This window comes from Mobula birostris, chromosome 13 (genome assembly GCF_030028105.1).
Source record: "Mobula birostris isolate sMobBir1 chromosome 13, sMobBir1.hap1, whole genome shotgun sequence".
NCBI classification, from domain to species: Eukaryota; Metazoa; Chordata; class Chondrichthyes; order Myliobatiformes; family Myliobatidae; genus Mobula; species Mobula birostris.
In genome coordinates, this window is record NC_092382.1 from 46090097 (window position 1) to 46162185 (window position 72089).

Sequence of the window (72089 nt, forward strand, 5' to 3'; positions counted from 1 at the left end):
TCACAGTTATCTTGAAGATACCTCCTGCCGCACGGATACTGGCAAAAGTGCTATTCCATTCTATCATTTGCATGGATGAGACTTTCCTCTCAAGTCATTTTACAGTAAATGGAGATTCTCTTTCACCACGATCGAAGGTGCCATCACCACTCCCTGTCGCATTTCACGCAGCTAAAACACTCCATCCCTCCCAAAATAACAGAAGTGATGGGGTCTCCTGGTCCTCAGGTAACACGCAATGAGCCTCCGCATGCAAGATAGCTTCTATAACTTCCACCATCTCCATAGCGGCTCTATCACCCGGCAAGATTTTCCCTCCCCCATCTCCGGTTTCCAAAGATCGCTTTCTGCGCGACTCTATTGTTTACTCGTCGTTGCCAACAAGTCCCCACTATTACTGTCACCATACTCCAGACATTATTTCCACACGGACACTGGTTATTCAAGCACAACGGAGACCACAATGGTAACATACTTCATTTCCAGTGTCCACTCCCTTGCAAGAAATAAAATACTGATTATCCATCAGGGGGCGAAGAAGATGACGGCGTGACGCAGTGCGCGCGGCTGCTCCGAATTGATATCCTATTTGTGAAGTAGGATGCCGTGCACAATCCTGATTTGATGGAGACAGTTGTGAAAAGCACGGAGGAACATCTGGAGAAACTTCTGAAATGCCTGCTTCGCTGCCGATGCTACTGTGCGATCGAGAGTCTCCGAGGGGAAGGCCCCAAATCCTCGGCTTTGCCTATTGCCTGTTGTCTATTGCCGAGGCCGGGATCGAAGCGCTCGGTAGAGATGGTGCTCGGTGCTTGGTGTCGGAGTGCTGGTCGGCGGCTCGAAGTTTTCGGACGGACTCGGAGTCGGACTGTGGTCGGGTGCTTCCAGGATGCTGCATCGGCAAGTTTGCAGCACTGGAAGCTCTTGGCATGAAGGGTTTTCTTCCTTCAACCGTCTGCCTGAGATGATGGGACTTTCGAGAGACTTTATTTTTACCGTGTCCGTGGTCTGTTCTTCTATCAAATTACGGTATTGCTTGCACTGTTGTAACTGTATGTTGTAATTATGTAGTTTTCGTCAGTTTTTAGTCTTGGTCTGACTTGTGTTTCTGTGATTTCACACTGGAGGAACAAATTGTATCATTTCTTAATGCATGCCTTACTAAATCACAATAAAGGAGGACTTCGTGTCCTCATAATCTAATCTAATCCAAGCTACAATCGACAAAACCCATTGACAGTAATGATGACGTTTCCAATCCCTGTCAGACCAAAATACTACCGATGCCGCGGACAGAATTGTCCGAGAAGTTGTTATGAGCTTGATAATCTAGAGATCTGAGGAGAGATATTTACGGATATGACAGAGGAATACAGAAGCATTCAGCATTAACTTTTATATTCTATTCGCTATAATATCGGGAATGGCACAGTCCGTTGACTGAAAAACTCGCTGTATTATTATTAGTCTTCAAAATATTTACACTTGGAGGGATCGAATGCGATGGAGTGTTTTCCCGACACGTAGTTATGTCCATTATTGGTGACATTTTTCTCACGTGAATCTCAGGTTCATTTTTGTGTGCAATCCGTTTGAAAATAAAAGCGAAACTTAGTGTCAAAGTCGGCAAACATTGTGCGCCAAATGGTCTGTTCAGTGCTGTATATAGTATTCCCCGGTCTATCAAATTTTCCCCAACATTCACAACTTCAGAAACGCCATGCACCACCTAATGTGCTACTATAATGAAGAGACTACTGAACGTTTGTTGCCATGACAGATCACGTAGCATTGAAGTACTTGTAATGTGACAGGAAATTTACTCGCACGTATGCAGAACATTATATACTTAGCAACTCTGATTTTGGGATTATTGGGGAGAGTGTTGGTTTCACTTATGAATCCTGACATCTGGAGCTTCCGCCACACTGCTGCTGTCTTCCACGGTGAAAACTGATGCAAAATGTTACAGCGCGTCCGCCATTTCATTGTTCCCCATTACTATCTGTCCAGCATCGTTTTCCAGCTGTCCGATGTCCAGTCTGGTCACTCTCTTTCACTTTATATATCTAAAAAAATGTGGGTACCGTCTTTAATATTGTTGGCTAGCGTTATTTTGCATTCCTTCGATGCCTTCTTATTGACATTTTAGTTGCCTTCTGTTGAATGTTTAAAAACGTCCCAATCATCTAACCCCACTAATTCTCGCTCTTTTATGTGTCTAATTTTTGGATATTAAGTTATTTTTCTCTTCTCTTGTTCAACACAGTTGTGTCATGTTTTTCTTTGCAATACCGCTTCTCTTGTGACGCACGAATCCTGTGCATTCTAAATCCTTTCCGTAATTACAGGCACTGCTGCTCTGTCGCCATGTCTGCTCGTGTCTTTTCCCCCAAATCAATTCTGGCCAATTCCTCTCTCATGCTTCTGTAATTTCATTTACTCCATTGAAGTTCTGATACATCTGACATTCGCTTTTCCTTCTCAAATTTCAGGATGAATTCGATCATAGATCTATCTACAATGAATTAACACCTTCTGATCCTGTGGGACCTCTTTTAGATGATTTGCTTTAATCTTGCAGAACAGAGCAAAGCCGCCCCCTCTAGCTTCCTGCCTGCCCCTTGCTACAATGTGTATCCTTGATATTAATCTCCAAGCTATAAACTTCTTTCAACTATGATTCCGTTTTGCATACGCATGTATGACAATGTGTAACTGTGCTACAAGTTCTTCTGCCATATCCAGTGTACTGCGTGCATTCAATGTCACACCAACATTCCTGTATTCAGACACTTCGATTTTTCCCGCTTTGATGTTGCAACTCGTCCTCCTAACTGCAATTTTGTCCTATCCGCGGCCTTTCCTTTCAAGGAGTCTCTCTATACATTGCCTCTGCTTGTAAACCAACGACTGCATCTTCAGCACCATCTTGCAGGTTCCCATTCCTGTAACAAATTAATTTAAACCCACCCGAGCAACTTAGGCCAACCTGCCCGCTAGGATATTGGATCCTTCGGCCTCAGTTGTAACCCATCCCTCTCGTACCGGTCGTACCCTCCCCAGAATCTCAACCACAGTCTCAACAACTAACTCATTCACAACATTAATGCCAATGACCAAAAAGCCAACAAATCGTCCCTGTAACTGAGGACCCGAGGCATGACTTACACTCTTCAGAGCCTGGTGCTGGTGGTCGCATGACCGGGACCTGTGATGTACGTTAGCTGCAAATACGGCCATACTCTACCAAGTCCCAAGACTGCATGTCCCCCTGATCTGTCGGGCGGAGGGAGAAGCAGAGTAATTGTTTAAGTAGGTGGGCGGACCATGCTCAAGAGTAACCTGCAAACTGGCAGAGGGAAGGAGCCGCGTACATCTCTTTTATTTGGTCTATCTGCACAAAAATAATTCCGAACAATTTTCAGTGGATTAGTGGATAAAGAGCATCAAGTATGAAAAGAGATGCAGCTTGTGTTCAGAGGTGCAGGTAACAGAACTCACCGGGGAACCGAAAAATACCAAGTCTACATCGCTTTCAGCTTTATACAGCTGCTTCTTTATTTCTGGTCTCCCATATTGGCAATAACATTGTGAATATAATTATTAAAATATCCTGTATGCACGTAAACATACGTTTCACATGTTTAAACGCGTCAACATATTGTAAAGAGTGCTGCAAATAAATGTTGGGGTTTGTACTGTGCCAGCCAGGCAGTGTACAAAAACAGAGAGAATTATTGCACATCACAAATCAGATTAACTGCAGTCAGAAATAGATGTAGTTCAGTACATGTAGAAATATGGAATGCGCCATATGCTGGTATAAAATGAGAGTACGACATGTTATTACTAAGTATTTTGCAATAATTTGAAATGTTTGCTACAATGGGAGTCAATATTCTACGGAGAAGGACTCTGCAGATGGGGACGGATGTAAAACACAGCCTTGATAAATCTGGCCGAAGTCTCCACTAAACGCGGTCAGATTCATCTCTCCGACCTCCAGGGAGCCACTCCCTGCATTGGAAATGCAGAACAGCAGGCACGATGCCGACACATTGAGTGTAATGCTGGAGCGTCAGAACCGCTACGGGCTGTTGTATTCAATACGCAGAATGGATTGCACTTTCAAAGCACGTCACTGAACACCCTGGTGTTGTCACTGCTTCTCTGGAACTCAGCTCAGCTGACTGGATGATCTCACTGCAGGCCAAGCTGCCGCGTCATTACTACCGTTGACCATGATGATAATATTGTTGTCTCTGTGGCCTTAACAGTGACAATACTGGTTATGTAACAGCGTGTCCTGGTTATTGTCAGGGCACCCATATTTTAAATTCCTCCACTTTGCGTGGAATCCAAGTTGAGAATTATCAAGTGAGAGCTCCCTGCAGTCAGATGATCGCGATTATATTGATCAAAGGCGTCAATAGATGCTCTACATTACTGCTCCATCTACTGTCCTGCAGATTCAGCGCTAATCTCAGGTGCAGGATCAGCGCCCACCCCGAACATCGGCTTTTATCTTAAACGTGCAGCCCATATGTCGTTATTATAGTGCCAATAGATTGCAAATTATTAAACTGCATCTGGTCTGGAATCTATACAGGTAAGCCACCGCACACCTGATTGCCAATTCCATGAAACAGACACCAACAGAAATAGCTTGTTTTATAGCTCGGACGACGGAGCGAAGCGATTGAGCAAAGCAGTAATGTAACTGAGTGGTAAACATGTTGCTAATTTCAACTTTAGCTTCTGTGCAGTCAATGTTTCAAACTCCACGTGTGTAGTATAGACTTACGCACAAGATAACACATAATCAGCATCTTCTTCAGTACATCTGGTGTTGAAATACTCAAAACCGGACAGCTTTCTCACTTGACGAGACGGGAGAGTATATAGACAATAGAATCGTGTCAAAGGATTGGCAATACAGAGGGATCTGAGGAAAAGATACTTTTCCAACCATATGTCAGAAGGGATCTGGAACTTAGAATAGACAATAGGTGCAGGAGCAGGCCATTCGGCCCTTCGAGCCGGCACCGCCATTCACTGTATTCATGGCTGATCTTCCACAATCAGTATCCAGTTGCTGCCTTATCCCCATAACCTTGATTCCGCTATCTTTAAGAGCTCTATCCAGCTCTTTCTTGAAAGCATCCAGAGACTTGGCCTCCACAGCCTTCTGGGACATTCCATATATCCACCAATCTCTGGGTGAAAAAGTTTTCCTCAACTCCGTTCTAAATGGCCTACCCCTTATTTTTAAACTGTGGCCTCTGTTTCTGGACTCACCCATCAGCGGGAACATGCTTCCTGCCTCCAGCGTGTCCAATCCCTTAATAATCTTATATGTTTCAATAAGATGCCCACTCAGCCTTCTAAATTCCAGAGTATACAAGCCCAGTCGCTCCAATCTTTCGACATATGACAGTCCCACCATCTCGGGAATTAAGCTTGTGAACTTACGCTGCACTCTCTCAATAGCAAGAATGTCCTTCCTTAAATTTGGAGACCAATTCTGCACAGAGTACTCCAGGTGTGGTCTCACCAGGGCCCTGTACAGCTGCAGAAGGACCTCTTTGCCATTATACTCAATTCCCCTTGTTATGAAGGCCAGCATTTCATTAGCTTTCTTCATAACCTGCTATACTTGCATGCTTGCTTTCAGTGACTGATGTACAAGAACACCTAGATCTCGTTGTACTTCCTTTTTTCCTAACTTGACTCCATTTAGATAATAATCTGCCTTCCTGTTCTTACCACTAAAGTGGATAACCTCACATTTATCCACATTAAACTGCATCTGCCATCTCACCCAGCCTGTCCAAGTCACCCTGCATTCTCATAACATCCTCCTCACATTTCACACTGCCACCCAGCTTTGAATCCTTGAATCCAGGGAGATGGCAAAATCATGAAACATGACGTGCAGCTATCAGGTCACGTGGCCACTGCCCGCAGGAATGACCAGGCTTTCGAATGGGGCCTGGACCTGGCCTGCAGTCAGGTCAAGCACATGACCCATTATAACATCTGAGACTGATTGTATTGAAGCTCATACTTAATCAGCAAAGTACAGTATATTCGTGCAGGAAAGTTATACGTACTTTTGTTCTTCTACAAGCTAAAATAAAAGAGCTCAGCTCTATCAATGAATATACAGTATGTTATCACATGAATCAAAATGGTACTTGTTAATCTTTAGGATATGTGGTTCACCTAAAGAGATACATATCTGTCATATCTAATGCAAATATCCAAGACAAAATGCAACATTAGTACATTACAATTAAAATCAAGACGACGATTGCTGGATATGCATCACGAAAGAAAAAATAACATCTGATACCTTTAATGCAGAGTACTGGTGTCGGTTAATTTGCATGTTCCTATCACTGTACCTGTGCAGGGGAGTAAACATTATGCTAAAGGCACCAGCCCAGTGGCTGAACAACATGAATAGACTATGACGTAGACTATGCTGCGGAAAGATAGACCTACGTTGGTGCACTGTAAAAACAGATGAAAATGAGAAATAAATGTTAGCATGATTCTAAAATAAGGTTGGCACAATACATTATTTATTTCGTACCGTGTAAAGTGATTCGTGGTAGAGTGTAAACTCAAAACATCTACAAATGTAATATTGCACAGTAGATAAAGAAAGTTGTCAGATCTGAAGGAGAAAAATCGTTTGCACTTCTGAAACGTGACGGCTATCAGAGGCATAGTTTATTCCGTAAATGGACCCGAGTAGTAATAAATGGAGCAGCCGCGAATCAGAGACTGTAGAAAATCAGAACCGGAATGAGGTTTAATATGTCGTGAAATGTGTCGTTATGCGTTGCAATACATAATAATAAAAACTGTAAATCACAGTTAGAAGATAATATGTAAAAAAAAAACTAAATTTAATTAGTGCAAAAAGAGGACAACATGTAGTGAGGGAGTATTGTTGGGTTCAATGCCCTTTCAGAATCCTGATTGCTGAGGGAAATATGCTATTCCTTATTATCATTGCAGATCCAGACACATCACTGACCAGACTGACAGAGTCACGACTGATCAAATCGACATCCCTGACCACAGTGATAACCTCACTGCATATCCAGTCCCATCACTTCCACACGGAGAACTAAGCAGCTTGCCCAGATCCAGTAGGGTCGACCCTAGTAATGTCGCTGCTACTCCAACACCATCACTGGCAGTGCGAAGCTCTGTCTTTAAAAATATCACTGAGCAGAACTGTTCGACTAAAGATGATGTCCAATTATCAGTGATCCCATTGTCACGGGTTACGAAAGGCAAATATGAAAATATTCACAATATATTCGATTGTCAATGGCCGCTCACATACAGGCAAACATAACGGCTGTTTGAGCAAGACATAATACTGCAGAGTCAGTGGCTCAGGATTGGTATCATTGATGCATTCCTGGATTTATATTTTTACACAAGAATATCAGAAAACACAAGCTGTTGGGGAAGAACGCTCGCTGTGTTTTATCGTTATCATCACATCAGACGTGGTTACACTCCGAGCACAGCAGGGAAAACGAGTGTTTGTCGCACAGGGTTACACATCTGTAAAAGGGATTTGTTGAAATTTGTGATTTATACGCACAAATCTAAATCTGATTACTGCTCAGTTGATTAGCAGCTGAAGAACCATGTGCCGCTGGTATTCAGTGGCTGGACGTAATGGTGCCGACAAAATAATCTAAGAATACCTTTACTTCGACACCTGCTATGCACGACTGTGCTTGTCTGATGTTTTGTGTGACGAAGAAATATGTTTTATTGCAACGTGTACGCTTTTAATCAAACGCTTACCGTTTTGAACACCTTTCTGTCAAATATATTGCGGTGACCATTTGAATAAACGTGCCCGTTCTGCTATTTCTACATTTCTAAGCTTTAAGAGGAGCTCATTGCAAACCACAACAGAGATTAATAACAGTCAAGAAGAGACGTGTTTCACTAGTTCCCGTTCGATCTTTGCAGTCTCACAAATATGCCATGACATTATTCAGGGGGAAATGAAAATAACACCAGTTCCCAAAGATTTTCAAATAATATATGAAGGCAGATACTGTTAAAGAACAGGAAACATTCCAAGAAGGCTACATAAAGGGGAGAATCATAATAAAGTAAACCGAATAACCGATTTAGAGCACTGGTGTCTTTTGTTTTTTGTGTGATTTTCAATGGAGGGTAAATTGTACAAACGTACAGCGTCACCTTTGCTTGCCAATAAGTACAAAGTCATTTCATAGAAAGGTGCTGATGCTCCTGGATTTAAATGTTTTCTGTCACATCGACTCTTTACACCCAGCGGAATTGCATCAGCTGCCGGAGAGTGGTACCGTATGTATGAATGCGTCCTGGCCTCTTGTATGGTATACGGGTATCGACAGTAAGGAGTTATTTTTTGCCCTTGTTTCTTTCTGATTTAACAGCATGAAGAATTCGCAGTAAACCGAGACTGAGTACACATGTTGAAGATTATTAATCTACTACTATATCAGGATGACGTGAGAAATACCAGTCAGCCACTTGTAGAGGCAGAGTAAGACTGCGTGCAAAGAATACTTATCGGCCACTCGGTGATCTGATCCACACTGTGCTGGAGGGATCCCAGTTGCCGACAGTTAATTCCATCATCCCCTGTCTCTGTTTCTGCCTTTCTCTCCCTCACCTTCTGTCTTCCTCCTCCCCGCATATCTGCCGCTCTTGTCTACTCGCTACTCCCGGCTCCCAAGGGAACCCCTTTTTCGAGAAAGGCTGATAGTCTTTCTCTGTTATAAAAATTAACACATCCTAAGCTAATGCCGCTGTTCCAGAACCGCTGTTCTGCATTTCTTATTTTACACACACCAAGGAAGAATCACTTGTGATTTTTGACTTATTTACCTCATTCCTTACACGGGATTTTAAAACAAAATACATACATTTGTTCATTATTTAAGGACCATTTTTTCAACTTAATATTCAGCTAAGTCGACTGAAATATTGTTAACAACAGGAATTCTGCAGATGCTGGAAATTCAAGCAACACACATAAAAGTTGCTGGTGAACGCAGCAGGCCAGGCAGCATCTCTAGAAAGAGGTGCAGTTATATTGTTAGTTTTTTTTAAATTTATTTTTGTAATTCGAATATATGTAATAGCAGCAGTGCTTATATACACACTTCTTCCTCAGCTACTGGGTAAACCAAGGGTTAACTCTTTCTGTCATTTCATGGAAAATAAATAGCGCCTTTTCAAGGTAGGCTGCTGACGTCACCGGAGGGTTTCTCTCTCTTATTAATAAGAGTCGCTTTCACTCAGTTCCCCCAGTTTCAGCGAGCACAGCCTCTCCTGTCACGGACAGAGATCCGGAGCGGCACAAAGAGGAGAGTAAGGACAGACCGGCTCGTTCTGTCATGGATCAGAATTCGGGATGGACGGCTTGGAATATAACAGAAAATGGGAAAAACATCTTCTGGATGGTTCCATATATTTTTGCGCATGATGAACGGATAACGGTAGATTTTCGAGTCACGAATGTTTTATTCACCATTCAAGTGATTTTCTTCCCTGTCCTCGGCATCATTGCTCTTCCCGGTGAGTCTCTGTCCAAAGGTAACTTATGAAACAAAATTTAACTGCACATTTTCCTTTTGGCCTGTACCTCTCATAATAATAATTAAGGCTGCTGACACACATACCAGTTGATAATTAAGCAAATACACTTCGATAATTTACTGAATCCAGGACTCCTGCCTAAGGAAATATGTGCTAACACTTGTGATGATCCAGAGCGGGTTTACAACAACAGTGTATCTTATTATCTGTCTTATTCCTGTAGAAAGAGTAACCTTATTGTGAGCATTCCTTCTCCATTTCTCCCTGGTCGTTTTAACCAACATCAGTCGGAAGACAAATTTCACACAAACTTTAATCACTTTCCAACTTTCACCAGCTGCCTGAGTTTCCACTGAAGCAAAGGAAGCATCTCTCCGCGAATGTAATCAGGACGTCCCTCTCCTGCATCTGACCGTCTTCCTCCCCACTGTGTTCTTAAAACTGCATATTCCGTTTGGGATCAAAAATTATAGAATGTATATTTCACACCAGGTGCATTTGACGATGTTTAAAGCCTAGGTAACACATTTCTGAAAACATGATAGACTTCCGTAAGTTCTTGAAATATTGATCGTGACGTATTTTTATGGTGACAAATCAACTTCATTCTTGCTGAGAAAATAAAACGTATTTGAGAATATAATGAATATCATACGAATATAAAGGCAAAGCTACAACAAATAGACGGTGAGCCTCGTGGTATAATTTGAAGAGAATAACACTCCCTCAAAGTCGAGAAACGGGAAGAGAGGTGCAATAATTGTGATTTGTGCTGCTGCTCCATTTGCAAATCCCGTTGCCCCTGGTGACGGTCAGCGGCGGGAAGCTGCTCTTTATCCAGAGGTGGTTCCTGTCAAGGATACTAACTTCACGACAGTCGAGATGCCGCAGATTTAATCGATGATGCGCTATTCGGCCCTTTGCCTCAAAAAGTACGAAATCCATCAATCGTCAGCCATCGTTATCTGTAACCTCCGCTCTCTGTTTCTTTACCGATATTCGGTCCAACATATTGCATTGAGTGTACACACATTTGCAAAGCAGTTTAACTTTTGCGATTGTTTTATTCTGTCAGGTACGCTCATTCTTGACATTGTCACATACAGAAAAGTGGATTACTTTATATGTAAATGATTCCTGATGTGTTTACCCTCATTGATTCCTATCTTCGCAGTGAACATGGTGACCATATTCGTCCTTTCTCGGGGAAAGTGCGGCCTCTCCAGAGTTGTCACTTGCTACCTGGTTGCCATGGCAGTGGCGGATCTGCTGGTTCTTATCCTCGACCTGATATTGAGCAAGATTCCACTTATGTACGTACCAATCGACGTTTTCTTCCGATCAATGACCAAGGGGTGTAATATCCACGCTGTTCTCCTTTACACCGCAACCGACTGCTCCGTCTGGTTCACGGTCACGTTTACCTTTGATCGGTTTGTCGCCATTTGTTGCCAGAAGCTGAAATCAAAATATTGCACCGAGAAAACCGCTGTCGTGGTTTTGGGGACAGTGAGTGCCATTGGCTTTTTAAAGAATATTTACTGGTATTTTAGACTCTCGGGGTACAACACGTGGATAGCTGTTCCATTTATTTGTAGGGGGAGAGTGCATTATTTGAATTTATTTATCGCGACTCAATTTGAACTATTTTATTACATCCTCACCCCTGTATTCCCATTTGTGCTGGTTCTGCTGACGAATTGCTTCACCGCCAGGCACGTCTTAGTCACGAGCAGAGCGCGCAGGAGACTCAGTTTTCCTGGCAACGGACAGAGTGCCAGAGACCCGGAGATGGAGAAACGCAGGAAATCCCTCGTTTTATTGCTGATCGTCTCGGGCAATTTCATCTTGCTGTGGGCACCTTTCACTGTGTATTCTGCGTGGAATCGGCTGTATGCTTTTGTCACGTATGTGCGCCCACCTGATTCGCTGCGAGAGCTGGGCGCCATTCTGCAGCTTCTGAGCTGTTGCACGAACACGGCCCTTTACACCGTTACGCAGACCAAGTTCAGGGAGCAGCTAAAGAATGTGGTAAAATCACCGCTCTCTCTCATGTTTGTGAAGAACTCGTGACGTTGCGGCGTCGCTCGACCTGAAACCACTGAAGTTCTATCCACTGTGGGCAATTTTTGTTCCTCTGGGTCCTGCGATATCCTTGTTCCACTCACACCTCCCAAGCGGAAATTACATAAATTTTTCATTATACAGCTGCAATGATCGCCCCTCATTCGCCGGCCTATCTTCTCATCTCTGGCCTAGTTATCCAATTTACACCGTAGTTCCACCCTGCAATCCTTCTGGCTGCCCAGAGACATTAGTCCAGGTGCAAAGCCATTCTCCTGCGAGGTTGCCTGGGTTCCCGAAACAACCCGTTCATGCCCTACATTGACGGCTGAATTGGTGCTGTCAGTCCAGTGACGTCTGAATTGGTGCTGCTTCCTGCACCCACGCTGAGTTCGTCAATTTTATTTACAACTTACCACACCGACCTCAGATCAACTTGTTCCCATTCTGACACCACTTGTCTCTCGCTCTCTCTGTTCCCAACACCACAGATCCGTTAGAAGCCCGAATTCTATAAACAGCCCCATATTGGCCTACACACCCCTAAATCAATGAACGTTTCCAAATCGGTGTGTATCTCTCTGTTAGCGGACTCTGTTCTAAGTCTGCGCAATCTGGAAATAAGTACATATCACAAACACGCTGCAACCCCATAATAGATCATTCCAGAGCAGGAATCATTTCAAAAATTTTCGAAAATGGGGGTATTTCGACATTAAAAAACCGTACGCAACCCAAATATCTAAGTTACTACAAATCTGTGTGCAGCCGGATATTCGACAACACGCTCTAAATCTGAGCATATCACCAAATCCGTGTGTACCCCCAAGGCAGAGCACACGCCTAAATCTGCATGCATGCCGAAATCCAGGCGCAGCCCCCAAAAACTCTGTGCACCGTATACATACCGAATTTACCTTAACTCTGTGCAATCCCCAACTGAGTGCGGATCCCAAACACGCTGACACCCACCACATGATCCGAACAGTATCCGGGTCAAAGAATAATTTCAAACCGTTCGCAAACTGTTTGCCATAAAGTAACAAGAATACTGTTGAAACTTCAAAGTGCATTGATTCTGAAAGTGTTTATAAATAAAACAAAATTCAGATACGTCACACTACAAATCCACAAGCACCACATCTCTGTGAGAAACCCGAAATCCGTAAACATCCCCATATTAATCTGCATGCTCCTAAATCAACGAGCATTCGCGAATCAGACTGCACCATTATACTGGTGGTCACGTCACTGAATCTGTTCGGATCATTTGACCAGTGTGAAATCCCCTATTTGCCAACACCGCCCTAAATCAGAGCACTCCACAAATTAGTACCCACTCCAAACAGGCTGAAACTCCAACCTCCGCAACAGATTAACTCAGAGCAGGAATCATTTCAAACCGTTCAGAAAATGACTGTTTCCATGATAAAAATCCGCACGCATCCGAAAATTCAACTGCAACTGCAAATCGGCCGATACACCCAAATATGGTGTACCCAAAATCCGTGTGCACCTCCATATTAGACATATCAGACCCTACATCTGCGCACATCAGCAAATAAGAGCGAACCCCTAAATCCATATGCATCCAAAACCCGCTGACAACTTCACATGAACATTAGGTTATCCAAATGCAGGAGTCATTTCTAACAGTTCACAGAATAGCTGTTTCCGCTTTCAAAAATCTAGAACAAATTCAAAGTTCGATGTGCATCTGTTATTAAAGTATCTATAAACGAAAAGACCTTGAGACATCCCCAGATCCGTGTGTACTCAAACTCGCCGTGAACATCTCCAAATGTCTGTGCACCTTCAAATACAAGTGCGCTCCTGCAAGTACGATTGTTTATCCTGGAGTGAGAATCATTTCGATCTTTTTCACAAGATGGCTGAATCCACATTGAAAATAGCAAGAACAAAGTTCGCTGTTGAAGTGCATTATTTATTAAAGTATCTCTAAACGAAACAACCTTGATATTTGTCATTAACCCAAATCCACCAAGACCCACAAATCGAGATGCACTCACAAGTACGGATGGACACCCATATCGCTGCTCACTGCGAACCTGACAACACCCTTTGGATACACATCAGCTTATCCCAGAGGAGGAATAATTTCAAATAGGCCACTCAGTAGCAACCTCCATCTTAAAAATCATAGTAAGAGCAGAGATGAAAATTAAATGTGTATTTATTAATAAAATACCTCTCAATGAAACAACCTTGAGATTCGTTACAACTCAAAATCGACCAACATCCCCAAATCCGTAAGCACCCTTAGACCGTATGCACCACCAACCCAGCTGACACCCATGTACGCACATTTTATTTTCAAAGAAGAAACATTTTAAAAACATGGGGGTGCACAGGCAAGTGGGGCTGCACACGGATTTGTGGGAGCCGTTGCATGTGGAGTTGTGACAAATCTCAACATTCCTTTACTTCCGATATTTTATTAATTAAAGCACTTCCAATTATGAACTTTGTTCTTACTGTTTTATAAGGTGGAAGCAGACAGATTGTGATCTGTTTGAAATTATTTTGCTCAAGAATAATCTAATGTGCATGTGGAGATGTCAGCGAGTTTGCGGGTTGCGTGAATTTGGAAGCCGACGCAGATTTGGGGTTCCACAAGGATTTTGTGGTGCGTGCTGATTTAGGAATGTGCACAAATTTAGGGGTATGTTGGCAAATATATTTGCACACCGATTTGGGGTGGGGGGTGGGGAGTGAAAAATCTCAAGAATGTTTCATTTATAGAAACTTTAATAATAACTGCTGGGTCTGCCAATTAAGATTAGTTAACTGAAAGGACTGGGCAATCGCAGGTCGGAGGCAGTTCAGAAAAGTCTACACTGCCAGCTGGGTATTCTGATGGTCTAGGAGTTTGCCAGCACTGGACTACCAGGTATCCTTAAAACGAGCTATAATGTCCGAAAGGGATTTGCCTTTTATATGTGGACTTCGGGAAAGTTCGCAAAAATCCCCGTGCTGTCGGGCCGTCATTAAAATGGGTTCCATTACCTTAGCGATCCATGGCTTGTCTAACATCGCCCGCCCGACCTGGTTTCCAGTCACGTTCGGACGTCTGTCTGGGACTGGAGAACCTACTCTGTGTCCCTCCCCAGGAAGTTCCATATGTAACACTGAGAAGTGCGCGCAAATCCCCGGTCTGGAAAACTTGACAAGTTTGTGTGAGCCAGTTGGTTGTCTTAGCGGGTTACGAGATTAATTAACGGGATTCTATACCACAGGCGCGACCCAGGGCTTTAGAATTGTGATTTTCCCCACAATTTTCTGGGAAACTCATTGATATCTTCCCCAGTAGAGTTATCTACTGCTTCTCTCCTGTTCCCTTTTGATTTTTTTTCTGACCTGTCTGTTCCCGACTAATAGGTGTTAATTCGGGGACCCGTTCTGACCCGGCACCTCGGCGGAAACAATAGCCGACGCAGAGAGCGCCACCTCGAAATCATGATTCATTTGTTGGAAATAGGTTCTTTCTTGCGTTCAGTTGTAAGTTGTTGGTGTCCCATTTGTTAGAACACCATAACATGTAATCGAGGTCAAATATTTCATTTTTAGCGAGTCGAAAGCACCGCCATAAATCCAATCCCCTTGACTCCAAGCATATGACTCACTAGAAAATGTGACAGAGTACATGCTATCCCCTGTTCTCAACCAAACCTTATCAGCGGGCGATCCTGCAGGAAACCAGCAAATTCTTTGTCTTGTACTTTTCGACTTCCTACATCGCGGTGTCGTTTACCGGTACTTTCGTTTTAGGATCACTCGGGCGTCGCTCGTGAGGCGCCGTTCTTGCCGGTTTACCTTTAGAGGGGTCCACCAACCTACTAGGACGGTAACCCAACACTTTTCAGAATTAAAGTGTACTTAACAGATGTTGCAACATTCGCGAGCCTCAGTTATACACTTATACAATCCACTGATTATAACAGCGAACATCTGGGTCACAAAGTGGATCAGTTTTATTTTAAAGCAATTTTAAATTTCATGGTTCCCTGTCCCTTCTCGCAGTTTTCTTCTTTTCCTTACCCGAACGCAGGTACACTGATCACCGGCTGGTGAGGGACAACCTTTTCTGGCACAGTCCGAGGGGCCAAATTCTCGGTCAAGGGTTCACTATATCGCGTTTAAAAGGTCCCATCCTCGTCGCCAAATTTGTCAGGCCAAGTCAAATCACGTTCGGACTCAAATAGTGATATTGTCGGAGAATACAAAACAACACGCGGACTCAGATATTTGAATGTCTTTTATTTCCGTGGCCATGTGAGAATCGTTTCTCAGAGCGGCGATTCTGAATTTACAGTTCATAATGCTCAATTTTCATCAGTCACACATTATCATTATCCCAATAAACTCTCTCACCAGTAGTTTTCCCCCTTTCACCTTGTTACATATACCTGTTAGGGTGCATTCTCCAGTTACCTTATAAGGTAACCGTAGCCTTCAGCCAGAAGCAGATGACACCAGGTGGTTCCCAACCTTCACAGAGTGTTTTGACCCTTAATCACGACACTCTCCAGTTGGTGGGCCGGCAGTGGTGGCCAAATCACTGCCCATCTCCTCTTGGCTTCCAGCTCCCCTCCTCTCGCCTACTCCAAATCCAACAAGAGGCTCGTTCTGCCTCTTCCCCCATCCTACAAACTGCTTGATTTTTTTGCTCCTTTCGTCCAGGCGCAGATCTGAGAACAACCGCTATGCTGATTTCGCTGGCCTTTCATCTTAAGTACATGCACTCTGGTATTAGTTATTTCATGTTTCATGTTCAGCGGAAAAAAAAAAAAACGGGATGTCCACGATGTCAGTGCCTTTCATGTTCCTATGAACTTCAATCAGGCCTCCCTCAGCCTCTGCCGCTCCAGGTAAAATATCCCAAGACTGTCCAATCTCTCCTTATCAAGGAAGCATCTTGTTAAGGCTCTTCGACTCTCAGTTCAAAACCTCCACAATTTTCCAATAATAGAATCCAATACTCAGGATGTGGTTAAACTGGAGATTTATAAAACTGCAACATAACTACCTGACCCTGGAACTCAGTGCCTCGACTGCTAAAGACAAGCAGGCCCTACGCCGCTCGCAGCAACCCCTCACCCTGTGCAGCACCTAAAGAGAGTAATGAACTGGGATCCCAAACCCCCTTGTAGATCAACACAGTATATCAACACATACTGATCTTCCCCATGACCTAAGCCCCAGTCCTGGTCAACTTCCTCTGCAGTCTTCCAGCACAAAGTATCATTGATATAGAATGCTAACCAGAGCTGAATGCAGCATTTTCACGGAACTTAGCGGGTCAGGCTGGATCTATCGAGAGGAGTAGAGTCGACCTTTCGGCGACAGAATTTCCATTACAGCATTGACAATGGCCCTTCGGCCCACCCCTTCTGTGGCGTTCAGGTGCCATACAAAACATTCCCATCTGCCTGCGTTTGTCCCGTCTGCTCTGGGATGGAAATTTGCCTGAATGTACATCTCAGTCGCAAGGCATTGGGTCTGAAGGGACTTTTCCCTGCCGTAAGAGTCGTTGATCGAACCTTTTCTATCCTGTAGTTACCAACAGTGTTTTTTTTAAATTTGTTTAAGTACAGGACCTCTAAGGGGGCAGTGTTTTGTCTCTTAAGGTGCATTAGGGTGGATAATTTTCCAGGGCCAGGCGGGATATACTTGCAGATTACTTGGAGAAGCGGGAGATTAAAACTCTGAGGACCTCTTCTCTGTAGCTACAAGCAAGATACCCAAAAAGCGGAGATAAATGGTATTCCCTTATTCATAAAAGGGGATGGGTTATCCTGGAAAATATCAACTGCTGAGTCACACTTCGGGGTATGAAACTTACTGGAGAGGATTCTTCGGGATTAGATGTAGTGTTATCGAACACCACACACATAAACATTTTCTCTGGCTCTTCCAATCTCTGCCGAGCTGCTTTCTGGCCTAGTCCCAACGACCTGCATTAAGACCATAGCCTTTCATATACTTCCCATCCATTTACCCGTTCAAGTGTCTCCTAAATGTTGAGATTGAGCCTGCATTCACCACTTCCTCTGGTTACTCATCCCACGTTCATACCGCCCTCTGAGTGAAGAAGTTTCCTCTCGTGGTCTACTTTCACCTTTAAAATATGAACTCTTGTTCCAGTCTCACCTAACTTGAGGGGAGAGTGCCTCAGTTTGGGAGAGAATAGGCCTATTGATTCTCTCCTTCTGACTCAACCCCTCAATTTCTGAAACATCATTATAAATTATCTCTGTAATCTTTCAAGTTTATTGATCTCTTTCCTGCAGATATGTGATTTGAACTATACATAATGCTCCACGCCGATCCTCAATAACGTCTTACACAACTTCAACATAACATTTTAATTCGTGTACTCGGTACTCTGATATATGAAGGCGTGTGTGCAAAGATTCTCCTCATGACCTTATCTAGGAATTTTGAAACTGCATTCTCGGAACCCTCTGCTCTCCTGCACATCTGAATTACCTTCCACTAATTGTATAAGTCCTGCCCTGGTAGGTCCTGCCAAAGTGCAACTGCTCACACTAGATCCCATCTCGATGGAATTTCACATTAAGTTCCAACTTCAAAATGTTCAACCCGTTTTTCCAGCTGCTTCACTCACGCTAAAAGTTTTCATAACCTACTTCGCTGTCCACTCACACTCCGAATCCAGGTGTCATCTGAAAATCCAGTTTACCATATAACGATTGACTTATATATCCTGTTCCTTAGAATGTTTTTCACTCAGTTCTGGGGGTACACGCATATTTGGGGGTGTCGCTGGATTTGAGGTGCACACTTATATGAAAGGAGTGTGCAGATTTGGGGGTGTACACATATTTTGTCATCCTGTGAATGGTTGGAATGATTCTAGTTTTGGGATAATTTGGTTTGCAAGTCGATGCCCAATTCTACTGTCATTATCCTTCACCGAATTTACATTTATCCCCCTGCAGCACCAGTCTTATCCTTATCAAAAACTGTTTGCGAACCTCCAGAATTATACTACTGATACTACTAAGTCAAGCCTGTCTCCCTCCCTGGTCGTCCATCTAAATACTCTTTCAGGAAACATTCCAGGACCCATCTGAACCATAAAGCCCCATCCATCCTCAAGGGATAAGAGAATGCCAGTAATGTTGGAGTGATTATTTACCCGCAATAACTGCATGATTGCTTTTACATCAGCCCATAACCTCCCGACCTTTCTGTTCCTCTGTCTTACAGGCTGCAGGTAGAACACCATCAGAGCGATTGCACATTCCTTATTATTGAGCTCTACCTGCATCGTGTTACTGATGAAGCCTATGGGATGATCTCGGACCTGGGACATTCTGACATTCTGCCTGATCAGCAGTGCAGAACCACCCCCGCCCCCGCCACCTTCTGGATTGCCTGAATCATCTGAATTCTGGAATGGTTAGCGACCAGCCCTGACCTTCTCTCAACCAGAGCTCTGCAATATCTGGCTCACTGTGTCACGTACTAATCCAGGTTCTAAGTACGTCTGTCTTAAGTGTTACACACCTTTACTGACATAACGTCACTTCAGCCCCTCGGAGACACCGGGCTCATTAACGGGGTCCTGGCTGGACTTCATTTTGGCGTTCCTTGACCTCGTCTCTACCTTTTACTCAATCCTACTTACTCACTTGCAGTTCCATTTCCCACTCTCCCGCCCAACCCCCAAGACCAGGCCTGCACATGCCACATGTTAATGCCAGGGCAGATACATCAAACTTGCCAGTTAGAATATCAACTCCCTTTCAGTGCAGGTGTAAAACCAATGTTCTTACACCAGTCCACCAAACCTCGAAGAGAGCCCAATAATATGTGTATACGATGCCCTTCCTCCTGCACAAACTGTTAGCCGCACAAGTACCTGTTCTTCCTTAGCATCTTTTCCCTCTTAAGCCCGTGATACGGGAAGTAATAGTGAGATCACTTTTCCGGAGTTGCCAGTTCTTAAGCCATAAACCTTCTTAGCTTCTCAATTAACTTGTTTGGAAATTTTGAGGGACCTATAGACTTGCATAGCACGACTCCCCTGATCCTCCACACTGCAATAAAATCTGCCATTTGTGCTCTATAATCCAGTTTGAATTTTTATTATGTATCAGCTCGTACTGTTACTCATGGAAGTCCATCTATCACATCGTACCCCAGCTCTACACCGTGTCGACGTCCCATTGTAACCTATGATGAAATTCTACACTATCCACAACAACAGCACATCGGTGTCCTTCATTCAATTAGAGATGAAGCTAAGAACAATGAGCCACGGAGCCCAGCAACCTCAATGTTACTCTAGTCTAATCGCTAAGTTTTGTTTCCTTTTTTAACTTGGGAGAAAACCCATAAATATGATGGGGATTTCGTACAAATTCCTTCCAAAAAAACACCAGCATTGAACTCCGATTTCCAGTGCCCCGAGCTGGATTAGTCTGATTCTAAGCACTACACTACGTGGAGCTTCAAACAGCAAGTTACCAACCCACATATGTACTTCCTCTTTCAAGTCGTTTACAAATATGAGAAAAAGTAGATCTCCTGGAAACGCCCCACCTACTGCCAGTCCCATACTCACTGGGCAAGGTAAGTCCAAACCCAGGCGGCTGAGTTTCCATCAGTCCCATGCCTCCCGACGTTCTGGGTGAATCTATTGCAGGGGCTCTTGTCAAGCGCCTCACTCAATTCCATACATACAGCGTCCACCACTCTAGCCTTTGTTTTGTCAACCCCTCAGAAAGTCATTCAGGTGCGTAAGGCATGATCTTCCCCTCACAAAGCCATTTGACTGTCTCTAATTATGCTTCTACAAATATTTGTCAATCCTATCGCGAAGAATTCCCTTCAAAGATTTAGCCTCCATTAATGCCAGGAGTCATGGTTATACAATTAACAGGATTATCCTCACTACCTATTACCCGTCTTAACCAAGCTTACATTTAGAGTTTATATTTAGATATTACCCTCTCACGATGAACATTAATTGACATCACGGACCAACCACTGAATGATTCAGATTGATTCCTCAATTCAGTTTTGTCTGGAGTATGTATTATCTGAATACAAACTGCCACTACTCTCATCACCTTTCTAATTGTATAAACAATAATATCCCTGATCGCGTTTGTTTAGAGAGATCCTCCAATCTTCCAGTTGCATGAGTTCAAAATTAACTGAGCCCCTGTTCCATTAATTATCAAGTGTCTGTTTCTGTAACGCTGTCCTTTTCAACCATTATTCGCTTGTTCTTTGTCCAGGGTCGGTTCTGTGTTGGCACAGCCGAACATCTCGTTGACACTGACTAGGATTAGACCAAACACAAACAAGAGGAGCTCTGCAGATTTTAGAAATCCAAAACGCTGGAGGAATTCTGCAGACCAGGCAGCATCTATGGAGAAGAGTAAACTGTGGACATCAGCATCTATGGAGAAGAGTAAACTGTGGACATCAGCATCTATGGAGAAGAGTAAACTGTGGACATCAGCATCTATGGAGAAGAGTAAACTGTGGACATCAGCATCTATGGAGAAGAGTAAACTGTGGACATCAGCATCTATGGAGAAGAGTAAACTGTGGACATCAGCATCTATGGAGAAGAGTAAACTGTGGACATCAGCATCTATGGAGAAGAGTAAACTGTGGACATCAGCATCTATGGAGAAGAGTAAACTGTGGACATCAGCATCTATGGAGAAGAGTAAACTGTGGACATCAGCATCTATGGAAAAGAGTAAACTGTGGACATCAGCATCTATGGAGAAGAGTAAACTGTGGACATCAGCATCTATGGAGAAGAGTAAACTGTGGACATCAGCATCTATGGAGAAGAGTAAACTGTGGACATCAGCATCTATGGAGAAGAGTAAACTGTGGACATCAGCATCTATGGAGAAGAGTAAACTGTGGACATCAGCATCTATGGAAAAGAGTAAACTGTGGACATCAGCATCTATGGAGAAGAGTAAACTGTGGACATCAGCATCTATGGAGAAGAGTAAACTGTGGACATCAGCATCTATGGAGAAGAATAAACTGTGGACATCAGCATCTATGGAGAAGAGTAAACTGTGGACATCAGCATCTATGGAGAAGAGTAAACTCTGGACATTTTGGGCAGAATTGGATATTCATTCTTTCTTTTTCTTTTCTCTCTCTCTCTCTCTCTCTCTCTCTCTCTCTCTCTCGTCCTGCTGCCTGAGCTGAAGCTTTTCTCCAGCACTTTGTGTAGGATTAGACCACATTAGTTCCCATTTTCTTCACTGTGTCTTTTGTTCTGGGTTCACAGCATCTCCTCTTCCACTCAACCACACCTCCCACCCCCGCAACTCTTTCCCTGAGAGCTAAAGTTCTGACACTGGAAGTTAGTTCAAACGGGAAAACAAAAGGAGGAACTACAGGTAGAGACAGAAGAGAAAAAGATCGTGAAGGAAAGGACGGGTAATGATGGGAACAGGAGTGCTTGATACCGACGAAATTATGCTCCAAAAACAGACAGTTTTGTCAGAATCGGGAAGAAGGGGTGGCCGGTTAGCCTCAAGATTCAATTTCAGCATGGCGAGGGTGAGATGCAAAGGGGATTTTTCTGGGATGCTGAGGCCACTGGTGCCGTCGGGATCGACTGTAAATAGCTGTTTTATAACGGTAAGGCAACACACACAAAATGCTGGAGCAACTCAGCAGATAGGGGGCAACTTTGGAAAAAAGTAAACATTCAACTATTCGGGCCGACAACCTGTGTTCATCGTATTGTTTCCGTTTACTCACAAGTGGGAGTACAGAATAGGGACATGAAAGCAGCTGAATTGTACTACTGCACAGCATTTATTTATATCCGCTGAATGAGTTTCAAAATCCATTTCAGTGGGTATATCACCGCATTCTTGAGGTCCTCTCGGAATTTGCTCTGAGTCAGGGCGTAAATACACGTGTTGGTGCAGGAACTGATGATCTGCAGCATTCCCGATGTCTCTTCTACAATGTAAACGGGATTCATGACAGAATAATAAACAAAACTCATTGAAATCCGTTGATAGATATAAAATACCAAACGTGTTCCCCACAACAATATGAAACTACCGGTTATGCTGAAGAGCAAAACGATGGATTTGCGTCGGTTCTCCATCTCCCGGTCCTTGTCATTCTCTCCACTCTTTTGTCCCCGGAGCCTCCTGCGGGCTCGACTGGCCACTAGAATCCGCCTGGCTGTCAGAATATTGAACAACAAAATCAGAAAGAATGGGACACAAGGGGTAAAAATGCGGTGAAGCATCTCAAATACCGCCCAAGAAGAAGAGTATTTGTAGCTCGATGTAAGAACACAATACCAGGGAACACCATCAATTATTACAAGAGGTTCAGAAGCAAAGCCCCAAGGGACGTTCTCCAAACAGGCCAGCACACTCACTGACCCGATAACCACAGCCGCCGTTCTCTCGGTGCAATATTTTGTTTTTAGCTTCTCATAGCAAATAGCCACAAATCGATCGACGGTGAAAGCGACAGTCAGCCAGACGGAGATCGCAGCGCTCGCAAAAATCAACCATCTGGCGAGACTGCACACAGGAGTAATGAACAGGAATGATCGGCGAAAGTAAATCCAAGCAGTCCACGTCAGCAGCGGTTCCGAGATAACGACCAGGAGATCGGCCGCTGCCATTCCCACCAGGTAGCGAGTAACACATTTGGAGAGACCGCACTTCCCCCGGGAGAGGATCGCAATCGCCACCAAGTTCGCTGGAAGAGAGACAGAAAATAGCAAATTGAGAAAAAACTGAGCAGAACCCAATGCAGCAGTTTTCGGGGATCATCTAATATTTGGACTTTAATGCTGCATTTAACGGTAGAAAGTTGAAGAGAGGTCCAAGAGCTGACTGAGTTTATGCATTAAAATAAAGCCAAATGATTTGAATTTGGATTCCTTTCAAAATGTGAAGAGGCAGCGGAAAGATAAAGCTAGGTAACCTCAGAGTCAGTACTGGTTGGAACATTTTCTATCGGCTTCATCCGCGTCTGATATGAATGAAATTAATAAATCTGGACGCTGATGGCGGGATTCTTGCATTAGACAATCATCAACTTCCATGCAACTCCCTGTCAGCGACAGAATAGCCGAAGGACGAAACAGAAACAGGAAATCCTGGAACCACTCATCCAGGCAAAATAGAATATGTGGGAAAGCAGTTAGCGTGTATTTTGTTGGAACTGTTTACAGAGAGCCCCTATGACACGACTTTCTATTTCTATAGATGCTACTTTGTGCCTCTAGCATTCCCCGTGTTTGTTCCCTATTCCAGCATTTCTCACCTCGCTGATTTTACAACAGAACATTGTCCGAGGCAGCAGTCACAGCGAGGTCTGATACAGCCTCACAGATATACTCGAAGCCTCCGACTGAATCCATCACAGCGAAGCCGGGGAGAGGGATTCAACGTCCAGTGGCAGACCCGGTGATGCAGTGCAATGTCTGTAGAGGGGTCAGATGTGGATATAAAAGAATACATTTCACAGTATTGATCAGCAGCGACGTCACTGTGTTGTCCAACAACTGTTTTATTTTCTGTCACACCGCACACATTTACTAAAAATCCTCAAGTTCCATGCTGCAACATGGAACTCATCACATTTCCTAAATCGTTATCACTAATCGATGGTTTGATCATTACACGTGGCTCACACGACCGCTGACATACCAATGCAGACAAGCAATTGTTATCATCTCCACAGCAGTATAAACACAATATTGGCAAATGCAGTGTAGCTGCTTCGAGACCAAAAGCACAGAGACCCGAGCATTACATTATTGAAACACAAACCGCTGGAAGAAATCCGCCTGCCCCACTGAGGTCCACCGATGATTTCTACAGCGTTTTATTTTTAGATCCAGACATCAGAATCCACAGTGGCTGGTTTCGATTCCATTCCGAGAATGCCGAACACTAGGACTGAACATGTGACCGTGGAAACCAGCGACAGAAACGATCACTACGTTGGCATTTAACTTCAATTCCCACCAACGGCAGCTGATACGGCGGCTTACCGGGAATTCCAAAGGCTGAAATAAATGGATAGTAAACTTCTCCTATCCGCAAAAGGACTGGATACCCCATTTCAGGAATAATCTGCCAATTGTCTTGCTTCTGAACTCACAGCTCCTTCAGCAACTCTGAGCTAATGCATTCAAAACGGCTCTGATTTATACAAAGGATCAGTCTCCAGAGATACGGTTATGCCGCTGACGAACTGACAACAGTCACTTGAATAAACATGGGAATTGAACACCATTCATTGTCTCTGATGTCAATATTCAGCCGACTGAAGACAAGCACCTCTAAATTCCTAGGCATTACCTCAGCGGTTACTCACCTCGGGAAAGGAAATCTGCGTGACCCACTGAGGTCTATCGATGAATCCTACAGCGGTTTATTTTTAGATCCAGATTTCAGAATCCACAGAGGCTGGTTTCGATTCCATTCCGAGAATGCTGAATACCAGGACTGGACATGTGGCAGTGGAAACAACCCTGCTGACTCTCACAGCTATCTGGACTATTCGTCTTCTCACCCTGTCTCTTCTCGCAATTCCTCCGTCTCCGCCGCATCTCCTCTCAGGATGAGGTTTTTCATTCCAGGACGAAGGAGATGTCTTCCTTTTTTAAAGAAAGAGGGTTCCCTTCCTCCACCATCAACTCTGCTCTCAAACGCATCTCCCCCATTTCACACACATCTGCTCTCACTCCATCTTCCCCCCACCCAAATAGGAATAGGGTTCCCCGGTCCTTACCTGCCACCCCACCAGCCTCCACGTCCAACATATAATTCTCCGTAACTTCCGCCACCTCCGACGGGATCCCACCACTAAGCACATCTTACCCTCCCCCCCCCGCCCCCGCCTCCACTCTCTGCTTTCTGCAGGGATCGCTCCCTACATGACTCCCTTATCCATTCGTCCCCCCACCCCCACCCCGGCCCCCATCCGCCCCCACGATATCCCTCCTGACACTTATCCTTGTAAGCAGAACAAGTGCTATACATGCCCTTACACTTCCTCCCTCACTACAATTCAGGGCCCCAGACAGTCCTTCCGGGTGAGGCGACACTTCACCTGTGAGTCAGCTGGGGTGATATACTGCGTCCGGTGCTCCCGATGCGGCCTTCTATATGTTGGCGAGACCCGACGCAGACTGGGAGATCGTTTCGCTGAACACCTACGCTCTGTCCGCCAGAGAAAGCAGGAGTTCCCATACTCAGGTTGGAGGAACAACACCTTATATTTCGTCTGGGTAGCCTCCAACCTGATGGCATGAACATTGACTTCTCAAACTTCCGCTAATCCCCTACCTCTCCCTCGTACCCCGTCCGTTATTTATCTATTTATATACACACATTATTTTTCTCTCTCTCTCCTTTTTCCCCCTCTGTCCCTCTCACTGTACTTCTTGCCCATCCTCTGGGCTTCCACCTCCCCCATTTCTTTCTCCCTAGGCCTCCTGTCCCATGATCCTCTCATATCCGCTTTGCTAATCACCTGTCCAGCTCTTGGCTCCATCCCTCCCCCTCCTGTCTTCTCCTATCATTTTGGATCTCCCCCTCCCTCCCCCTCCAACTTTCAAATCTCTTACTCACTCTTCCTTCAGTTAGTCCTGACGAAGGATCTCGGTCTGAAACGTCGACTGTACCTCTTCCTAGAGATGCTGCCTGGCCAGCTGCATTCACCAGCAACTTTGATGTGTGTTCTATTGAAAAGAATGTCGGAGTTCTATTGACAAAGACCCGAAGCAGCCACATTTACAGATTTCAATTTTGTCTTCGCTAATTATCCATTTGTAAACAGAGTTCAACGACACGTCCGACTCCCAACTTCTGTCCCTGCGGTTTTGCACTTTCAACATCATCCTGGCCACACACACACACACACACACGGGATGGCAGTGATCCGATGATCACGATGCTGATGTACAAAACATGAGATAACCTACAGATGCTGGAAATTCAAGGCAACACACACAAAGTGCTGGCAAAGCTCTGCGGAGAATTTTGACATGTTACTGATGTAATAGGCGTTTAAGAGCATCTCAAACCTGCAAGAGATCAAACGAAAATTACAAAGAAATGCTTCGATCGGCAAAGGAATGCAAAGACCGCTTAAATATTAAAAACAGGACTCTAAATTCTGATTTGATGGAGACGGACGTGAAAGCACAGGGGAACATCTGGAGAAATTTCAGAAGCACTCGCTCGCTGCTGTCGTTAGGGCGCAGTCGGGAATCTTCCGGAGGGAAGACCTCAAAATCCCCGGCTTTGCCTGCTGTTGGCGACCGAGATTGAGGTCGAATCGTTCGTACAGAGATGGCACTCAGTACTTGGTGTCCGAGAGCTGATTCGGAGGCTCGAAGCTTTCGGATGACTCAGAGACGGATTGTGATCGGGCATGGCAGGGAGAGTTTTTCTTCCTTCTCCCGTCTGCGTGAGATGAGGGACATTTGAGAGACTTTGAACTTTTACTGTGCACATGGGCTTCTTCATCAAGTTACAGTATTGTTGCACTGTTGTAACTATATGTTATAATTATGTAGTTTTGTCAGGTTTTTTTTCAGTCTTGGCTTGTCCTGTGTTTTGTGATATCACACCGGAGGAAATATTGTATCATTTCTTAATGCATGCATTACTAAATGACAATAGAAGAGGACTGCATGTCTTCATAATCTAATAAATTGGGAGGTGAATCGACGCAGGATAGCTGAACGTGAATGAAAGAAAGACAAGCATCAGATGCAATGTTATATATGTGTGAAAGAGAGAGAGAGAGAGTCAGACCGACAGATTGACAATGGCACAGGCTGCAACGGCCGCTTCACAGAACCACATGACATTTACCTCTCCATCACTGACCGAGTTTCTTTCTCGTACCCACAGGAAAAACAAACTGCAATCAACTACGATATTCCCTCCTGTCGAGGCACCAGATCAGCCGCTCCTGTCTGACACACAAGGTATGTTACAGAGCACAGAGACACCGACAGCTCATCAGTTCCACAGTTTCAGACAGCAGAGATATTCAGATTCAGTCCCACACTGAACCCAAGACCCCGACACAGGTCACCAATACAACGGTTACACTGAACCACAGATGGGTAATATTCCGATTGTATTCTGTACCAGTATCTTACAGGTAGAGACACAGACCAAGTCCCCAAATACTCACTGGGGCTGGCAGAGTCAGTGTGGATTCAGGATTGGACAAACAGACGTTTAATTGAGAACTGATGAATGTGGTATTAGAAGAACCTAAGAAAGGATCGGATAAGCACATGGGGTTCGGGACACTATGCCTGTGTGAGAATTAGTCAGCAGGTGAAGGTCAGATAGAGGAAGTAAATGGAACACGTTCAACATTTAGGTGACTCAGGGTTTGTGGCTGAGACCCCAGCTGTTCATAGTCTACATTGGCGATTTGGATGTGAGGACCAACTTTATTATATCCATGTTGGCTGTTGTACAGAGCTGAAAGGCAAGGTTTGAGAAGGACGCAGCGAGAGTTTGGGGATGCAGACAGAAGTGACGGAGTGAAGATGTGGCAGACAGACAGAATATGGGGGAATGCGAGGCCATTCATTCCCAGAGGAACAAACTAGAAAATCCACATTTACATGGGGACAGAGTGACCGGTTCATAGGGACCTGACAGTCCTTGTCAACAAATCACTAATAGTTAACGTTCACGTATCACAAATAATTAGGGAGCCAAATGATATTCTGTGCCGTGATACAGGAGGATTGGAGAAGAGGTATAGAGATGTCTGACTGGGAGGGGTCCTACAGGGTGTGGTGAGAATGTACGTTGAATATTAGTTCCAGGTTTTGTCACATTTCCTTGGGAAAGTTATCCCTATTGAAGAGAGGGTGCCGAGACTATTCCTCACACTGACAGGTCTCGTTCCTGGGAGGGCAAACTTGCTGCGTGCGGGGAGACTGAGTCTGTATTCTCCGGAATTGTGAGGAGAATTGCTGGCTTATTTCAGATCATTCAGACCAATTGCAGGGAGAATGTTTCCCCTGAATGATAATTTTAATACCATGTGTCACAGCCCCAGAATGAAGGAACGGATATTCAGGAAGGAGTGGAAAACAAATGTCCTTAATCAGTGATTCTTTCTCCAGTTAAAACATACAACACTGCAGGAAAGGAGAAGGCTATTTGGTCTGTGATGTTGGGCTGATGTAATTAAGCCTCATTAAACTAATCCCTCTGCCTGAATGCACATTGAATATTATTTCCAGGTCTAGTCACAGTTCCTCACACTGACTTGACTGCTTCAAGAGATAGCAAGCTGTCTGTGTGAGGGGACAGTGAATGAGCTAGGCCTGTATTTTCTGGAATTTTGAGGAGAATTGATGGATTCTTCCAGATAATTCGGACCGATGGCTGGGAGGACGTTTCCCCTGAATGAGAATTCTATTACCATCGGTCACAGACTCAGAATGAAGGAACTGATATTCACGATGAAGTGGAAAATAAATTTCCCTCATCAGTGATTATTTCTCCAGTTAGACATTGTAGGACAGGAAGAGACAATTCAGTCTGTGATGTTGGGTTGATATGATTTAGCCGATGATGCCTAATTATACTAATCACCCTGCCTGCGTGTTGTCTATATCTGTCCTTTCTCTGTGTGTTTGTTTGTCTATCACAGAATCTGAAACACACCACTGCCTTCACTACCAAGCTAGAAATACATTCCAGAAACCGCAACTCTCGGCTTTGTTTTATATTAAACATTTCTCCGCAGACCTCCTTTGAACATTTTCCTCTCTCACCTTAACTGCGTGTCCTCTGTTATACGGTATTTTGATATTGTGAGAAAGATCACAGTTGCCTACCGCATTTATGACTCTTATAGGCCTCTCTATCTCCCCTTGGTAGCTGCCATTCTGGAAAGAATAACACAAGTTCTTGCAAATCCTCCTTATAGATCTCCTCCCTATAAACCTCTTCTTTCCCCTCTCCAAAGCCTTGGCCTCCTTCTTGTAATGGGGTGACTGCAAACTCCAGATGCAACCTAACCAGAGATTGATAAAGCTGTAACATCACTTCCTTTTATGACAATAATGATCCTCTCAGTTCTCCCCTTGGCTCCCACCACTCCGGAAAGAACAATCCAACTTTGTGAAACTCCACCTTCTAGATCTCCTCCTAAAGGTCCTCCTTACAACCTCTTCTATGCCTTTTCCAAATCCTCGGCATCCATCTGATATGGAGCGACCGAAACTAAGTGCAATACCCCACGTGCAATCTGACCAGAGTTCTATAGAAAACCAGAGTATTCCGGTCAAGAGGGTGGGCTGAGTCTGCGATGTCCCGACAAGCAATAGGTGGGAGAACTGCTGGAGGATGTTTGTTCTGCACCCGGACAGGTGGATACAGTGATCAGCCGAAGTGAACGGCCACTGCACTTCCCCCCTCGAACACAAGGAGCTGGACTCCCGTCGTGGACTGAGAGGTTCATACACAGAGCCAGACGTAAGATCACCCACCTCCCCACCACAGGCCGTGGAGACATCTGTGGGACCACATCGCGATTTCCTCCCCCTATCCAGACAGGTAAATGTGGCAGCCCACACCCCTGTAGCCACGTCCACCTTGACCTTGGCGGAAAGCATCCTGATATCATGGCTTGGTACAGCAAAATACTCCTCCTGTGACTGTGAGAAACTGCAGAGGGTTACGAACACATCTCAGCACGTCACGGAAACCAACCACCCCTCCGTGGACTCTGTCTTCACTTCTCACTGCCTTGTAGAGCAGCCAGTATAATCACTCACCCCAGACATCCTGTCTCCCCTCTAACCGGACAGAAGATACTAAAGCCTGAAAGCTCACACTGCCAGGCTCATGGACAGTCTGTTATAAGGACAATGATTATGTTTTATAATATCCTTATGCGATAAGAATATCCCTACTATAACTAGATGGACTCGACCTCAATGTACTGGATTAGCATCTTGCACCTTATTGTCCATCTGGCCAGTGATGTAGTGGCATCCGCACTGGACTTCGGGGGAGGAATGATCCTGGATTAGAATCCAACCATCTTCTTCCAAAACAGACACAAATGCTGGAGAGACGCTCTCTCGGTCGACATCTCTCTCATAGGACACGAATATATATATATATTTTTTACTTCTTTTACGTCTGTTTTTTTATCTTTAATGTGTTTCTGGGTCAGGTAAAGGCTGCGATTTACAGCCTGGAGATGGTTTGAGTGATCCAGCGCTTTGCTGGCTCCGAGAAGATTCTGTGACAAGAGCGCACACTCGGACGACCTCGATGAGAAGAAACTTTGAGTCGTGGCGGGAACCGCTGTTCGACTCCGTATTGCCGTTTAACAAGTTGCCGTCCGGTGCGCCACAATATCGTTATTGTTTAACTGCACTGCACTTTATCTCTTTATCTGAGGCAGTTATACTCGATTCTGCGTTCTGTTATTGATTTACCTTGTTCTACCGCAGTGCACAGTGTAGTGTTCTGATTGTTGTGTACGGTACTCAAGACAAGACTGTCACTGTCCCTCGGGACAGGTGTCAACAATAAACCAATCTTGCAAGGTACATCAAGGCGCATTGACCTTCTTGTCTGCCATTGCTGGTTTATTCCAGATTATTTAGAAGCTCGGGATTAATAGACTGTTATCCGCTACCCTCCCAGGTGTTTAAGCACATGTATCCCACTGCCTCACTGCCAGGACTGTGAGTGGTGACAGGAGTGGCTGACGAAACAAAGATCCTTCCTACAACACCTGAGCCTGAACCCCTAAACTTGAACCCCACAAGGGTAGTACACACGCTTCTTCCTGATGTGCCCCTTCCCTTCTCTAGTCTGCAGGTCACCCTTGGACAACGAGTAGCAGATGCTTAACCTACCCCACCCCTTCCACCATGGGAGCATATCCCCAAAAAAGGGAGACAGCATGGTCTCCGTCGTCCATCCATCCTGATTGGTTCATCCTCATTCAATCAGTTTTCTGGTGCCCCACCTTATTTCCAATCAAATTCCAGACTTACTACCCCATTAAACATTTAATGACCATGCAGGAAGAGTTCAGTTTGATTTTAGAATAGGTTAAAAGTGAACAAAGGTATGCAAGTCAACAAAATGGTGAAGGCCTGTTTTTATTGACACGCCTGTCATTATTGGTTGGAGAAGGTCAACAGCAGCTCCATGAAACATTCCGGTTTCCACTTGGAATACAGTTGTGCAATTCCGATCTTCCTAAGGTGACTTTCAAAATGTACAGGTAAGATTTACCAGGATGTTGCCTGCCCCAAGGTTTATAAACAGAGTTTAGAGTTTCAACAATCATGGGCTTTTGTTGGAATGCTCGGGGCTGAGAGGAATCTTGATAGAACTTGATAAAATTATGGAGAAATTATCATGTAGACCGGGGTTGCCAACTTTTTTTTTCTTAACAGCCAAAACCATTAACCAAGGAATTCGTGATCATGCAGGGGATGGGAGGGAGAGTTCAAGAAGAGTTGGGCAAGTTTTTCTGTCGATTTTCCCCAGTAATCAATATCATCCTGTAACCCAAGACTATCCTACCGATGGACATGGCCACCATATATTATGTTATCTGCAATCTGTTTAGATTGGTTCCCATTGCCATAAAGTTATCTGGAAACATTTGTGCATTATTCTGTGTCTTTACTACATTGACTTTCACAACGTAGATAAATGAGCATAATGTCACACTGAAGTAAAATGGGAACATATGCCTTGTATCAACAGATGCAGACACAATTACTGAAACAGATAAGAATGTCATGAATGCATCTGTCCTTGCATTCCATCATTGACAACTTACTGGCCTTTGCAGAATGGAAACACCTATGTACTTGAACAAAAAATCCTACAAAAAGTAAAGGATACAGCCTAATCAGTCAGCGATAAAGGCCTCCCAGCTATTCTGCACATCTACATGAAGTGCTATGGCAGGAAAGCTGCTGCTGTCAACAGGAACACCTAACATCAAGGACAGGTTCAGAAACAGTTACCACCCTTCAACCATCAGGCTCTTGCACCAAAGGGGATAATTTTACTCAACTTCACCTCCTCCATCAGTGAAATGTTTCCTGAACCAATTGATACATTTTCAAGAGCTCTTCATCTCATGTTTTCAATATTCAGAACATTTTTATTTATTATGATCATCTCTTCATTTTGTATTTACAGTTTGTTGTCTTCTGCATTCTGGTGAACACCTTAGTTGGGCGGTCTTTCATTGATTTGGTTATGATTGTTATTCTATTGATATGCAAGAAAGTAAATCTCAGGATTGTTTATGGTAACATATATGTGGTTTAATAATAGAATTTACTTTAAAATTGGAAAAAAAAATAACTTGTTTATCAAAAAGATGTAGGAAATGCAGAAGAAAGACTGTACGGATAATTATGCATTTTTTACTTAGATTACCCCACTGTCCCAGATTCCCCACCACCATCCCCACCCCATCAATACATTGAATGGAATAATACATTCATGACCATAATCCAGTATCTTCTGTATCAACTCTTTTCCATCTTCCTGCTTTCTCTGTTCTGTTTATCTTCTGCACTTAGACAGGATGTACTTACAGGGTGTCTGCTCTATCAGCATCTCATGTATCTGTGGATCAGGGCAATTGATGATGAGAAATGGGTGAAGAAACATGGTTAATTTGCACTCATAGGATCATGACCCCCAGCCAGACAGCAGAGAGCTTTCCTCCACTCACCATCATCCACAGAAATCCATCACTTAACACCAAGAGAATCCCCTTCCTTCACACCAAGACCCACATCCCCAAAACACTGCGAGACTTAATTGCTTCCAAATCAGATTATTCATGTTCCTCATTAATCACCAACCAACTTTTCCCTCACCAGAGCAAATCACCTTCCAAAACACTAGAGAACACCCCTCCCTCACGGTTCATGGAAATCTCCCTGTGTGTACACCAGGGGAATCAACTTCCACATCACACCAAGGAATCCTGTTTTCCAAACCTGTGAAGATCCCTCACTCTGCATACAAGACTATCTTTTCCTCTGTAATCAGACACAAATCTTTGTTGGAACAAACCAACTCACACAAATAGTACCTAAAATAATTCACTAAATTAATCACAATCTGTCAGTGCAGGGATTACACTCGTGTGACGTAATGGCTTGTTCAAAATCTTTATTTTTAAATCTGTTGAAATCTGTCACTTTGGAGTGGCTAAGTGGTATTTCAAATCACAGACTTAATATTTTGTTCATAGAGATCGTCTGTGGTGTCTGGGGTCAAATCACTGGATGGACAAAATGTCTGAAATGTGGGTTAGGTATGGCACTGTGCAGAAAATATTGTACACGGTCATTGCCGTCACTGGAGTTCCTGGTGAGTGAGCAGAGCAAGTCATGTTTGGGGTGTCCGTGTGTTAGATGGAGCAAACCTGTTTATAATAATTTTAAAAACTAGATGTAATTTAACTCCTTCTTACGGAATATGTATTCCAACTTCCCTTGACCCGGGAGAAAACAGATCTCCATCTCAAACCAATTATTCAGAAAAAAATAAACAAGGGAGTATTTCCTACTCCCTCAATATAGCATATTCCATAAACCCCCTCCCCAGAAAAAAAAACAAGGGAGTATTTCCTACTCCCTTAATATAGGATATTCCATAAGCCCCTCCAGACAGGTAAATTAATTTTCCTACATCAGACTGCCTTTCTCATTGCAATGTATTCTCGTCTCTCAAATAGAGCCACACTTGTCTTCCCCATACCTTCCTGCTTCCTTTATACTTCCAACAAAGGTTCTTTGAGATGAAGCATTAAGTCTGGTTGTCCTTCCCAGTGCTGCCTGTTCTGAAGGGTGTTTCCAGTTTTTTTTTTGTGTGCATTCTCACCCATCTTTCTACACCACAGGAAATCCAAAATTCAAAAGAGTTGGATTCCCATCAATAGCCCACCCATAACTGCATATTGCATTTACAAATCCAGTAGAACTGTAATTTCCTTTACACAAATTGGGAGATAATTGTCCCTCCAAAATTGAAGGAAACACTTCAACAGGTACATGGATAACCTCCTACTCTGCAAATCAGAGGAACCTAATCTGCTCAAAGTGAAGGGAAAACCATGCCATCACAGATACACTAACAGCGGGAAGCGGCCGTTCACCTGCTCCATGTGTGTGAAGAGGCTCATTCAGTTAACCCACCTTGTGATGCTCCGGTGAATTCACAATAAATAGAGGCCACATTTCTGTCCGGAGTGAACAAAGAGTTTTACTCAATCATCCCAGCTGCTGCAACAGCAGCAACTTCACATCAGGGAGGAAGTTCAAATCAGCTCTGTGTCAAATGTTTAACCATCACGGTGACTGAAGGCAGCTGCAGGTTCATGAGGGACTGTTACTGTCAGATTCTGCAGTTCTTGCGGCTGCTCATCGCACCCAGGACTGAACCCTGGTCACTGAGCATTGGAGGAGTCCGTTCTGCTGATGTTAGCCTTAAACTAGACTGGTGTTTAATATTCTGGATCTGTGAAAGATAAAACAGTTCTATATTCACTCCCGTGTCTCAGGTACTTGCTGTCTCTACCACATTCACAATGTACACTAGAGAGGCTACTCGGCCTATCTGGTCCCTGCCCATGTTTCATGTTCCATATCAGTATATCAATATCTATCCCTGTCGTTCCCCTCTCACTCTCCCTGTGATGACAGGTTACAACTAGTCACCACCCCGTGGGATAGGAAATTTCCCTTGAATATTATGGAATTATGGAAATTTACAGCACATTACAGACACTTTGGGTCTGTTATGACGACCATGTAACTTACTCTAGAAACTGCCTGGAATTACCCTACCGCATAGGCCTCTATTTTCCTAATCTCCATGTACCTATCTAAGAGTCTCTTAAAAGACCCTATTGTATCCGCCTCGACCACCGTCACTGGCAGTGCATTCCACACACACACTACTCTTTGTTTAAAAAAACTTAGCTCTGACATCTCATCTGTACCTACTTCCAAGCAGCTTAAAACCATGTCCCTCGTGTTAGCCATTTCAGCACTGGGAAAAGCCTCTGGCTATCTACCCGACCAATGCTTCTCATCATCTTATACACCTGCATGAATTTCCTGCATGATTTTCTCCAGACTGAACAAGACAATGAGCTCACTGTGGTTTTGCCATTCCCCAGGGCTCTGGACTAAGGTGGTTAATCTCCTTCTTTCCTGCTCTTTTTAACTTTTTGGGCCATTTTCACTAATTTCAAACGACTGTGCCATCGACAGCTGGGTTGTTGCAATGCACTGCTGAAGTCTGACAGCTGACTAGAGAGTGAATCTTCGATGGACCAGAGTCAGACCCCAAGGGTTGCCAGCCTGAGTCAGGGGTTTGGGGTTCCAGAAAGAGATGGGACCGAGAGATTACAAGGAGGGGGAAGAAGAGGAATCAGATCAGCTGGATGTGGCTACAAATGAAAGATCAAAAACATTTGGAAGCTGGTTGATCAAAAAAAAAGTGGTTAATTTCTGCAAAATACTGGTGGAAATCAACAGATCAGGCAGTCAATGTGGAGAGGAACAAATAAACAACGTTTAGGCCGAACCCCTTCAGCATGCATTGGCTGTGTACACCTCTGCTTAGTTGCTGCCTGAACTGCAGAGTTCCTCCAGCATTTTGTGTGAATGTGTCCACATCTCCTGTAACAGCAGAATCTCTTGTGTTTCATATCTGCAGTTGTAAGAACGTTCTACGTTGGCATTAAACATGCGGAACGTTTGCTGATGTTAAGTGTAATGTTTTATGGGAGCTGCATTCTGTGTTAAACGAGCTGCTGAGTTTTCTACACACAAAAACTGAGGTATGTACTTGAACTGGTGCTTGCAGAGACTTTCAATGGCTCTGTGATTAACTTGAAAGCTCTGCGCAACACTTTTCGCCGTCGCTGAAGCACCGATCGAATGTGCAGGCGTCAGGGTTGCAGCTGGTCCCGAATATCACGCATGCGCAGTACACAAAAGGCCTCGGATATCGCTGCCGGTAAGTGTTTCTCTGGGCGACCGTTTTCACTACCGACTGAGGGGCAATTGCTGTGACTGTGACATCCGGAAACTGTGCCCCGCAATCTCGGGACAGTCCTGCTCTCTTCTCTCTCTCTCATCCCCACGATTCCTGCACGGACCCCGGGGAACTTCCGGCTGATGAGGGAATGGGAACCGATGGATCTCTCAGACAGAGCCGAGCTCCAGCTATCTAAATGCAAGGACTGGGAACTCGGAGAAAGGGAACAAAATCTTTTACATCAGCTGTTGAGAAAATCACCTTTGTTCTGCCTCCAGTCACAAACGAGAGGAAATCTGCAGAGAGGGCACAGTTTAAAGGTGCTTGGAAGCAGGTACGAAGGAGATGTCAGGGGTGTTGTGTTCTTTATACGTACCGTGGGTTACTAATAACAAACATATTCTGGCAGAATTGAACTTTTATTTGACAGCAACAAAACCACGTTTTACACTGCCATGGTTCTCGATCATTCTCTCATTTCTGCTCATGTTAGGAACTCTGTCCAGTCACGTCCTGACACGTGATATCACCTCAAGAGGTAAGTTTTTTACGCAGAGTGGTGAGTGCGTGGAGTGGGCTGCCGGCCACTGTGATGAAGCCGGATACAATAGGGTCTTTTAAGAGGCTCCTGGATAGGTACATGGCACATAGAAAAATAGAGGGCTATGGGGAACTCTTGGTAATTTCTAAAGTAAGTAATGTTCGGCACAACATTGTGGGCTGAAGGGCCTGTATTGTGCTGTATTGTATTGTGTTGTATAAATGGGGAAGTCACTTACCCATGACCTCTGGTTGTCGTCCCACCCAACATCAGTGGAAAAAACTGCTTGCATTTATCCTATCTATACCCTCCTACTTCTGTATACTTTCAACAAATCCTCAAAGCATTGTATAATTTCCTTGTTTATGCTTAGAGCCTTTTTCAGGTGTGTAAGATGATGAGGGACATTGATCGTGTGGATAGCCAGAGGCTTTTTCCAGGGCTGAAATGGCTAACATGAGGGGCATAGTTTTGAGCTGCTTGGAAATAGGTACCGAAGGGATGGCAGGGGCAAGTTTTTTACACAGAGAGTGATGGGTGTGTGGAATGCACTGCCAGCAGTGGTGGTCGAGGCAGATACAATAGGGTCGTTTAACAGCCTGTTAGGTAGGTACATGGAGCTTAGAAAAATAGAGGTCTGTGTGCTAGGGAAATTCTAGGCAGTTTCTAGAGTAAGTTTCATGGTTGGCAAAACATTGGGCTGAATGGCCTGGAATATGCTGTAGATTTCTATGTTCTATGTTGAACAGCGAAATAACTGGCTATCCTACAATCCTCTGATAACTCTCCCGACACAAAGGATGATTTAATTATCTCTGCTAGGGCCCTGATGATTTCTGCACTTGCCTCCTGTAGGGTCCGAGGGAGCACCTTGTCATGCCCTGGAGATTTATCCACCCTAATCTGCCTCAGGATAGCAAACATCTCCTCTTCATTAATCTGTACAGGGTCCATGATTTTAATGCTGCTTTTCCACACTCTCATTGACACTGTGTCCATCTCCTGAGTAAATAAGATGAAAAAAATATTTAAGATCTCCCCCATCTGCTTTGGTTCCACACGTGGATTGCCATTCCAGTCTTCCAGAGGACCAACTTTGTGCCTTGCAATCCTTTTGCTCTCAATCTATCTCTAGAATCCCTGAGGCTTATCCTTCGTCTTTTCTGTGAGGGCAATCTCATGCTTTCTTTTAGCCATCCTGATTTATTTCTTCCTTGTTCTCTTGCATTTCTTATACTCCATAAGAATCTACCTGCCTATCCCTGTTATGCAACTCCATTTTGTGCTTCACCAGGTTCTCAATATCTCTTGAAAACCAAGAGATACAGTTTCTAACTTTACCTTTTATTCTGACAAGCACATAACCACCTTGTACTTTCAAAATTTTGCTTTGAAGGCCTCCCATTTACCAAGCACACCTTTGCCATAAAGCAGCCTGTCACAATCCACAGTTGCCAGATCCTAGTGTCATAATTCCAGTGTTGTTCCATGCCGTGAACACATCTGCCTTTTCTACGCTGCTCCCTGTATTGAAATATACAGGGCTCAGCATATTCACTGCGCCATGCTCAACGTTTTTCATTCCTGACTTTGTCTGAGGACTGAACAACATCTGTCTCCACAACCCCTCTACTATCTGTTCTGTTATTCAGGCTCCCATTCCCTTTGCAACTTTAATTTAAATAACCCCTTCCCCTAGCTCCCACCATGCAACTCCATCACCCCTTTGTGCTTCTTCTCCCAGGTCAATAAAAAGGAGGTGCACACCAGGTACAGGCAGATAGGAACAAATGGGGTACTTATGAAATACAGGAAATTCAAGTTAAAATAAAAGAAGGCATGAGGTTGCCCCAGCAGACAAGATTTAGGAGGCTCCTCAGGGATTCTGCAGACATGTTAAGAGCAAAATGATTGCAAGGGGAAAGTTAATCCACTGCAAGATCAGAATGATAATCCATATGAGGAGACCAAGTAGATGGGGGAGATATTTTTTTTGCATCCGTATTTGCACAGGAGTTGGACACAGTCTATAGAAGTGAGGCAAAGCAGCATCGACTTCATGGACCCTGTACAGATTACACAGGTGGAGGTGTTTCCTGTCTTAAGGCAAGTTACCGTGGATAAATCCCCAGGGCCTGACAGGTTGTTCCCTGGGACCGTGTGGAAGATAGGTGCAGAAATTGTCGGGGCCCAAGCACAGGTATATAAATCATCCTTAGTGACAGGTGAGGTACTGGAGGACTGGAGGACAGCCAATGTTGTTCCGCTGTTCAAGAAAGGCTCTAAAAATAAACCAAGAAATTGTACTTTGGTGAGCTTGACATCAGTAGGGGAAAGGTTATTGAAATGTATGTGCAGGAACCAGATATATAAGTATTTGGAGAGATGTGGACTGATTAAGGATAGACAGCATGGCGTTGTGCACGGTAGGTCATGTCTAACCAATCTTATAGAGTCTCTCGAGGAAGTTATCTGGAAAGTGGACGAAGGCAAGGCAGTGGATGTTGTCTACATGGACTTTAGCAAGGCACTTGACAGAGTCTCATATGGGAGGTTGGTCAAGAAGGTTCAGTCATTCAGCATTCAAGATGAGATAGTAAATTGAATGAGACACTGTCTTTGGGAGAAGCCAGACTGTGGTAGCAGATGGTTGCCTCTCTGACCGGAGGCCTGTGACTAGTGGTGTGCCTCAGGGATCAGTGCTGGATCTGTTGTTTGTCATCTATATCAGTAATCTGGATGATAACATGGTTAGCTGGATCAGCAAAGTTGTGGCTGACTCCGAGATTGGTGGTGCAGTGGACAGTGAGGAAGACTATCATGGCTTGCAGTGCGATCTGGACCAGCAGTGGACAGTGAGGAAGACTATCATGGCTTGCAGTGCGATCTGGACCAGCTGGGAAAATGGTTTGAGAAATGGAAAATGGAATTGAATGGAGACAAGTGTGAGGTGTTGCACTTTGGTTGGACCTACCAAGGGAGGACTTTCACAGTGACTGTTCAGGCATGGAGGAGTGTTGTAGAAGAAAGGGATCTGGGAATACACGTCCTTAATTCACTGAAAGTGGTGTCACAGTTAGATACGGACAGAAAGAAAGATTTCAGCCCATTGGCCTTCATGAACCAAAGTAGTGACAATGATAGATCTTTATACTTTATACTTTATCCTTCATTGTTGCCAAACAATTGGAACTAGAACGTACAATCATCACAGCGATATTTGATTCTGCGCTTCACACTCCCTGGATTACACATATTAAATATTAAAAATAGTTAAAATTAGTAAATATTAAAAATTTAAATTATAAATCATAAATAGAAAATAGAAAAATGGGAAGTAAGGTAGTACAAAAAAAACGAGAGGCAGGTCCGGATATTTGGAGGGTACGGCCCAGATTCGGGTCAGGATCCGTTCAGCAGTCGTATCACAGTTGGAAAAGAGCTGTTCCCAAATCTGGCCGTACGAGTCTTCAAGCTCCTGAACCTTCTCCCGGAGGGAAGAGGGACGAAAAGTGTGTTGGCTGGGTGGGTCGTGTCCTTGATTATCCTGGCAGCACTGCTCCGACAGCGTGCGGTGTAAAGTGAGTCCAAGGACGGAAGATTGGTTTGTGTGATGCGCTGCGCCGTGTTCACGATCTTCTGCAGCTTCTTTCGGTCTTATGGATGTTGACTTGTAGAAGATATTGGTGAGGCCTAATGTGGAGTCTTGTTTGCACTTGAGGTCACCTACCTACAGGAAAGATGTAAAAGAGGTTGAAAGAGTTCTGAGAAAATTCACAAGGATGCTGCCAGGTCTGGAGGACTTGGGTTATTAGGAAAGATTGAACAGATCAGGACTTTATTGCTTGGAATGTGGAAGATTGAGGGGAGATTTGATTGTGATAGAGGGGCATAGATAGGGTAAATGCAAGCTGGCTTTCTCCACTGGGATTGGGTGGGTTACAACCAGAAGCCATGGGTTAAGTGTGAAAGGTGAAACGGTAGGGGAACATGAGGGGAAACTTCTTCACACAGACCGCCATCCAGGTGTGGAATGAGCAGCCAGCACACCCGGTGCCTGCAAGCTCAAGTTGAACATTTCAGAGGTTTGTACAGGTACCTGGATGGTAGGGGTATGGCAGTAGAAAGTTTAAGTAGCTCGGCACCAACTAGATGGGCCAAAGGGCCTGTTTCTGTATTGTATTATTCTATGACTGTGACAAGAATCTGAAATAATACAAAAACTCACTTTAAGTCCTTTTACCAGCTGTGCGGACCAACCATTCATCTCAGCAGGAATTGTTTATATGGTGTTAAAACTGTGGCACTTTAAGTTAGTAATACATAAAAGAAAATTCCAGCTGCACGTTAACAAAGGCTATTCGTGTGAGAGTGTTTCAGTTACTGTGGGGCCAGGCACCCATGCAGCTCAGTGGGAACAGAGAATAATACCAATGGAGAGAGTCAAGCTGAGCCAGGTCACAGATTGGGGATGGTAGAAACATAGAAAAAAAACTACCCCACAACACAGGCTCTTTGTCCCACAAAGCTGTGCCGAATATGTCCATACCTGAGAAATTACCTCTAATTTTCTGAGCTCCATATACCTGTCCAGGGGTCTCTTAAAAGACCCTATTGTATCCACCTCTGCCACCGTTGCCGGCAGCCCATTCCACACACTCAGCACTCTCTGCGTAAAAAAACATACCCCTCACATCTCCTCTGAACCCATTCTCATAGAGACAGGAAGAACATCAGAGAATTTGATGATCATTCCAGATACCAGCACTGTGCCCAGTTAGAAGATGATTTCTCTCTCCAACTTGGGTTGAACCTCACTGTAACAGTGTGATGTCAGATCACACCTTGACAACTCAAGTGATCTCATCTGAAATGTTGTCCTGCACCCATTGATGGATTTTGTAAATCTTTTTACAGGTTAAAAATGACAGGGAATTTGTCTATGGGAATCTCGAACACAACACGCCAGTTTTGCTGTCTCTGTCCAGATATTTAAGAAGTGGAAGCAAGGGATTCACTCGATCATCCTTCCTGCTCAGACTGTGGGGATGGATTCACTCGATCATCTGACTGACTGGCACGCTCGTCATTTTACACAGGGAGGAACCCATTCACCTGCTCAGACAGTGGGAATTGATTCAGTCAGTAATCTCAACTGAAGGTACATCAGCAAGTTCACACTGTGCAAGTCCATTCCCTGTTCGTGTTTGCTCTTTTGTTTGCCCTCTCTTTGGCTTTTATTTTGGCTTTGGCTTCTCATTTCAGCCAGGATTTTGTCCTCCTGCCTTTCCACAGCCTACACTTCTTTGGGATGTATCTATCACTCAGCTCCGGAATTGCTCCCAGAAACTCCAGCCATTGCTGCTCCGTTGTCACTCTTACCGTATCCCTTCCAAACAAGTTTGGCCAGCTTCTCTGTCATAGAAACATGGAGTAGTTCAGTACGGAAACAGCCTATTTGGCCCATCTAGTCAATGCTGAAAAACATTTAGGCTGTCTAATGCAACCACCTGCACCTGGACCATTGCCCTCCATTCACCTACCATCCAGGCTCCCATCCAAACCTCTTCGAAATGGTGAAGTCGAGCTCATATTCACCACTTGTGCTGGCATTTCATTCCACACTCTCATGACCATTTCAGTAAAGAGATTTTCCAAATGTTCCCGTTAAATTTTCACCCATGACCTCTGGTTGTCATCCCACCCAACCTCAGTCGAAAGAGCTGCTTGCATTAACCCTATCTATACCCTCATAATTTTGTATACTTCTAACAAATCTTCAATGTATGATTTCCTTGTTTATGTTTAGAGCCTTTTTTAGACGTATAAGATGATGAGGGGCATTGATCTTGTGGATAGCCAGAGGCTTTTTCCCAGGGCTGAAATGGATAACAAGAGGGGCCATAGTTTTAAAGTGCTTGGAAATAAATACCAAGGGGATGTCAGGGGTAAGTTTTTTACACAGAGAGTTCTGGGTGCGTGGAATGCACTGCCAGCTATTTGTGTGAGAGTGTTTCAGTTACTGTGGGGCCAGGAACCCGTGCAGCTCAGTGGGAACAGGGAATAATACCAATGGAGAGAATCAAACTGAGCCAGGTCAGAGATTGGAGATGGCAGAAATTCCCCATTCTTATAGAGACAGGAAGAGCATCAGAGAGTTTGATGGTCATTCCAGATACCAGCACTGTGCCCAGTTAGAAGATGATTTCTCTCTTCAACTTGGGTTGAACTCACTGTAACAGTGTGATGTCAGATCACACCTTGACAAATCAAGTGATCTCATCTGAAATGTTGACCTACATCCATTGATGAATTTTGTAAATAATTTTACAGGTTAAACAGGACAAGGAATTTGTCTACAGAAATCTCGAGCACAAGACGCCAGTTTTGCTGTCTCTGTCCAGATATTTAAGAAGTGGAGCAAGGAATTCACTCGATCATCCTTCCTGCTCAGACTGTGGGGAGGGATTCACTCGATCATCTGACCGACTGGCATGCCCATCACTTCACAGGGGGGAACCTATTCATCTGCTCAGACAGTGGGAATGAATTCAGTCGGTCATTTCAACTGAAGGTACATCAGCAAGTTCACACTGGGACAAGGCCATTCACCTGTTCTGTATATGAGAAGGGATTCAGTCGGTCTTCCCACCTATGGACACACCAGTCAGTTCACACTGGGCAGATGTTGGTAATCTGCTGAATTTGTGGGGTAGGATTCACTCGGTCATCTGACCTAATGGCTCACCAGCGAGTTCACACTGGAGAGCAGCTGTTCACCTGCTCAGACTGTGGGAAGGGATTCACTCGGTCATCCGCCCTACTGAGACACCAGTCAGTTCACACCGGGGAGCGGCCGTTCACCTGCCTGGACTGTGGGAAGGGATTTACTTGCTCATCTAAACTGAAGGTACATCAGAGAGTTCACACTGGAGAGAGGCCATTCACCTGCTCAGACTGTGGGAAGGGATTCAGTTCGTCATCTCAACTGAAGATACATCAGCGATTTCACACTGGGGAGCGGCCGTTCACCTGCTCGGACTGTGGGAAGGGATTCACTTCGTCATCTGAACTGAAGGGACATCAGCGATTTCACACCGGTGAGAAGCCGTTCACCTGCTCAGACTGTGGGAAGGGATTCACTCGGTCATCCGACCTACTGGTACACACGTCAGTTCATACTGGGGAGAGGCCGTTCAAATGCTCAGACTGTGGGAAGGGATTCACTCAGTCATCTAAACTGAAGGTACACCAGCGAGTTCACACAGGGGAGCTGCCGTTCACCTGCTCAGACTGTGGGAAGGGATTCACATACTCATCTCATCTGAAGGGACATCAGCGAGTTCACACTGGGGAGAGGCCGTTCACCTGCTCAGACTGTGGGAAGGGATTCAGTCGGTCATCCCACCTACTTGTACACAAGTCAGTTCACACTGGGGAGAGGCAGTTCACCTGCTCAGTGTGTGGGAAGGGATTCACTCAGTCATCTCAACTGAAGGGACACCAGTCAGTTCACACTGGGGAGAGGCCGTTTACCTGCTCAGACTGTGGGAAAGGATTCACTCGGTCATTCCACCTACTGAGACACCAGCGACTTCACACTGGGGAGAGGCCGTTCACCTGCTCAGACTTTGGGAAGAGATACTCTCAGCCAAATCAACCAAATGTGCATGACTGAGTTCACACTGGGGAGAGGCCGTTCCCCTGCTGTGTATGTGGGAAAGGATTCACTCAGTCATCTAACCTTATGTAACTCTCGCTTCAGCTAGCAGCTTAATATAGGGGGTGATAGCCCCCCAGCCCGGCCAAACTTAAGAAATTTCGTTTGGGTGGATGCTGCGTGATGTCTCCTCTGTTACAAATCGGTACCACAAAATAACAAATGGTAAACAATATCTGATTAAACGATTGAACTTTATAATTCTTACTTTGACTGAGGCTGAGGAACTGGTGTAGGGGGCAGGGTTTCAGATTTCAGGATCATTGGGATCTCTTCTGGGGCAGGTGGGACCTGTACAAGAGAGACGGGTTACACCTGAACTACAAGGGGACCGGTATCCTTGCGGGGAGGTTTGTTCGTGCTATTGGGGAGGGTTTAAGCTCGATTTGCAGGGGGATGGGAACCAGAGTGCCAGAGCAGATAGTGGAGCGGGGGTGAAAATAAATGATGTTAAAAGCTCGTGCAAAGCCACAATTAGAAGGGTTGTGCATGGTGGAAACAATCTTCTGAGGTGTGTCTATTTCAATGCAAGGAGTATTGTGTGGAAGGCAGATGAGCTGAGGGCATGGATTGACACATGGAATGACGACATTATAGCAATTAGTGAAACTTGGCTGCAGGAGGGATAGGACTGGCAGCTTAATGTTCCAGGGTTCTGATGTTTCAGACGTGATAGAGGCAGAGGAATGAAAGGTGGTGGGGGGTGCAGGTGGTAGCATTGCTAGTCAGGAAAATGTTACAGCAGTGCTCAGGCAGGACAGATGAGAGGGCTTGTCTATTGAGGCCATATGGGTGGAGCTGGGAAACAAGAAAGGTATGGCCACATAAATGGGGTTGTATTATAGACCACCCAGTAGTCAACGAGAATTGGAGGAGCATATCTGCAGAGAGATAGACAACTGCAGGAAGCAAAAATTAGTGATAGTAGGGGATTTTAATTTTCCACATACTGATTGGGTCTCCCATACTGTTAAAGGTCTAGACAGGTTAGAGCTTGTAATATGTGTTCTGGAAAGTTTTCTAAATCAATATATGGAGGTACCAACTAGAGAGGATGCAATATTAGATCTCCCATTCGGAAATGAGTTAGGACTGGCGACGGAAGTGTGTAGGGGAGCACTTTGGTTCCAGTGATCATAACACCAGTAGTTTCAACTTGATCATGGATAACGATAGATCTGGTACTCGGTTTGAGGTTCTAAACTGGAAAAATGCGAAATTTGAAGAAATGAGAAAGGATCCAAAAAGCATGGATTGGGACAGTTTGTTCTCTGGCAAGGATGTGATTGGTAAGTGGGAAGCCTTCAAAGGAGAAAGTTTTGAGAGTGCAGAGTTTGTATGATCCTGTCAGGATTAAAGGCAAAGTGAATAGGAATAAGGAACCTTGGTTCTCAAGGGATATTGGAGCTCTGATAAAGAAGAAGAGAGAGTTGTATGACATGTATAGGAAACAGGGAGCAAATAAGGTGCTAGAGGAGTATAAAAAGTGCGAAAAAAACTTAAGAAAGAAATCAGGAGGGCTAAAAGAAGACATGAGGTTGCCTTGGCAGTCAAGGTGAAGGATAATCCAAAGAGCTTTTACAGGTATATTAAGAGTGAAAGGATTGTAAGGGATAAAATTGGTCCTCTTGAAGATCAGAGTGGTCGGCTATGTGTGAAGCCAAAAGAAATGGGGGAGATCTTAAATGGGTTTTTTACGTCTGTATTTACTAAGGAAACTGGCATGAAGTCTATGGAATTAAGGGAAACAGGTAGTGAGATCATGGAAACTGTACAGATTGAAAAGGAGGAGGTGCTTGCTATCTTGAGGCAAATTAGAGTGGATAAATCCCCAGAACCTGACAGGGTATTCCCTCGGATCTTGAAGGAGACTAGTGTTGAAATTGCAGGGGCCCTGGCAGATATATTTAAAATGTCGGTATCTACGGGTGAGGTGCTGGAGGATTGGAGGATGGCTCATGTTGTTCCGTTGTTTAAAAAAGGATCTAAAAGTAATCTGGAAAATTATAGGCCGGTAAGTTTGACGTCGGTAGTAGGTAAGTTATTGGAAGGAGTACTAAAAGATAGGATCTACAAGTATTTGGATACACAGGGACATAATATGCAGAGTCAACATGGCTTTGTGCGTGGTAGGTCATGTTTAACCAATCTGTTTTTCGAGGAGGTTACCAGGAAAGTGGATGGAGGGAAGGCAGTGGATATTGTCTACATGGACTTCAGTAAGGCCTTTGACGAGGTCCCACATGGGAGGTTAGTTAGGAAAATTCAGTCGCTAGGTATACATGGAGAGGTGGTAAATTAGATTAAACATTGGCTCAATGGAAGAAGCCAGAGTGTGGTAGTAGAGGATTGCTTCTCTGAGTGGGGGCCTGTGACTAGTGGTGTGCCACAGGGATCAGTGCTGGCTCCATTGTTATTTGTCATCTATATCAATGATCTGGATGATAATGTGGTAAATTGGTCCGGGTGCAGGTCAGTGGGACTAGGCAGAAAAATGGTTCAGCAGAGCCAAGAAGGGCCAAAAGGCCTGATTCTGTGTGGTAGTGTTCTATGGTTCTATATGGTTAGTGAAGTAAACAAAAAAAAAAAAGGGCCCACTCTCTCCATTCGCATCTTCTCATTTCTCCCCAACAAAAGAACACGAAAATCCCTCTTCCAGACTCACAAGAAAGAACATTTCTCTCACTGGATGACCTCACACTCCAAAACCCTGTTATCTCCAGTCATAACCTAAACATTGCTGCTACAGAGAAACCATTACCTCAGCAGTGAAACACTGCACAGAGGCCGTTACATTAGCAGTGAAACCTTACAGCGTGTTACACTTGTGACATACTGCTGGGTTCACACTGGGGAGAAAGTTTCAATAAGCTGCATGCTGGATATTTGTCCATCACTGTGCTGAATGCAATTTCGAGAGTGACTGTCAGTGCTGAACTCTGCAATTATTGCTGCTGCTCACCACACCCAGTTCTGCACCCTGGTCACTGGGCATGGGAGGAGTTTCTTCTGCTGCATATTCACCTTTAATGGGGCTGGAGTTTAATATTCTGGATCTGAGACAAATAAATCAGTTCTATTTTAAACTCTGTCTCCGGTACTTAGTGAATTTATAACACACCTAGTGTACAGTAGAGAGTCAACTCAGGCCGGCTGGACCCTGCCAGTGATTCAGTGCCACAACAGTCCTTTGAAATCCTGCACTGTTGTTCATCTCTCACTCTCCCTGTGGTGATGGGTTCCAAACAGTCACCACTCTGTGGGTGAAGAGGTTTTGCTTGAATTCTCTGCAGACTGAAGTCGTCGAGCTGACTGCAGCTCTGTCTGAGATGTTCTTCGCCCCTCTAATCTCTGGGCTGAGGAAGAATGACATTGGTAGTTAACCTCCTTATTCAGGGCTCATTTCCACATTATGGGTCACTTTCCCTGCTTGTATAGGTTTGTTAGAAAACACCACTGTCCTCTAAAGACTGAAAGCAGAATGGGAAACTATCAGTTGGATGTTCAACGGAGCAGAGTCAGAAACCAGAGGCGGGTCTGCACAGGGCAGAGTTTGGGGCTCTGGACGATGGTCAGGGTAAGAACGTATGATGAGGAGAAGGGAATCAGCAGCGGGGCGTGGCAACGAATGACAGAGTAGCAACATTTGGAAGCTGATTGACAGGGAATATAATTCGGTTGTCTGACTGATGACACAAGCAATGCCCGTGGTGAGGTGCTCCACTTCGAGGAACATGTGTGTGTTGGGAATAGTTTTATCTATTGAGGGAGTTGTTCCTGCTTGTTTATCCTGTGATATTATATCCAGATGGTTATTTGAGATTGTCCTGTCTGTAATAATTTATTGATTATCATATGAAATGTGAGATTCTGTCCCGAACTGGATCAGGTTTGAATTTATGGTGCCTTAATGAAGTTATGGTGGTCATTCATGAGTTTGTATTTTAAAGCAAGATTTTGGTGACTGATATTTGCCATTTCATTGTGCCTTCATAAGTAATCAGATTGATTCAAACTGCTGGATCCTGGAATGTGTTGGATTGTGTCTGGTTTCTCGGCATTTGCTGGATTTATTGCCTTGTTTGTTTGTATTGTATGTATTTTTGATTTTTTTTTCCTTTGTTTAAACACCTTGTCCTGTATTTCTGCAAGGAACCCCTCTGTTTCTGGGAAGAGGTCTCCAACTCTCAGTCAGGTGCTCGATGCTTCCTTGTCACCATCTCGTCTGCTCAGATCATTGGGATGTCTCCCATGGAGGGTCATACTCATTCCACTGGTTAATGTTTTCTTCCATAGTGATGATTCATTTTTCTGAGTTGGCCTCTCATTGAAGTTTTCTGGCCTGTACTTCTTATCATGATTGCAGAAACACACCTGGAGTGCTGAATCCTCTTCATTTTTGATGAAAATATATACTTAGATGTTTTATCTGACTGTTGTGTGATTTTTTTTTCATGTGTGTTATTTCTCTTCCTCCTTCTGTCCAAGGTAGTGTTAATCTAAGTGGGTTTGAGTGTAAATAGTCTTTTCTAAAGTTGTCATTTCAGTTCTTATTGATCTTTGTAAATTTTACTGATTGAAGTGGGAGCAAGATATTTTCATTAAAAAAGTCAATGTTGGTATTGATGAAAGTATTTACTGTCTTTGTTGTATTTGTTAACTATTGAACTGTTTGGCAGGTTTTTTAAGCCTTCAACTAAATTTTGTCAAAGGTTTTCCCTATTTCACACTACTTTCTATTTTCTTTGCTTGTTGATATTCCAGATACGTGGCTATCAAGAGTCCCGATGAAGGGTCTTGGCCCAAAATGTTGATTCCCATCCATAGCTGCTGCCTGACATGCTGAGCTCCTCCTGCACTGTGTGTAGTTCTCTAAATTTCCAGCATCTGCAGGTCCTCTTGTTTCCCAGATACTTGTATGTTTCTTGAAAGAACAAGCTAAGAACAAGCTGGTAGTGGGGTTGTGTGGCCCTGTTGGTAAAATATTAAATAAAATCATTAGAAAGAGGTGGCATAGGGTTGGAAGGTGTCGAATCTGTGGGTAGAATTAAGGAATAGCAAATGTTAAAAAAAATAAATCCCTTATGGGAATTGTAGAGAGATCTCCAAACAGTGGTGAGTATGTGGTCCACAAATTACAATGGGGGATAGGAAATGCACGCCGAAAGGGCAATGCACAGGGGATATACAAGGATGTTGCCTGGATTGGGGAGCACTGCTTATGAGAATAGGTTGAGTGAACCCAGCCTTTTCTCCTTGGAGTGACGGAGGATGAAAGGTGATCTGATAGACGTGTATAAGATGAGGAGAGGCACTGATCATGTTGACAGACAGGTTTTTTTTTCCCAGGGTGAAATGGCTAACACGAGCCGGCACTGTTTTAAGGTGCGTGGATGTAGGTACAGAGGAGATATCGGGTGAATTTTTTACGCAGAGAGCAGTAAGTGCGTGGAATGGGCTGCCAGTGGCAGTGTTGAGGTGGAAACGATGAGGTCTTTTAGGAGTCTCCTGGATAGGTACATGGAGCTTGGAAAAATAGGGGAGTATGGATAAGCCTAGGTCATTCTATGGTAAGGACATGTTCAGCACAGCCTTGTGGGCCGAAGGGCCTGTACTGTGTTGTAGGTTTTCTATGTCTCTAAGGTGCTGCATGTGAGGTTGCTTAACAAGATCACAGCTCATGGATTTACAGGAAAGATGCTTGTATGGATGGAAGATTGGCTGACTGACAAGGGAGAAAGAGTCAGAATAATGTGGAGAATTCCGTTATGCTGTCAGTAACTAATGGTGTTCCGTGGGGGTCAGTATTGAGACTGCATCTTTTAATGTTAAATCGATACCTTGGTGACAAACTTTGCAGTTGATACAAAGATAGGTACGGGATAGGTAGTTTGGAGCAAAGCGGGAGTCTGCAGAAGGACTTTGATAGATTTGGAGAACAGACAACGAAGTATCAGATGAAATACAGTGTCTGCAAGTGTACGGTCACGTACAATTGGTAGAAAGAATAAGGGTGTAGAAAAAAAATTAAATGGGAGAAAATTCAAAAATCAGAGGTGTATGGGTACTTGTGAGTGCTTGAGCAGGAGGCCCTAAACATTTGCTTGCAGATTGAGTTGATTAAGGATAACAACTGTAACGTTAGCATATAAGAGCAAGGATGTGACACTGTAGCTTTATAACTCATTGGTCAGATCGCTCTTGCTGTATTGTGAGCAGTTTAACTGAGGAAAAAAATGTGCTCGTATTGGAGCGGGTCGGGAGAAGGTTCACCAGAATGATTCCAGGAATGAAAGGGTTAATGTATGAGGAGCGTTGAACAGCTTTGACCCTGTACTCGCTGGTCCAGAAGAAAGAGAGGGGATCTCATTGAAACCTATTAAATACTGAAAGGCCTGGACAGAGTGGCTGTGAAGAAGATGCACCCTACACTGTGTCAGTCTGGGAGCAGAGGCCACGGCCTCAACATACAGGGCATCCACTGAGAGCAGAGATGAGGAGCAATTCCTGTAGTCAGGGAGCGGTAAATCTTTGGAATTCATTGCCATGGACTGAGTAGATGCCAAGTCATTGAATGTATTTTAAATGATGTTGAAAGATTATGGGGAGAAGGCAGGAGAATGGGGTTGAGAGAGAGAATCAACTGGACACGAAGGAATGATGGAGCAGACTCGATTGGCTGAGCAGCCTGTGTTTCATATCTCATGGCTCAAGGCCTGAAGAAGAGGCCAGTGAGGTTGCATTAGTGTTTGTTAGGGTATCAGCACCTGGATTATTGTATTCAGTTTTGGTCGTTCTGTAGGAGAGAGGACATCAAGCTGGAATGAGTGCAGAGGAGATTTACGAGAATGGTGCTGGTACTCGAGGGACTGAGGTCTGGAGAGAGGCTGGGCAGGTTGGGACTTCACACCTTGAAGTGCAGGAGATTGAGGCTGACATGATGCAGGTGTTCCAAACCATGAATGTACAGTGTTATGAACCCCTAAGGTTATTTTTTGCTGTGGACTGTCACTTTAAGGAACAACAGAGAACTGAGACTAACTTTTGGATTTCTGTTGAGAGTGAGAGGGGCGGAACTGCCTTTAGCTCGTGTTTACACTTTTACAAGGACACCGACTATTGCTGTCAGCTTGTGGGTTGCCATGGAAAGAGAAAGAGAGAGAGAGGTGGAGTTATTTGATGGACATTTGATGTTATGGTTTCTCTGCAGCGTGTTTACTTTCTACAAGAACAATTACGGACACAGAAAAGCGCGTGCTCAGAGTCAAGATGGATTTGGTCAATGGAAGACACCAGTGAGTCGGTCAGTAGCCCAAAAGGGCTGAGTTGAGATGGATCCTGGTATTGATGAATGACTCACAAGTTTTCTGCAACTAGAACAAGTTTGCAGGAAGAGAAGAGGGGAGAGAAAGGTTTGAAACAGAAGAAACCGAGTGACAAAGAGGTCACTGTTTGGACTCTCTCCTCTGTAGCCCGTAAAGGGTGAGTTTGAGTTCCATTTGAATACGAAGGTGTGATTGTCACGTAGTTAATCCACAAGAGAGGATTCTCTGGTGAGGGGGAAACCTTTGTGAATACCACTTGTGTGTTACCCTTGTCTGGGTGTGGTAGTTCACTGAAGAAAGGTACCCCTGTGGCAAATCACCGTTGGAGTTATTTCGTATGTCGTGGAGCTGGATAAGTGGCTATCACATTGTGTGTTTGGGGTAACCTTGTGGAATCTACTGGTGTGCCTACCCTTGCCTGGGTGGTGGTTCCCTTGAAGAGGGTTCCCTTTGTGATAAGCTACTGTTGAAGATAATCCATATGCCGATTTGGTTTGAGTATCCTGTGGCCACCACTTTGGGATGACCCGTAGCTGAATTTGAGTGTGGTACCGCTTGTGTTGAAAGGATATTTGTTGAAGATCACTGTCGGTGATACTTCATGTGTGGAGTGGAACAACTTCGGAGATGAAACCTACTACTATTGTTATCTTGTATTGATGTCATGGAATCTGTGGAATTTCGACATAATTGCCTTCTCACAGCATTCACCTTTTGGACTACAAACACCTTGCATTAATTAACGTGAGCATTGAACTGAACAATCCATCGTAAGACTGTATCCCTCACCACCTAAACTTGAAGAAGTTTGGGTTCTGTATTTACACACCTGTATATGCATAAGTTCTGCTAACCTGTTTGATTTCTCTGGTTATATATTACTGTTTTGTGCAGTTACTCATAAAAATAGAAATAGTTAACAGCAAAACCAGACTCCAGGTGTGTTCCATTTCGGCTGGTTCTTTAATCCGTTACAGGGTATGTAACAACAGAAATGGGGTATGTGCGCAGTCCTTGCCCCTCCTTTGTGGAATCAACAACCTGACGGCACTGGTTTAAGGTGAGAGAGGATTGATTTAATAGGGATCCCAGGGGAAAACTATGAATCCACTCTCCCTTCCAGTTCATTGTTTAACTAACACGATGAGTTCACTCTCAGGTTGGAGGAACAACACATATTACATCCGGGTAGTTTACAACCCGATGGCATGAACACACATATCTTTAACCCTTCAATACTGTTCCTATTCTATACCTTCACAGTATGGTCTGGGTCAATTTTGACCCGGCCCAAGAATCCCCTCATAACAAGTGTCTTTACCAAAGTTTGAACGACAGATCTATTCAGAATGCTAAAACAGCCTATCTGACATTAATAAATGGGTGATTAATCCTTAATTAATGTTTCAGAGAGGAGGGAGAGTATTTTTTTAGGTTTTACACCACTCGTTCATGGAGAAAAAACATCTACTATCACACAATATCATGTCCTATTTTACCCTTGACATGCAGACATAACAGCCATAATGATTTAAATATATTTTATTGAAACTGAAAATGGCAAGAACATTCTGGAACTGTGGGGTTTATTATATAACCATTTATAACCATTACAACCATCAAACACTGTCCACAGAGTTAGGATGCGAGTGTGTGGGTAGTGGGCAAAATATCCCTCTAGTGTTTGTACATCTCGTACTGGAGATGAGTGTCACTTCACCCTGCCACTTTGTTTTTGGCCCAGATTGTCATCATCTTGGTCCCGGACTTGCCTTTCTTGGGATCTCGCTCCTCGTGAACCTCCATTTTGAAGTTTGCTAAAATGGTGGAGTTATTGCTTATGGATAATGTTTTGTGGGTGGTGGGCTTTATAGGAACTGAGTGCTGTAATCTGGGGGTTGTGCAGTAGCTTATTGAGGGGTGCTGTGGGGAGGGACAGGCCCGGAGGTAGAGTTAGGTAATGGGGGTGGAGGATTCACAGCGAAGGGAGGTGGGGTGGGGTGGCAATTGGCATTGCTGGGGGTGGGGTTTCTGGAGGACCTTGCAGTAGGGGGGAGGGCTGAAACAGGAACTGAACTGCTGGTGATATTGGGTGAATTTGGCCCCTTGGTGGGTTGAGGTCTTGGGTTTATGGGGGTGTGTAGGAGGGTTGGAGATGTTAGGTTTAGGGGCAGGGCAAAGGGCTGTTATGTAAGCCCTTTTGTGGGATGTGGCTTGGATTATTTGGAGCACTGTCCAGTTTAGTTCGGGTGCACGGTCAGTTGGAAGTTAGGATTAGGGTGAAGGGTAGGGTTGGGAATGTTTGTGAGGTGAACTTGGCTCCCTGGTGGGGAGAAGGCACAGGTTTATGGGGGTGTGCAGGGGGGTTGGAAGTGTTAGACTCAGGTGTATGGCTGGGTGGTGGGGCCACGGGACCTTGCGGTGGTGGGAGGAGTTGAAAGAGCACCCAAACCAATGGTGAAGTGGGGTAAACCTGGCCTCCCGGTGGAGAGAGGGCTCAGGTCGATGGGGGTGTGTAGGATGGGTGAAGTTGTTACGTTTAGGGCTATGGCTGAGGAATGTGGATGCAGGCCTCCCCATGGGGTGGGGGGAAGAAAGGGGCATGGGTCCCAGCGTTAAGTAAGCCCCTTTGTGGGGGTGTGGCCAGGGTTAACTGGGATGTTGTCCGGTTTAGTTAGGGTGTGTGGTCCTTTGGATGTTAGGATTAGGTTGGGGGGGGGGGGTAGGGTCGAGGGATGTCCGCTGGGTGGCGGGAGGTAGAATTAGTGGTGTGGGGTGAGTTAGGCACCCTGGCGAGAAGAGGACTTGTGTTTATGGGGGTTTGAAGATGTTAGGTTTCAGGGCAGGGCCATGTGATGGGTACGCATTCTTCCCCATGGGGGGAAGCTGGGAGGTTAGAGTGAGTGCCGAGTCTGGATCAAACTGGTCGTTACGAGTCTATCCTTCCTAGTGGTTGTCCCTTGTAGAGTTATAATTTCTATCTTTATCTCTCTCTATTCTGTTTAGATGTTACTATTTGGGGAGTTTGGTTCTGTTCTGAGGCCTAGTTGTTAGGCTCTATTTCCAAAATAAGACATACTTTTCCTATTTAATGGTCACCTGTCTTAATTTTGTTTCTGGGTGGGTGACTGAAGGGAATCATCCTCTTCCTCCCTACTCTGGTTTTCTCAATAATTTTCTTAATTATTGGGTGTAGTTTTGGCCCTCCAGTGGGTATGTTTTATTTTGCTGGCCGAGCTTTTTAGGCCTCGTTTGGGCCATTTGGGAAATACGTCTGTAGTCTTTCAATCCATATCCTCTCTGCTCTTTTTCTTCGGAGCTTTGACCAGTTTATGTGAGTTTCCAGGCCCAGGATTGCCAAGGAGTACATTCCGTGCTTCAGGAAGTGCCTACTAACTGGTCTGTTTTGGTTTCCTGTTGTGATATTACGGAGGTGCCCTCTGAGTCTGGTTCTCAAGCTGTTGCCTGTCTCCCCTATGTGTATAATATGGCATTGTTGACACTGGATTGCATATACTGCATTCTTTTGTTCACAAGTTATCCTCTGCTCTATTGCAGCCCACTTTCCTGTAGCTCTGTTGTGTATGCTTTTTGAAATTCGCAGGTATGTGCATACTCTGCAGTTTCCCACCTCACAGTTTGGTGCTGCTCGTAATTTGGTTCTGACTAGTATGTCTTTCAAGTTTCTACCCCTTTTGAAGGCTGAAACTATAGTGTATTTTCCCAGTGGGACAATAATGAATAACTAACGAATCCCCTATCGCCCCTTTGACTTCCCTCTGCCAGGAAATCCCCCTCAACAGTTTCTAAAGTGGTCTACCTGTTGTTGAGTCCTGACGAAGGGTCTCGGCCTGAAACGTCGACTGCACCTCTTCCTAGAGATGCTGCCTGGCCTTTTGCGTTCACCAGCAACTTTGATGTGTGTTGCTTGAATTTCCAGTATCTGCAGAATTCCTGTTGTCTACCTGTTGTTGTGTGGGATAGCAACAAGAGTACTCTGCGATGGCTATTTAACCTCATTCCTCTTCCTCTCACCCAGTTTCCTGTGTCCTGCACCTTGGGTGTAACTCACCTCTCTTCATGTCATATCCATCACCCCCTCCAACTCCTGGATAATCTGGAATTCATCCATTTCAAGTTCCAACTCCTTGAGTGTAGGGTTACAAGCTGCAGCTGGATGCACATCTTGTAGGTGAGGGCGTCAGGGACACTGGAGGTCTCCCCACCTTCCCACCAATGTCCCCTCTAATTTGTAATGACTAGTGTGCACATAAATCTTGTACTGTACATCCTTTTACAGAGTGACAAAATGTGCACTGTGAATTTTATGTAGAGAGGTATTCATTTTAATTGCTAGCAAACACTGTCAATAAGAACTTTGATCTCCTCTGGGTTTGATCAAGTTCATCTGCACTCTCACACAACCTCTGTAGCAGGCCTGTAATGGATAATGGAGGATTTTCTCGCCAGAGCTTTTTCGCACCATCCATATGTGATTTACTTGCCAAATGACACTTAAAAAAGTCAGATTTCCAAGTGACACTTAAAAAAGTCAGATTTCCAAATATCACTCCACTTCTGCTCACTTGCAAATTCTCCAGCAACTTTTGCATCACCACATTACACACGGGTAAGACCAGTTTCTATATTGTATATAAATATTTCCCCTGAACCCTCCCCCAGGTGATTGACGGTGGTGAAGTCAGTGATGGCAATGCCAATGAATATGAAGGGAAGGGCAGTAGTCTGTCTCATTGGAATCCGGCACATTTGTGATGTGAAAGCTACTTGTTGCCCAGGACAAAGGTGTTTGATATCATTATGTACCCAGAGAGAATGGGTCAAAACATGTTCCCACGGGTAGAAAGGTCCAAAACAAGAGGAGGTAGAACAAGCAACACACACAAAATGCTGGAGGAACTCAGCAGGCCAGGCAGCATCTATGGAAAAAAGTACTAATGCTGAGTTCCTCCAGCATTTTGTGTGTGTTGCTTGGATTTCCAGCATCTGCAGATTTTCTCTTGTTTGCAATTGTGGTGATATGATGTGTAAGAACATGATTGGGGAGAGTTCTGAGCTTGTGCAGGAATGATAGAATGATCGTGAACGTGGCTTTGTAAAAGCGTGGTGCTTGTGAAATAAAAGTTCTATTTCTTTCAGAATATGGTTCTTTATTAATAACCCAGGATACGTACTGTATTAATATAAAGAACACAACATGGTCTCAGAAACAAGAGGAATTCTGCAGATGCTGGAAATTCAAGCAACACACATAAAAGTTGCTGGTGAACGCAGCAGGCCAGGCAGCATCTCTAGGAAGAGGTGCAGTCGACATTTCAGGCCGAGACCCTTCGTCAGGACTAACTGAAGGAGGAGTGAGTAAGGAATTTGAAAGTTGGAGGGGGAGATCCAAAATGATAGGAGAAGACAGGAGGGGGAGGGATAGAGCCAAGAGCTGGACAGGTGATAGGCAAAAGGGATATGAGAGGATCATGGGACAGGAGGTCCGGGAAGAAAGACGGGGGGGGGGGGGGGGGAAGGACCCAGAGGATGGGCAAGAGGTATATTCAGAGGGACAGAGGGAGAAAAAGGAGAGTGAGAGAAAGAATGTGTGCATAAAAATAAGTAACAGATTGGGTATGAGGGGGAGGTGGGGCATCCCTTACTCTTCCTTCAGTTAGTCCTGACGAAGGGTCTCGGCCTGAAACGTCGACTGCACCTCTTCCTAGAGATGCTGCCTGGCCTGCTGCGTTCACCAGCAATTTTTATATTATGGTGTCAGAAGTCGCTCTTGAAGAATAATACATTTCCTAACATGGGAGAATCGAAGATAAAAAAAGAGTTTGGACTGTTTTGGTGTTTGCTAACAGTTTTACAAATGGAAGGTTGCAGCCCCCACCAACACTTCAATTGTCTGGGAACGTAGCTAACAACTGGAGAAGATTTAAACAATGTTTTGAACTGTTTTTATCGGCGATCGAAGCGGATAAAAAACAGGAAAAAACAAAAGCTGCCCTTCTACTCCATGTAATAGGCGATGATGCAACTGATGTATATAATCATTTTATTTTTGAAAATGGAGACAATTTAAAGTTAAATTGAAGCATTTTGTATACTGAAGCGTAATGTGACGTATGAGCGGTATAAACTTTTTACATGTAAACATATTGATCAATATGTTCCTGAGTTGAGGCACCGGGGTAAAACATGTGAGTTTGGAGAACTGACAGACTCTCTCATTAAAGACAGAATTGTTTGTGGCATTCTGGATAATGGTCTGAGAGAAAGACTGTTAAGAGAACAAGACATAGACTAGGAAAAAGCCTTGGTGCTCTGCAAAGCTTCCGAAACCGTGATGTCACATGCTAAAGAACTTTTCATTGAGAGCTCCAGCATAGACGCAGTGAGGAACCGTGAACAAATTAGAAAAAATAATAAAAGGACAACAAAACCGACAGAGAGCAAGATGTCATATGAGAGAAAAAAGCTATGTGCTCGCTGTGGGCAGCGGCATAGGCCAAAACAGTGTCCAGCATCCGGGAAAATGTGCAACAGCTGCAGTAAGAGTAATCATTTTTCACACTGTTGCAGAAGTAGAAAGAAATTAAAACAAGTAAATGCAGTGCTTGAAAATGAACGTCAGTTTTATATAGATGTGCTTTGTGAAAACAATCAAAGTAAAAATGACTGGACTATTCCATTGCAAGTGAACCAAAACAATATTCTGTTTAAACTTGATACTGGAGCATAAGTAAATGTTCTTGCAGAATCTGAGTTTAATGCATGAAAGCCAAGACCAAAGTTACATAAGACAAATATAAAAGTGACTGGGTATTCAAGTGCCACAAAAGTATCACACAAAAATATTGTGCACACGCTTCATTTATGGTGGTGCCAAAGAATGTACAGTCAATACTGGGGTTTATTTGCCAGTGAGAGACTGAATTTGGTGAAAAGAGAATTAGTCGTGGACAGTGGCACAGAGTCAGAATACAGTGACTTGATGAAAGAGTATGAGGACTTGTTCAAAGGGCTTATTTGTCTTCCAGGAGAGCACACAATTAAAATTGACAACACAGAGCCACCCGTAGTACATCCATGTAGAAGGGTACCTTTTGCATTACATCATCAACTGAAACAGAGGTTGACAGAATGGAACGGCTCGGAGTCATAACAAATATTGATGAACTGACTAAAAGGGTCAATTTGCTTGTCATGGTTGATAAGAAAAATAGAAAACTGAGGATTTGCTTAGACCAGAGAGACTTGAATTGGACCTTTGAAAGAGAGCATTTCAAATTGCCTACTCGTGAAGAAATTATGTCACAGTTTGCTAATGCAAAGTACTTTAGTAAATTAGATGCATCCTCTGGATTCTGGCAACTTAAACGAGATGAACCGAGTTCAAAGTTGTGTACCTTTAACCCTCCTGTTGCCAGATACCATTTTCTTCGGCTTCCATTTGGAATAGCATCAGCTCCTGAAATGTACCATAAAACCATTCACATGTTATATGAGCACATTGAGGGTGTAGTTTAGTTGGCCATTTGGTTACTAATTTATTCAATCCAGCACAATATTTTGGCCTGTCCCTGTGCTGTACTGTCTATGTTCTGTAATATTGTGCAGTCTGCAATGTGTCAATGTGATTTTCAGTTCAGTGTCTTGTTTTAACATACCAACCTCCAGAACGTCTTTCAGCATTGTGTCCAACTTTGCCAACCCATTCCTCATTTCCACAAAGGATTCCCACATCACTCCCTGGGACTGGGAGCCTTTCCCCATCACCAGACAGAGGAAGAGCGGGGAACCCTCTGTTGGGGTTCCCTTCTCTGTGAGTTCTGTGATTTCCTGTGAACAGTGAACGTGTTGAATGACAGACTGAGTGAAAGAGAATGGAGATGACAATATCTGCTCAGTGATGGGATGTCCCAGTGACTTTGAGCACAGGAACAGTCACTGGGCAGCCTCTTCACCCACACTGTAAATTTCCAGGCTCAGTCATTAGCAGCAAAGCACTGACTGGAAATTGCAAATTACAATATTATTGAAGTCACAGAGCCCAGCAGCACTGAAACAGGCCCTTCGGCCCATCTAGTCAATGCTGACCTGTTTCTGTTTTCACTGCCCAGTTCCAACTACCTGCACCATAGCCTCCATACACCTCCCATCCATGTCATCACCCTAATTTCTCTTTAGTGTCTAAATAGAACCCACATCCACAACTTCTGCTGGCATTCTCACCTAACTCTCATTCCACACTCTCACCAAACTCTGAGTGAAGAATTCCCCTTCAGATTCCCCTCAAATATTTCAGCTTTCACCCTGAACTTATGTCCAAAGTGGGGGTAAGAGGGAAGATGGGGTGGAGATGGAAGGCAGTAAGGAAGGGGAGAGGCTGATTGGGGACAAGGAAACGGAGGGCAGTGTTTATACGTGCTGTTTTTCGAAAACATAGTAGTTTGAACTTACTTACTGCAAACTTACTATCCATTGTACATTCTCAATCAAATTACTGATTACAGATGACAAGTAACACGAAGAGCAGAGTGAGCTGCTTTAATGACTATCATCCAGTGGCTCTCACACCTCTGGTGATGAGATGTTGAAGGGTTGGTCATGGTGAGAATGAACTCCTCCCTCACCACGATAGGTCTATGGCAGATGTGATCACAATGTCTCTCCACACGGCCTTAGATCACCTGGACAATACAAACACCAAACGAGTTCTGCTAAACAACTGATAATTGTACCTTCACCAACTGCTCACATGAGACTTCTGTCTCTACCCGTGACACAGGAAATCACATTACTGTCACTCTCCTGATACCGTGTGTGACCAGCTCACCTCCGGGTCTCCTCCCTCACAGAAAAATACGATTACGATTCAGATCCTTCTTCAGGACTGAGAAGGAACGGGGGAAATATCTGAATAAAAACGGAGCGGTGAGGAAAAGGCTCGCTCGAAGGTGATAGTTGAAGCCAGGTCGGTGGGAAACCTCAAGAGCAGGAGGGGAAAAATATCTAATAGCAGAGGAGATTAGAGAATAGGAGAAAGGGATGGAGGGGTGGACCCAGGGAGAAGTGAAAAGCAGGTCAGAGGTATGAAAGGTCAGAGGAAGTAAATTGTGAATTGCTGCCTCAGCTGGAAAGACTGTTTGGACAAGGGAGAGAGTTCAGCCTTGCCGCCCTTTCACTGTGACACTCCCGAACTCCGCATCAAATTCATACACACGAATCTGGGTGAACTTTAATGACCAATAAATATAATTCCTCTCTTTGATCACTGTCTGAGTGATTCCCTGACTCTGAGAGGAAGGGGTATCTATGGTCCACATTGTCAGGGTGTTGAGTTTACCAGGAGACAAAGACTGCAGGGACGGGAGGTTTTCTGGTCACTAATACACTGTGTGTGGACCCCGCTGGCAATTCTGGTGTTGTGACCCGAATCGAGACAAACACCACGCTGCCCACTCCACCAACAACACGGCACAGCCGGACACATAACAGGGACTTTACATCTCACAACACTGGATTCAGTGATGAAACCCGTGATTAATGTTGTTTCCCACTGAAATCATAAGAAACGTCCATTCAGGTGTTTTTAAATACAAGCGCCCCCCACAGGTGACGTCACACATGGGTCCCCCACACCGGGATCTGCTCCCACGTCTGTGGTGTCTTACGTCACCAACGCGCTGGAGAGCTCGAGCTTGGTCGGTTTAACGGCAGGGCTACTAATCACGTGACCAGTCTCTTCCCCCTCCCCCACCGCTGTCAACAGAGGATTCTGAAGCCGCGCTATTCCCATTGGTGCGAAGCGATGTCAATCACTGATTACACCCAGTCGCGGAGGCGGACCGCCAAAGAGGGCGTTACCCCCGCTGACCCCGTCGCCCGCAGCTCCGAAATCCTTAAAGCAAATCCCAAAGTAAATGTCCGCTTTCTGATTTATTTCCATTTCCCTCCGAGGGAAGTTGGGGCGTTTGTGAAGCGTCTCCTGCGGCCGGAGTCTGATGTATCGCTGAGAGGTAGGAGGAGACCGCTCGGCCCGTCGGTTTGATGCCGGTTCCCCGGGGAGGGAGAGGATGAAGACGGTGAGAGAGGGGGCGGACAGGATGTTTGTCCCGGTGGGGACAGGAGGGGCTCATCTGTGGAAATGTCTGAGCCCACGGTGGTGGCGATTCACCACATTGGGGGGCAAACACCGGCAGACTGTTGCCCTGCAAGCGGGGCCAATGGTCCGGGCAAACTGGGGATGCGAGTGGTGTTGGGGGCCCGGGTCTTATTGAATGACAGAACGGTGTAGAGGGGCTGAGTGGCCTTATCCTGTTCCTGGTGTCTGTGTGTTCAAATACAAGGAATAACCAGACCCTTCCCGGGCCTGCAGGATGTCCCAGTCGGTGTTGTAGGGACCGGTGCTCGGAGCCCAGTTGTTCCCAGACTGTGTCAACTATTTGGCTGAGAGACCATATCCAACATTTCCAAATCTGATACTGACACGAAATGTGTGTTCATAGAAACATAGAAAACCTACAGCACAATTCAGACCCTTCAGCCCACAAAGCTGTGTCGAACGTGTCCTTACCTTAAAATTACCTAGGTTTACCCATAGCCCTCTATCTCTCTAAGCTCCATGTACCTGTCTAAAAGTCTCTTAAAAGACCCTATCGTATCCGCCTCCTCCACCATTGCTGGCAGCCCATTCCACACACTCACCACTCTCTGAGTAAAAAACTTTCCCCTGACAATCTCCTCTGTCCCTACTCCCCAGCACCTTAAACCTGTGTCCTCTTGTGATAGCAATTTCAGCCCTCGGAAAAGCCTCTGACAATCCACGCGATCAATGCTTCTCATCATCTTGTACACCTCTATCAGGTCACCTCTCATCCTCCAGCTTGAACTCCATCTGTCACTTCACAGCCAAGTTTTGCATCCTATCAAAGTCCCGCTGTAATCTCTCCTCCGTCACTCCAAGGAGAAAAGGCCAAGTTCACTCAACCTATTCTCATAAAGCATACTCCCCAATCCAGGCAACATCTTTGTAAATCTCCTCTGCACCCTTTCTATGGTTTCCACATCCTTCCTGTTGTCAGGCAACCAGAACTGAGCACAGTACTCCAAGTGGGGTCTGACCGGGGTCCTATATAGCTGCAACATTACCTCTCGGCTCCTAAATTCAATTCTGCGATTGATGAAGGCCAATGCACCATATGCCCTTTTAACCACAGAGTTAACGTGTGTAGCAGCTTTGAGTGTCCTATAGACTCGGACCCCAAGGTCGCTCTGATCCTCGACACTGCCAAGAGTCTTGCCATTAATACTATATTCTGCTATCATATTTGACCTACCAAAATGAGCCACTTCACACTTATCTGGGGTTAACTCCATCTGCCACTTCTCAGCCCGGTTTTGCATCCTATCAATGTCCAGATGTAACCTCTGACAGCCCTCCACACTATTCACAACACCCCCAACCTTTTTTGTCATAAGCAAATTTACTAACTTCCTCATCCAGGTCATTTATAAGAAGAGTAGGGGTCCCAGAACAGATCCCTGAGGCACACCACTGGTCACCGACCTCCATGCAGAATATGACCCATCTACAACCACTCTTTGCCTTCTGTGGGAAAGCCAGTTCTGGATCCACAAAACAATGTCGCCTTGGATCGCATGCCTCCTTACTTTCTCAGTGAGCCTTTCATGGGGTACCTTGTTAAAGATCATCTGAAAACCCAGGCAAACAACATCCACTGGCTCTGCTTTATCTATCCTACCTGCTATTTCCTCAAAGAATTCCAAGTGATTTGTCAGACATAATTTCCTCTAAAGGATTCCTGCTGACCTTGGCCTACTTCATAAGGCGTCCCCAATTACAGTACCCAAAAAACTCACCCTTAATACACACAAACACCTTCCTGACCATTGTGGTCAGCCGAACTGTCCTATAATTTTCTTTCTTCTGCCTCCCGCTCATTTGTACTTATTAGTCCACCAGAACCATTCCAAAATCTGGTGATTGGTGATACATCATTACTCATTACTTTAAGAGAAAACTAAGGGGGAAATTATTTGTTCAGAGATGGGGAGAGTGTGCAATGAGCTGCCAGAGCAAGTGGCAGGGATGATTTCAACCTTTAAGAGAAGTTTGCTTTGGTCCATGGATGAGAAGGATGTGGAGGGCTATGGTCCAGGTGGAAGTTGTTGGAACTCGGCAGATTAATGTTTTGGCATGAACTAGATTGGCCGAATGGCATTTTCCTGTATTGTGGTGTTCTCTGACTCTAATGCCTTCACAATCTCTTCAGCTACCTCTTTCTGAACCCTGAGGTGTTCACGTTCTGGTCCAGGAGTCTTATCTACTTTCAGGCCTTTCAGCTTCCAAAGTGTGTTCTTTCCTTGATAAAAAGCATGTATCCTCACTTCTGCCCCAGATACTCCTGAATGGCTGGCATTTATGTAATAAATTTAATGACACAATTGTAGTGTGTGACTTCAATCTGCAGGACACTTGAGAAAGTCAGATTTGTGTCAGATCGCAAGAGAGGGAATGTATTGAATTCCTACGAAAGGGCTTTTTAGAGCTGCTGATGGTTGAGCCTACTCGGGGAACTACAATCTTTGACTGGGTGTCGTGTAATAACCCAGATCATATTAGGGAGGTTAATGTAAAGGAACCATTAGAAGGCAGGGACAATAATATGATTCAATTCCTACTGCAATTTGTGAGGGAGAAGCATAGGTCACATGCGTAGTGTCACAATGGAACAAAGGGAATTACACAGGCATGAGAGAGGTGATTCTCCAGGTGGATTGGAGAAGGATACTGGTGGGGATGACGCCAGAGCAGAAATGGCTGACGTTTCTGAGAATAGTTCATAATGTACAGGACAGATATGTCCCAACGAAGTAGCTCTCAAACAGCGGGGCTAGGCTACCGTGGCTGACAAAGGAAGTTAAGGACTGTATAAAAGTGAAGGAAAGTGCATATAAGGTAGCAAAAGCGAGTAGGAAGTTAGATAATTGGGTAGCTTTTAAAATCCAAAACAGGCAATGAAAAATAGATAAGAATGCTAAAGGTAAAATAAGAGGGCAAACTAGACAATAATATAAACTAGTTATAAAAATGCGAAAGGGAGGCGACAGTTGACATTGGACCGCTGGAAAGTGATGCTCATGAGATAGAAATGGGGACGAGATGGTAGATGAACTTGATAGGGACTTTGCATCGTCTTCTCTGTGGAAGACACTAGCAGTGTGCCAGTGATCCGTGAGGGTCAGGGAGCAGGAGTGAGTGCCATTGCTATTACAAAGGAAAATGTGCTAGACAAACTCAGGTTCTTAAAGTGGATAAGTCACCTGGACCAGATGGACTACATCCCAGAGTCCTGATAGAGGTTGCTGAGGAGAGAACAGATGCATTGGTCATGACCTGTCATGAATCACTTGATTCTGGCATGGTCCCAGAGGTCAGGAAGATTGCAAATGTCAATCCACTCTTTGAGAAGGGAGGAAGGCAAAAGAAAGCAATGTATAGTCCTGTTAGCCTAACGTCAGTGGCTGGAGAAGGGTTGGAGTCTATTATAACAAATGAGGTTTTAGGGTACTAGGAGACTTATGATGAAATAAGTCAAAGCCAGCATAGCTTCTGTGCAGGGAAATATTGCCTGATCAGTCAGGGCAGTACAGGATATGCCGAGGAGGCAGATGCATGGGGTTGAGTAAGAACTGGGATCAGCCATGATAGAACGGTGGAGCAGACTTGATGGGGCTGAATGGCCTAATTCTGCTCCTATGACTTATGGTCTGATACTGCTGGTGTCTTACACAGTGAAGATTGACACAAAATACTTATTACATTCGGCCGCTATTTCTTTGCTTTATTAATAACTCGCCAGCATCACCTTCCAGCAGTACAATATCCATACTTGCCTCTCTTTTACTCTTTATATATCTGAAAAAGACATTTTTATACTTGATATTATTGGCTCACTTATCTTAATTTTTCATCTTGTCTCTCCTGTGCGTCTTTTTTTGTTGTCTCCTGTTGGTTATGTAAAAGTTTCCAATCCTCTAACTTCCCAATATTTTCTTGCTATATTATATGACCCCACTTTTGCTTTTATTATCAAAAACAGGAGAAAATCTGTGGATGCTGGAAATCCAACCAACACATACACAAAATGCAGGAGGAACCTAGGAGGCCAGACAGCATATATGGGAAATAGTAAACAGATGATGTTTCGGGCCGAGACCCTTTATCAGGACTGGGAGAAAAAAAAAGATGAGATGTCAGAGAAAGAAGTGTGGGGGTGAGAGGGGTGGAAGAAGTTGGAGGCGATAGGTGAAACTGGGAGAGGGGGAGTAGTGAAGGGAAAAACTTTCTAGGATATAATTTCCTTAACGATTCTCGAAAGATCATAGCCAATGACTCTACATCTCTTCAGCCACCTCTTTCAGATCTCTGGGGTGTACACCATCTGGTCCAGGTGACCTACTTATCTTCAGACCATCTCTGTTTCCCAAGAACCTTCTCCTGAGTAACGTAACTTTACACATTCTGACCACTGACATCTGGGACTTCCATATTCCTGCCAGTGTCTTCGACAGATAAGAGTGATGTACAATACTTATTCAGTTCCATTACCATCACCTTGCACCCCCACCCCATTACTGCCTCTCCAGCATCATTTTTCAGTGGTCCGATATCCACTTCCACCTCTCTTGTACACTATATGTACCTGAAGAAAAATTTGGTATCCTTTTTAATACTACTGGCTAGCTCACCTATGTGTTCCATCTTCCCCTTCTTATTTATTTTAGTTGCATTCTGTTGGTTTTTAAAAGCTTCCCAATCCTCTAACTTCCTGGTAATTTTTTGTTCTGTGCCCTCTCTTTGGTTTTTATGTTGTCTTTGGTTTCTCTTATCAGCCATTGCTGCTCTGTTTTCATCCCTGCCCATGTTCTTTTCAAATTAATTTTGACCAGATTTTCTCTCATGCCTCTCTAGTCCTTTTTTGTTTCGACATCTGACTTTAGCTTCTCCTTCTCCAATGTCAGGGTGAATTTGTTCATATTATGATCACTTGCCCCTGAGGGTTCTTTGAACTTAAGTGACCCAATTAATTCCGCTTCATTACAACACACAATCCAGAATAGCTGATCACCAAGTGGTCTCAACCACCAGCTACTCTAAAGAGCATCTTGTAGACATTCTAGGAATTCCTCGTCTTGACACCAACACCATCCTAATTTTCCTAATCACCTGCATGACAATCCCCCATGACTATTGTAACATTGCCCTTTTGGCACGCACTTTCTATCTCCCATTGTAATTTGTGGACCACATACTCACTACTGTTTGGAGGTCTCTCTACAATTCCCATCAGGGATTTTTTTTTACATTTGCTGTTCCTTAATTCTACCCACAGGTTCTAGACCTTCCAACCCTCTGCCAGCTCGTTCTAATGATTTTATTTACTATTTTACCAACAGATCCACACAACCCCACTACCAGCTTGTTCTTTCAAAAAACATATGTATCCGGGAAACAAGAGGACCTGCAGATGCCAGAAATCTAGAGAACTACACACAAAGTGCTGGAGGAGCTCAGCATGTCAGGCAGCATCTATGGATGGGAATCAACATTTCAGGCCAAGACCCTTCATCGGGACTCTTGATACCCACATACCTGGAATATCAACAAGCAAAGAAAATAGAAAGTAGTGTGAAATAGGGAAAACCTTTGACAAAATTTAGTTCAAGGCTTAAAAAAACCTGCCAAACAGAGCTCAATGGTTAGCAAATACAACAAAGGCAATAAACACTTCCATCAATACCAACACTGACTTTTTTAAAAATATCTTGCTGCCACTTCAATCCGTAAAATTTACAAAGATAAGTAAGAACTTTAGAAAAGACTATTTACGCTCAAACCCACTTAGATTAACAGTACCTTGGACAGAAGGAGGAAGAGAATTAACACACATGAAAAAGAAATCACACAACAGTCAGAAAAAACCTCAGTATATATTTTCATCAAAAAATAACAGGATTCAGTGCTCCATGTGTGTATATGCAATTGTGATAAGAGATACAGACGAAAAAACTTAAATGAGAGGCCAACTCAGAAAAATGAATCACCACTGTCAAAGAAAACATTAACCAGTGGAATGAGTATGACCCTCCATGGGAGACATCCCAATGATCTGAGCAGATGAGATGGTGACAAGGAAGCTTCGAGAACCTGACTGAGAGTTGGAGACCTCTTCCCAGAAACAGAGGGGTTCCTTGCAGAAATACAGGACAAGCTGGTTAACAAACAGAAAAAAAAAATGAAAATACAAACAAACAAGGCAGAAAGTACAGAAAATGCCAAGAGAAACCAGACACAATCCAACACATTCCAGGATCCTGCAGCAGTTCAACTCAATCTGATCATTTACAAAGGTACAGTCAAGTGGTAAATATCATTCACCAAAATCTTGCTCTAAAATACAAACTCATGAATGCCCTCCATCACTTCATAAAGGCACCATAAATTCAAGCCTGATCCCGTTTCAGGATCAAAATCTGACAAATTCTGTGATAATCAATACATTATTTCAGATAGGACAATCCATAATAACCATCTGGATATAATATTACAGGATAAACAAGCAGGAACAACTCCCTCAATAGATAAAACCATTTCCAACACACACATCCTCGACCAGTGGAGCACCTCACCACAGGTATTGTTTGTGTCATCGGTCAGAGAAACAAAAGATTTTCTCTGTCAATCAGCTTCCAAATGTTGTTACTCTGCCATTCGTTGCCATGTCCTGCTGCTGATTCCCTTCTCCTCATCATACGTTCTTACCCCAACCATCGTCCAGAGCCCCAAACTCTGCCCTGTGCAGACCTGCCTCTGGTTTCTGACCCTGTTTCATTGAACATCCAACTGATGGTTTCCCATTCTGCTTTCAGTCTTTAGAGGACAGTGGTGTTTTCTAACAACCTTTGAGAAGCAGGAAAAATGACCCATAATGTGGAAATGTACAGTGAATAAGGAGGTTAACTACCAATGTCATTCTTCCTTAGCCCAGAGATTAGAGGGGCGAAGAACATCTCAGACAGAACTGCAGTCAGCTCGACTTCTTCAGACTGCAGAGAATTCAAGGGAAACCTCTTCACCCACAGAGTGGTGACTGTTTGGAACCCATCACCACAGGCAGAGCAAGAGAGGAACAACAAGGGAGGATTTAAATTGACCGTCATGGAACTGAATCACTGGCAGGGTCCAGCCGGCCTGAGTTGACTCTCTACTGTACAGTAGTTGTGTTATAAATTCACTGAGTACCGGAGACAGAATTTAAAATAGAACTGATTTATTTGTCACAGATCCAGAATATTAAACTCCAGTCCCATTAAAGGTGAATATGCAGCAGAAGAAACTCCTCCCATGCCCAGTGACCAGGGTGCAGAACTGGGTGTGGTGAGCAGCAGCAATAATTGCAGAGTTCAGCACCGACAGTCACTCTCAAAATTGCATCAGCAACTGTGATGGACAAATATCCAGCATGCAGCTTATTGAAACTTTTTCCCCCAGTGTGAACCCGGTATTGTATCACAAGGTTACATTACTGAGTTAATCGCTTACCACATTCACAGCAGGTGAACGGCCTCTCCCCAGTGTGAACTAAATGATTCACATTTAGTGGAGATGGCTGAGAGAATCTCTTCCCAATGTCTGAGCAGGTGATCGGCCTCTACCCAATGTGAACTCGCTGGTGTCTCAGCTGATGAGATGACTGAGCGAATCCCTCCCCACATTCTGACCAGGTGAACGGCCTCTCCCCTGTGTGAACTGACTGGTGTGCCAATAGGGAGGATAATCGAGTGAATCCCTTTCCACAGTCTGAGCAGGTGAATGGCTTCTCCCCAGTGTGAACTCGCTAGTGTCTCTGTAGGTGAGATGATAAAGTGAATCCTTTCCCACAGTCTGGGCAGGTGAATGGCCTAACCCCAATGTGAACTTGCTGGTGTCTATGAAGGTTGGATGATCGATGGAATCCCCTCCCACAGACTGAGCAGGGGAATGGTCTCTACCCAGTGTGAACTGACCGGTGTCTCAGTAGATGTGATGATCGTGTGAATGCTTTCCCACATTCACAGCAGGTGAACGGCCTCTCCCCAGTGTGAACTTGCTGGTGTGTCACTAGATTGGATGATCGATGGAATCCCTTCCCACATTCACGGCAGGTGAATGGCCTCTCCCCAGTGTGAACTCGCTGGTGTACCTTCAGATGAGATGACGAAGTGAATCCTTTCCCACATTCATGGCAGGTGAACGGCCTCTCCCCAGTGTGAACTCGCTGATGTACCTTCAGTTTAGATGAGCAAGTGAATCCTTTCCCACATTCTGAGCAGGTGAATGGCCTCTCCCCAGAGTGATCTGACTGGTGTTCCAATAGGGAGGATGACCGAGTGAATCCCTTTCCACAGTCTGAGCAGGTGAATGGCTTCTCCCCAGTGTGAACTTGCTGGTGTCTCTGTAGGGTGGATGATTGATGGAATCCTTTCCCACAGTCTGAGCAGGTGAACGGTCTCTCCCCAGTGTGAACTCGCTGGTGCATCTGTAGGTTGGATGACCGAGTGAATCTCTTCCCACAGTCTGAGCAGGTGAACGGCTTCTCCCCAGTGTGAACTCGCTGGTGACTCTGTAGGTGGGCTGACTGAGTGAATCCCTTCCCACAGTCTGAGCAGGTGAACGGCTTCTCCCCAGTGTGAACTCGCTGGTGACTCTGTAGGTGGGATGACTGAGTGAATGTCTTCCCACAGACTGAGCAGGTGAACGGCCTCTGCCCAGTGTGAACTGACTGGTGTCTCTGTAGGGTGGAAGAGTGAAGGAAACTCTTCCCACAGTTTGAGCAGGTGAAATCCCTCTCTGCAGTGTGAACTGCCTGATGTATCAGTAGGTGAGACGCCTGAGTGAATCCCTTCCCGCACTGTGAGCAGGTGAACGGCCTCTCTCCAGTGTGAACTCTTTGATGTACCTTCAGTTTAGATGAAAAAGTGAATCCCTTCCCACAGTCCGAGCAGGTGAATGGTCGCTCCCCGGTGTGCACTCGCTGGTGAGCCATTAGATTAGATGACCGAGTGAATCCTTCCCCACAAACTCAGCAGATAACCAGCTTCTACCCAGTGTTAACTGACTGGTGTGTCTACAAGTGAGAAGACCGACTGAATCCCTTCTCACACACAGAACAGGTAAATGGCCTTGTCCAAGTGTCAACTTACTGATGTACCTTCAGTTGAGATGACTGTCTGAATCCATTCCCACTGTCTGAGCAGGAAGGATGTTCGAGTGAATCCCTTGCTCCACTTCTTAAATATCTGGACAGAGACAGCAAAACTGGCGTGTTGTGTTCGAGATTCCCATAGACAAATTCCTTGTCATTTTTAACCTGTAAAAAAGATTTACAAAGTCCATCAATGGGTGTAGGACAACATTTCAGATGAGATCACTTTAGTCACCAAGGTGTGATCTGACATCACACTGTTACAGTGAGGGTCAACCCAAGTTGGAGCGAGAAATCATCTTCTAACTGGGCACAGTGCTGGTATCTGGAATGACAATCAAACTCTCTGATGCTCTTCCTGTCTCTAAAGAATGGGGCATTTCTGCCATC

The 72089-nt window shown here is 44.5% G+C and overlaps 1 protein-coding gene across 1 annotated transcript; it reads left to right on the top strand.

Moving 5' to 3' along the window:
- The first annotated feature begins 9497 nt into the window (after window positions 1-9497).
- Window positions 9498-11709, top strand: LOC140207920 (probable G-protein coupled receptor 139). The gene is made up of 2 exons (XM_072276460.1): window positions 9498-9615; window positions 10811-11709. Exons 1-2 carry the CDS (start codon window positions 9498-9500, stop codon window positions 11707-11709), a joined length of 1017 nt encoding a protein of 338 aa, XP_072132561.1.
- The last annotated feature ends 60380 nt before the right edge of the window (window positions 11710-72089 follow it).

Coding starts and splice junctions, on each gene's coding strand:
- LOC140207920 (XM_072276460.1), top strand. CDS start 9,498: ATGGTTCCATATATTTTTGCGCATGATGAACGGATAACGGTAGATTTT. Junction 9,616..10,810: donor CGGCATCATTGCTCTTCCCG/GTGAGTCTCTGT, acceptor CTATCTTCGCAG/TGAACATGGTGACCATATTC.